This window comes from Protopterus annectens, chromosome 3.part1 (assembly GCF_019279795.1).
Source record: "Protopterus annectens isolate FY-2018-M chromosome 3.part1, PAN1.0, whole genome shotgun sequence".
In the NCBI taxonomy this organism is placed as follows: Eukaryota; Metazoa; Chordata; order Ceratodontiformes; family Protopteridae; genus Protopterus; species Protopterus annectens.
The window spans coordinates 283,436,337-283,508,425 of NC_056732.1; positions in this window are offsets into that span (position 1 = coordinate 283,436,337).

The following is a 72,089-nucleotide window of genomic DNA, read 5'->3' on the forward strand; positions in this document are numbered from 1 at the left end:
TAGATCTATAATCCAAACTTTTGTCAGTAAAACCTAAAAAAAAAAATCAAAAGCATTTGGAGATGAAAAAGAAAGTAGAAGCATTAAACAATAAATACAATGAAACTGTAACACATAAAACTAGTTTAGCTTTAGAAAAACTAAAAATTAATACCGCGGCCACTTCTCCCAAATATCTACATAATTTATCCACAAGAATCAAAATACAGTCAAAAGCTAATAACATTAAAAGTTTCTTCCATGAAAAGAAAGGGAAAGATGCCTCGGATATAGGTGACATTCTTGATGCCTCTAGAAATTACTATAAGGAACATTTTCAAAAAGAAAATATACATATTGATCATTTAAATCTAGATGAAAAATGTTCTAATATAAAAAAAATACCAGGAAAATTTAAACTAGACTTGCAAGCACACATATCCTACAAAGAAATTACAGATACAATAAAAGAGGGTAAAAATAATAAAGCTCCAGGTATAGGTGGCATACTTATGGAAATATATAAACTTTTTCCTTCAAAGATACTATCCCTCTTCCATAAAACTCTATTAGAAATTCAGTCACAAGCTTTAATACCACCCTCTTGGAGATATTTCTTAATCGCATCAATCCTAAAGGAAAACAAATCCCCAAACCTTTGTACCTCATATAGACCTATATCATTATCAAATAATGACTATAAGATATTTATGACAATATTAACTAACAGAATGAAAATACCACTATGCAAAACAATAAATAGTGATCAGACTGGATTTATATATCATAGACACACACATGACAATATTAAAATTATAATTTCTGTTATAGATTATGTTAATAAAGAAACACTCATAATTGGCTTAGATATAGAGAAAGCCTTTGATTTCCTATATTTGGACTATTTATTCAAAATTCTGGTGTTATTTGAATTTTTTCCTTCCTTTGATCATCTACTAAAGAATATATATAAAAATTATTTAGCGTATGTTAAGCTAGGTCCTTTCACCTCTGAATTTTTACATATAACAAAGGGTACTAAACAAGGATGCCCCATGTCACCGATTCTATTTGCTTTGGTTATTGAAATATTGGCAGATTCAATATGTAATAATACAAAAATCAAAGGAGTAGATGTTTATGAACAATACAATTCTAAAGTAATGCTCTTTGCTGATGACATATTATTAACATTATCCGATACAAACGAGACATTAGAAAAATTCGATATTTTAATTGACACATTTTACAGGATTTCAGGACTCCATTTCAATAAATAAAAATCAAAATTTTTATTTTTAAATAAAAAAAAAGAATTGCAGATGAAGGGGAATCACATTTTAGGGAAACAAGAATCTACCTTAAAATATCTAGCAAATGAGTTATAGTATAGTTTCATAGTATAGTATTTTTGGTTTTGTTTCATAGTATAGTACTAGGCTATCTGCCCTGGGGCATTTGTAAGCCTAGCCATAGTGATGTGGCTTTTGCCACCCCATGAAATGGTACAAAAAATGTACAGAATAAATTTAGAATACTGTGCCTCTGTCTAGTAGTGACACAATGAAGGTCCCCTTATATAATAGAATTAGTTTACTGTGCCCCTGTCTAGCAGTGACAAAGATGTGACCCCTGGGGTAAACTTACAATCTCCCATCCACTCATCAAGATTTCTCTTGAAGAGAGTCAGTGAGGGGCTCTGCCTAATATGAACTGGGATCTTGTTCCAAAGCATGGGAAGCCTCTGGGTTATGAATCTATCCCTCCAGCATGTCCTATTCATACTTGTGCCAAGGTGTAAGTCTTTAGCTCTCATGGTCCTGATGGATTTGGATTTTTTGAGGTGGAGCATGTCCATCAGATCCTGATTGGACATGGCCTTGTACGTCAGGCAGAGATCACCTCTGAGCAGGCGGTATGCTACTGAATAGAGATGAAGTTTCTTTAGTCTGTCAGAATAAGACATATGTTCGAGACCCTTGATCCTCTTGGTGAGGTACTTTTGTGGTCTCTCCAGCTGTTGCAAATGCCAGGTGAGGTACATATCAAATGGGGCATTGTACTCAATCATGGGTCTGATGAGGGAGGAGTATAGGGGTACATTGACATCCTTGGATCTGGATGTAAATCCCTTCATGATGAGGTGTGCAAGGTAGAATGTTTTTCTAACCACTTTGGCAACGTGGGTGTCAAATGAGAGGTCGCTGTCGACTTGGGTCCCTCGGTCTCTGATTACTTTTTCCATACTCAGTGGGTTGCTGTCTATGTGATAATTTGTGGGTACTTTGTTTTTCCCAAAGGGGATGACTATACATTTTTTGGCATTTAGTTTAAGGCCGTGACTCCGGCACCAGTTGTCCGTTTCTGTGAGGCCTTTTTGTAGGATGTATGTGTCCGCTGGTGTATCGACTACGGCGCCTAGTTTGCCGTCATCTGCGAACTTTGTCAGCCACAACCCTCCCATGTTTGCTTTAACATCTGAGAAATAAATGCCAAACAAGAGGGGTCCCAGGACAGATCCCTGTGGGACACCACTTGTGACTGGCTTTGAGTCTGACATTGCTCCAGCAATTTTAACTTTATGGGTTCTGTCCCTTAGCCAGTTTGCAACCCATCTAGTGACATAAGGGTTTACGTTTAAGCTGTTGAGCTTATCTATGATGCCTGAGTGGGGTATTGTGTCGAAGGCCTTAGCCAAGTCCAGGTAAGCTGTATGGACTGCTTTGCCTTCATCAATGGCTCTAGCAACTGTTTCGAAAAAGTCAACCAGGTTCAAAAGGCAGGATTTGCCCTTTACAAAGCCGAACTGGGTGGGGTCAAGTGTCTGTAGGTCCCCTATGTCTCTGTTTATGAGTTCCATAATGATTCTTTCCATAGCTTTGCAGACCAGGCTGGTTAAGCTTATGGGGCGGTAGTTCCCAGGGTCTGTAGAGGTACCCCCTTTGTGGAGTGGGACCACTGTTGCTGTACGCCAGTGTTCAGGTACATATCCTGAAGTAAGGCTAAGGTTAAATAGCATTTTTATGTGTGGGTTTAGCTCCTCTTGGAGTTCACGTTACACGCAACCCGGGATACCGTCAGGTCCAATTGATGCTGTGTTTTTAGCTTTGTTTAGGGCGGTTCTCATTTGGACAACTGAGATGACAGGGAGATTACATTCAGCTGGGATAAGTATTTCTTCTTTTGGGGGTGAGGGAGGGGAGAAATTTGCACTGAACCTGTCAGCCAGAATGTTGGCAATATCTGTGGGTTCAGTGTATTTTTTGTTGTTGTGAACTAACTCTGAGCATATCTGAGGGTTTCCGCCCAGGTTTCTAACATAGCTGAAGAAGGCTTTGTGGTTATCTTTAGTGTCCTTAACAATTTTTCTCTCAAAGTTGTCCTTGGATGTTTTTATGAGAGAACGTAGTTTTCTGCTAATGTTGATCAGAGATGTCTTCCCTTCATGGGAATTTGCTCTGACGTGCAGTAGCTTCCTTCTTTTGTTATACAATTTGTTAATGGCTGAGGTCCACCAGACAGGATGCTTGCCTTTGGTGGAGAGGGACTTGGATTTATTTGGGATTGCATGATCCATGCATTCTTGGAGATGTCCATAGAAAGCATTTGTGAAGGATTTGGCATTGTGGGATGTGGTATCCACTGGCACAGTGGGCTTAAAGGGTACCATCTCAGTCTTAAGAAGAGTGAAGTCTGCTTTTGAGAAGTTTTTCACTGTGGTCTTTTGTGCTGGGGTGGAGGTGGGATATGTATATCCAGGGTGATTAGTTTGTGGTCAGATCTCACTAGTGAGGGTATACTTCGGTGTGGAGCATTTTGTCCCCATGTTTTTGATGATCAGGTCTAGTATATTATCTCCCCTAGTGGGAGAGGTGACTAGTTGTTCCAGTGCATTTGAATTTATGAATTCCAGGAACCTTTGGGCTAGGGTATCAGGGCTAGAATAATGTACCCAATCTATGTTTGGGTAGTTGAAGTCTCCCAGTATGATGGTATTTTGTGATACATTCATATCCTCCAATGTCTTCAGGAAGGCTGAGTGGGGTCCCTGAGATTGAGAGGGTGGTCTGTAACATACTACCAGTTGTATAGCAGTTTTGCCTATGGTTAGTTGCACCTGTATGGTCTCTGATGCTTCATGTGTTGCTACTAACCTGGAGGTGTGGGTGTCCTTGATGAATATGGACACTACCCCTCCCTTTGTGGTTCGGCCCGGGTTTTGGGGCCGAAAAGCATGATACAAGGTATAGCCTGGTAGCACTGGGGTGCTCTCAGGAGCCTTGAACCAGGTTTCAGTTACTGCACAGACGTCGATGTTCTCCATGCTGAGAAGTGCAAGGATAATAATGAATTAGTCTCATAAAACTACAATAATATCATTAATACAATTAAAATCTCTGTGGAAAGTGAACCAAAATAATATTAACATTTGAAGATAGACTACAGTTTATAAAAATGGTTTTATTACCCAAGATTCTATATATGGCTTTTGCAATACAACTATTACCAGAAAGAAATATACTCAAAGAAATAAACTCATGCCTAATAAAATCTTATGGTTTCCCAAAAGAAAATTTAACTTTCCTAATATAGAAACTTATATAAAAGCATGAATATCTAAAACAATCTCAGATTGGATAAGTCCAAATTATTCTGCAAATTGGAAAGAATTACTAACTGTAGTATCAATAAATGAATTTGATTTACAAAAAAAATTTCAAATAACAGATAAAAACAATTTGCTATGACACATATTATGTATTAGTATGCAATATAACATAACTATTACCGATTTATTACATTGACTCATGTAGGAAAATTATTAATGCAAATATAGATTTAAAAATCTGGTTTGATCTTTTAACACCATTCATAGTTACAAAGAGCTATCCACATAAAATATACAGAGTAATAATTAATTCCTGGGAACAGAAAGGATTTGATTGCTGGTTACAATGTATCAAAGAACTAAAAGTTCTGGATATGCAAACAATAGAAACAGCATACAAAATTCCACAACAAGATTGGTTAACTATGCAAAGCATTCTGACATATTTGCAAGATTTACCCAGAATAATTAGTAATTCTTCATTTAAAAAGATACTTAAACTTAAGAAATATCAATATGAATTCATATATAATGATTATGACATGGGAAATAGTATTTTAAAATTTTACAAGATATTGATAAATTATAAAACAAAACAGTGTAAGATACTTCTCTGTGTGGAAGATTTTCAGTCCATATATTTCTAGTTAATCACTGTATATTAATCAGATCAGACAATAGTAGTAGAAGTAGCAAACGTAAACTCGTCAAGTCAAAAAGTAATAATAGAAAATATATAATTCTACAGCATTACTAAGTATTCAAAAGTAATCCAAGCAAGGCAGGCCGTCTGTTTCCAGTCGAAAATCCTTTATTAAGTACATAGACAAGTGATCCAAGTAAAACAAAAATAGAGTAATAATTTCCTCACAATCTTTCTAAATATATATATATATATACTTTTTATCAGGCATGGGAGTGGTTTATTGTGCTGTAAAACAAAGTGTTATTGGTACACATGTTAAATCACATCCCTTCCCCCATCAGTGTGACATTTGAGCTGGTCCTGCCTTACCTAGTAGCTGTCATAATAATATATAGCCCTAATGTACTTTAATGGTACATCTTATTTAACCAAATTATTAAGTAGATTATTAAGTCTGTGATTTTATCCAAGGCAATATACTACATGGCTGGAAATATATCAACCTTAGTTCATTTTGCTAGCAAAAATTATATATAAATATATACATATACATTTTGCATGTAAAAATCTGTTTCTATTTTCATAACCTATTGTTAACAAAGATCGCTTTCGTCCTTCTAGACTTCTTCAGGTCTGTGTACAAGAACCCTAAAAACCTATATAATTGGATAATTAGTTAGTATTGTTATTACCATCATTTTGAATAAAGTGGAAAAAAGAAAACCAGAAAAAAATAAAAATAAGACAAAATGTATGTATGATGATGGAAACAAAATATACACTTAAATTTCAAATGATTCAAAATGGTATTTAAAACCAATTTGTAGAAAAAAATAAAATAAAATAAAATACAATTAGTCATGTAAACAATGTGGCAATTTTCTAAGTTCCAGTGCTCTTTTAATTGAACAGTAGTAGTTTAGTCCAGGCTTTCTAAAAGAGTTCAGCTTTAATTGCAACATGAAAAGGAGATGCTGATTCTTCACCAGAGTCATGGAGGCAATGGGGAAGGGAGCAACCAAACCCAGAAGCAGCAAAGGCCAGTAAATTTATTCTACAATTTACAGAGGGGAATCATTTTGATAGTTTCATTCATATGTTTGAGAGGGTATGTAAACAGTATAATGTTTACCAAGGGCTCTGAGTACAGTTCCTGACCCCCTTACTCCATGGTAAAGTTGTGACTGTTATTTCTAAACTGTCTGATATTGATTGTTTAAATTATAATATTGTAAAAAACTGTTTGCTAGAATGTTTTAAGTTAACACCTGAAATGTATAATAAAAAGTTTAGTGAGCATAGATGCAAGGCCGATGAAAGTGTGTGTGAATATATTGCTGAACTAAACACTTATTTTCATAAGTGGGTGAGTGGATGTCAGGTCACCACTTTTGAAGGGCTGGCAGACCTTTTGGTGAGGGAACAAGCCCTTAGCACTTTGCCTGAGGACATGAGAATGAGAATCTGGTTAGCTGATAGACAATGCAGTACTGCTGATGATTTGGTGAAGAAGGAAGACCTATACCTAGCAAGCAGGGCATGATTGCACAGGAAAGGGACACCCAGTGCTGCTCATGGGTCTAAGGGAACCCATGGTGGGCAGCTCAGACTGCCCCAACAAAGTCTGCCAGTATCAGAGGAAGCCACTAGTCCAGGTACACACCCAAGACCAAGAGTTAAATGTTTTAAATGCAACCAGTGGGGCTATGTAGCATACAGATGTCCATGGAGGCAAGGTGGGGAACAAAAGTTGGGAGAGCCAGTAAGTGGGAATAACAAAATGCCAGCAGTAGGTTGTCTTGAGACAACAAGGGTACCAACCTACCACAACAGGTTATATCCTATCTTAGTGAATGGGAAAGAAGCCATTGCTAAGAGAGACACAGCCTCTGACCTAACCATTGTGAAGCCAGCAATGGTTAAAGAGGAGCACTACTTGCTTGGGGAGTCTACTCCAGCCAGAATTTTAGGAGGGACCCTTTTCCAAATAGGTTTGGTTAGGGTTCACCTTGACTGGGAGGGTAGAAAAAGAAGCCAGCAAGTAGGTGTGTTTGAGGATTTCCCTGCAGACGTCCTGATAGGGAGTGATTTTGATAATGCAGTACCATGTGTGCATGCAGTTACACGCAGTCACGCTTGGACACAAGCATGTGTGTCTGGTAGCCTGGGGGAGACCCAGACAGACTGAACACTTGTAGCCAGGACTGGTGAGGTGGTTACTTCAGGGCGGGAGCTACCCTGTAGCAGTGAGACTGAAAGTGAACCACAGCTGCTTGTGTGTACAGATGTTTCCTTGGACAGAATGACTGGAAAGGCAGAGGTGAGTAGTACTACCCAGGCTGACAGTGAGGCACTGCTGTCAGAGGATACCAGACTTCCTGTGGAAGGGGAGTTGAGAAGGACTATAAAGAGAGAGTTGAGTCAGGCTCAGCTCTCAGACCCTACATTACAAGGCCTGAGGGAGGTAGCAAGCAAGTCATCTGATTCTCAAGGGAAGGGGCAATCTGTATACTGGCACAAAGAGTTACTGTATAGAGAGTGGACCCCTGAGGGAAGGCTAAAGGGTGAGAGAATACAGCAGTTAGCTCTTCTAGCCATAACCCATGATATTCCCTTTGCAGGTCATATGGGCATAAAATGTATGAATAGACGTATTATGCAGAACTTATATTGTCCTGGGATTTCCAGAGATGTAACAGGGTACTGCAGGACCTGTGAGCAGTGACAAAAGGTAGGCAAGGCAAGATACAAGGTGAAAGCTCCTTTGATGTCTTTGCCTGTGATTGAGGAGCCATTTCAGAGAGTAGCTATGGATATTGTGGGGCCTCTGAGTATAGAGTAGATTATGCTACCGATACCCTGAGGCAGTGGCTCTGTCCTCCATTGTAGCAGAAAAGGTGGAAAAATGCTTTGTTAGAGATTTTCAGCAGGGTAGGTTTCCTAAAAGAAATACTGACTGACAGCGGTGCCAATTTCATGTCAGACCTGCTGACCTGTCTGTGGAAGTACTGTGGGGTAAAGCATCTAAAGACCACCACCCCTACCATCTCCAGACTAATGGCCTTGTTGAGATGTTAAACTCTACACTCAAGTCCATGCTACAGGCATTTGAAGGCTAGTTTAAGAAGGAGTGGGACAAATATTTGCCCCATCTGTTGTTTGCTTACAAAGAGGTACCCCATGAATCCACAAGTTTTTCACCCTTTGAGTTGTTGCATGGCCATAGGGTGAGTGGACCTCTAGAATTGATTTGAGATGAGTGGGAGGGTGAGTGTGAATCCCACAAGGAGTCTGTTGTGGCATATACCCTAAACCTCAGAATAAAGGCTCAAGGAACTCATAGGCTTGGCCCAGGAGAACCTGGCAGAAGCACAACAGCAGAAAAAGGTCTGGTATGACAGGAATGCTTGAGCTAGAAAGTATGCTGTAGGGCAGTAGGTAATGGTTCTCATTCCTGTCAGATACAACAAGTTGCAGGCAGCCTGGGAGGGATCCCACAAGGTAGTAAGGAAGGTCAGTGATGTTAACTACATGGTAGAACTGCTAGGCTGGAGGCAGGGGCACAATTGGTACCATGTTAACATGATGAGCCCTTACCATGATAGGGAGGCCCTTGTGCTATTTGCAGTGGATGGCAGGAGGAGTCTGAGTGGGATCTGGTGACTGATCTCCTCAATGAGGCTCAAACTGAAACCTCAGTAGATGGGTTAGCAATGTCCCAGCAGCTATCCCCTATCCAGGTCTGAGAAACCCGAGCAGTGTTACAGGAGTTTGGGGATATGATCACTGGGAAACCAGGCTGCACCCACCTGGTGCAGCACCATCTGGATACAGGACCCCAAACGACTATTAAGTAGGCCTCTTAAAGGGTACCTGAGAGAGTCAAACAGACTCTGAGGGAGGAGATACAGGAAATGTTGGAGCTAGGAGTAATTCGGAAGTCCAGCAGTCCCTGGGCCTTCTCAGTGGTGCTGGTACCAAAGAAGGAAGGCAGCATCAGATTATGTGTGGACTACAGGAAATTAAATATTCACACAGAGTCAGATGTTTACCCCATGCCTAGGACAGATGAAGCCCTAGAGCAGCTGGGTGGAGCTAAGTATCTTACCACTATTGATCTTACCAATGGTCACTGGCAGGTGCCCTTGACTCCCAGTGCTAGAGGGAGAGAGAGGTCAGCCTTTGTGACTCCTTTTGGCTTGCATGATTTGACAGAGCTGCCCTTTGGGATGAAAAATTCCCCAGTGACTTTCTAGAGGTTGGTAGATTATATCCTAGCAGGAGCAGGAGATGTTGCCCATTTTGCCTAGATGATATTGCCATCTACAGCCATTCCTAGCAAGAGCACCTTCAGCATGTCAAGGAGGTGCTGGGCAGACTACAGAGGGCAGGGTTGACCAGTAAGCCCAGCAAATGTCAGGTGGGTATGGCAGAGTTATCCTACCTGGCACATAGAGTGGGGAGTGGTAAGATTAGGCCAGAACCTGCCAAAGTGGAAGCCATTTGTGCATGGCCTGCCCCATTACCAAAAAGCAGGTGAGGGCATTCTTAGGGGCAGCAGGGTACTACAGAAAGTTCGTCCACAGTCATAGTATGATAGCTGCTCCCCTCATAGACCTGACAAGGAAAAACAGGCCAGATAAGTAGTGTGAACCCAGCATGTGAGCAGGCATTACAGAAGCTTAAAGGAGCTTTGGGAGGACCTCCTGTATTAGCCACTCCAGATTACAGCAAATAATTTGTTGTGCAGGTGGATGATTCAAACCATGGGGTGGGGGCTGTACTTAGCCAGGTTTCCTCAGAGGGAGAAAACCATCCAGTGATATATCTCAGTCATAGACTCCAACCCAGGGAGGAATGATATGCAGCTGTAGAAAAGGAAAAGCCATAGTGTGGGTACTGCAGAAACTTCAGCCTTATTTATATGGAGATACAAACAATTCTGTTTAGTGGCTGAAGGACTCCAATGTACACAAAGTAAATACAAAATTGAAAAAACAGAAGTCCACTGTTTGAAAACTTATTTAATTAAACATATGCCAAATAACAAAGCTTTTGAGTAAAACTCTTCATCAGTGTATAAAACATACAAAACATACCATCATTGTATATGAGACACAGCCAATCAGCTCATACTTACAATTACCAATACTTCATTTAAAGTGCCCAAATACATAAAACAAATAAATTAAAGTATTACATACAAACAATATACATATAAGATGCATATAAAGAGTACTCATACCATACTATGTCTATCTTTTAAAATTGTTTTAATACTGTTACTACAATTTAGATCTGGTAAACAGTCTGCCCTAAAATAATTAATCCACTTTTATTCAATCATTTCCATTATATTCACTATACCCCACACACACTGCTGTAATGATTGAATATAAGTGGATTAATTATTTTACATGTTAGGAGAAAAGACAAGATTACTACAAAGATTGTTAAAACATGGCAGGAAGGTGCACTCTCACAGCTACAGGATTGCTTTGAAAGAACTAACTAGGGCATTTTCAAGGATCAGGATCTGGAGGAGTACACATCGATGATACTCTGTTACATAAAAGTCTGCATTGACAATGTCCCTGTCAGCAAGCACATTCATGTGTACCCTAATCAGAAGCCCTGGATGAGGATGGAGGTAAGATCTCTTCTCAAGCTCCGCAATACAGCCTTTAGGTTTGGCAACAGATTCCTTTATAGCATGGCTAGAGCCAACCTAAAGAAAGCCATCACAGAGGCTAAAGTGGCCTGTAAAAGGAAGCTAGAGGACCACTTCACCAACAAGGACCCATGATGACTATGGCAAGGTATTCAGCACATCACCAATCATAAAACCAGTAACAGTATGGCTGTTGAGGGAAATGCCTCAATGGCAGAGGAACTTAATTATTTATTTGCCCATTTTGTAGTGGAAACAGCAGCGACAGTCATGCCTAGGCACCAGAAGAGAAGCCACAGCAGTTTCACATCATCTATACCAGCCTCCTACAACCACACCTTCACAGTACATGAGCATGATGCAAGACATGTGCTCAAAGCAGTTAATCCAAGAAAGGCTGCTGGCCCTGATGGAGTGATGGGATGGGTACTGAAAGAATGCATGGAACAACTCTGTGTGGTCTTCACAAAGAATTTTCACCTGTTTCTAAGCCTAGTCTTCCATGCTGCCTGAAGTCAACTACAATCAATCCACTTCCATCCTGTCTGAAGTCAACTACAATCAATCCACTATAAAAGAAACCTGTCATCGGTAATCTCAATGACTACCATCCCATGGCAATTACTCCAGTCATCATAACATGTTTTGAATAACTGGTTCTGCAATGCATCAAGGACAGTCTCCCAGTTATCTTGGATACACACCAGTATGCTTACAGAGCAAGTAGGTCTATGGAAGATGCCATCTCCACTACCTTAAACACACCACTTTGTCATCTTGAGCAGCAGGGGAGGATGCTCTTTGTAGACTTTCATTCAGCTTTTAGCAAAGTTATCCTGGACATACTGGTCATTAACCCTGCTGGCCTATGACTTCCAGAACCTACCTGCCATTGGATTGGAGACTTTTTGACTAGCCATTCTCAGATGGTTAGACTAGGCCCATACCTCTCCTCAACTCTCAGGCTAAGCACTGGTGTCCCACAAGGTGGTGTGCTGAGGCCCCTTCTGTATACTCTTTACACCCATGACTGTGTCCCCTCTCATTCTACTAATACCATCATTACGTTTGCAAATGACACCACATTTCCTGGACTTATTTCAAGAGGAGATGAGACAGCATATAGAGATGAAGCTCAAAGACTGGCTGAGTGGTGTACTGAAAACAACCTTGCCCTGAACTCTGCTAAAAGAAAATAACTCATAATAGATTTCTGGACACACAACACAGATCATAACCCAATATACATCAATGGAGACTGTGCAGAAAGGGTTCCTGCCTTCAGGTTTCTAGATGTATATGTGGAAGAAGATCTCTCTTGGTTCATAAATACCATAGAGGCAGTCAAGAAGGCACAGCACAGATTCCATTTCCTGAGGATCCCCAGAAAAAACAACCTGCAGGAGAAACTACTGGTGTCTTTTTCCTGCTGTTTTACTGAAAGTGTGCTGACATACTGCATTTCCACATGGTATGCCAACAGCTCAGTGGCAGACAGAAAGACTCTTCAAAGGATCATTAATTCTGCCCAGAAAATCATTGGCTGCTCACTGCCCTCTTTGGAGGAACTCTTCAGCTCTCGCAGTCTCAGGCAGGCAAACAACAACTTGAAAGACCTTCCACCCTGGACATCACCTGTTTGAGCTGCTGCCTTCTGGCAGACAGTTCAGGTCCATTCCATCTCAGACAAACAGACTTAACATTTTCTATCCCTGAGCCATACATGAACTAAGCAATGCTAAATACTCATACTGAGTACAGATAATAGCCATTTGCACTATAAGGTATATGTTTACATTCCTGTGCACCCTCCTTTATTCCTTTCATGTGCAATATACCCGAGTTCAACAACTTGTTGTTTACTGCATTGAATTATATTGTATTGTTGGTATAGTATTGTATTGTATTCTCTTATTTATTCATGTTCATTATATGCAAATGCAACTTAGGAGGATTACTACAAATTTCATTGTACTTGTGTAATGACAATAAAGGAATCTTATTTTATCTTATCTATCTTATTTGTTGGATTGTATTACATTCTGCCACTGCCCATATGGGACATGTGCACCACACCATGACAGAATTTGCAATCACACATGCAGTGGTCTGAAGATGGTTTGCAGAGGCTCATGGTAGGACTCTGTTTTATGATGTATGTATGCATATTTGACATAAGGACATTCTCCACTCCTCTGCAAGAAGGATGTCATGTGGCCAGAGAAAGTAAGAGGATGCATGGGGCTACATGAAAAGTACCTCAAGTGGTATTGAAATGAAGAGCTATCCCAAAAATCATACAATGACCATAATGTACCACCAACCACACACACACACACACACACACACACACACACACACACACACACACACACACACACACACACACACACAGAGCAGTAGACTGGGCTAGTTTTGAACATCACACCTGTACAGGCATAGAATATGAATGTCATGCACTATCACAGTAGCAACACCACATCTGTCTAACTGTAACACTGTCACTTGCACTTTATGGAGTATGATAACATCATTGTATGCTGAGGAGAACATGTTGGGGGAGTGTAGGGCATGGGTGTAGAGTCACTTCTCTGTGTAAAATTGTCTCAAAAGTGATAGTTGTATGTATAGACACACAAGTTACCTGTTTTCAGATTAGACAACCTATATGTGTACTTAAAGTAGCTTGCAAACACAGTAGTTAATGTTACTGCCACAGCACAGATTTGCCTTAAATACTATCAGAGTGCCAGCTACACAGGATGACATAATCTCTGTATGCTACAACAAGATGTTTGGAGGAGGGTTGGACATAGCTGTGAACTCAAATCACTTATTATTCTAAAATTGCCACCATAGTGAATGTTGAATGCACACACAGTTAACTGCAATGAGAGTAGACCCCCCCCCCACTATTATAGAGCACAGTACTTAACACAAGCGCCACAGCACAATTCTGTTGGGAAATACTTTATAGTTGATGACATCAGCAGAGTCTGGTGAGAAGACGGTAATATCAGTGCACCACATGCTAGTGTAAAATGGTCTCTTGAATGTCAACCAAGTGAATACATACACCAATTGACCACAGTGAAAACAGAACCCCTACCTAACTATTTACAGAGACCAGTACTTAACACAAGCACCACAGCACAATTTTGTCTTTTATACTGTCAGAGAATACTTTATAGCTCATGACATCAGCAGAGTCTGTGAGAAAAAAATGGTAATAGCAGTGTCCCACATGCTGTTCTAAAGCCGTCTCTTGAATGTCAACCAACCAAACAAACACACATACACAGTGAGAACAGAATCACTACCTAAGTACATCAACTACATAACTCAGTATTTAACCCATCCGCCATAGTATAAGTCTGACTTAGAGAGTGTCAGACAACACATTATAAGTGATGACTACAATGAGAACAGAACCACTACCTAAGTACACCATCTAGAGAACTCAGTAGTTAATGCAAGCACCATGGCACAAGTCTGACATTTATAAAGCTGCAGGACAGTTTATAGTGGATGACATCATCACTGGATGCTTGAGAGAAGATGTGAAGCTTGAATTAAATGGATGTGTAAGCATGTATATCTATCAAAATATTAGTACTCTATGAGATTGTACTGATGGCTACAGGACACACAGTTACACTCTTCTGACTAGAAAGGCATACACACATACAACCAGTTGACCCCCACCTAACTAGGTATACCAGCTGCATAACTCAGAACTTAATGCAAGCACCAGGTCACAAGTCTGACTTTTACAATACTGCAGGACAATTTATAGTGGATGACATCATCAATGGATGGTTGAGAGAAAATGTTGTAAGGCCTGAATTAAATGGTTGTGTAGGCATTTACAACTGTCAAAATGTTGATACTCCATGGGATTGTACTGATGACTGTATAATACACAGTTATGCTCTTCTGAATAGGCATACACACACCCACACACACACACACACACACACACACACACACACACACACACACACACACCAATTGACTGCAATGAGACTAGAACCTTTACCTAAATAGGAGCACCAGCTAGAGAACTCAATACTTAACACAAATACCAAGACACAAGTCTGACTTTTATACTGATGCAGAACAATTTACAATGGATGACATCATCACTGGATGTTGGAGAGAAGATTTAGTGTGACCTGCGTTAAACAGATGTGTAGGTATATGTTCGTACTCTATTGGATTGTACTGATGATTGAAGGATACACAGTTATGCGCGTGCATACACACACACACACACACACACACAAACACACACACACAAACACACACACACATATACGCACACACACACGAGTACACATGCACGCACGCACATACACACACACACACACACACACACACACACACACACACACACACACATGCACACACACGCATACACACACACACACACACACACACACACACACACACACACACACCAGTTGACTGCAGTGAGATTAGAATCCCTTCCTAACTAGATATACTGCCCTGAGAACACAGTACTTAACACAAGTGCCACAGCACAAGTCTGACATTTGCAATGCCGCAGGACAATTTATAGTGGATGATATCATCACTGGATGTTTCAGAGCACATGCTTAAAGGCCTGTATGAAATGGATTGCTAGCCATGCACAACTGTCAAGATATTAAAGATCTGCATGTTACCAGACTGATGAGTATGCAAAGTACAGTATTTTAAAAACCAAACAAGCATCTAGGGTGAATAAATAAAAAACAAATATGACAAAAATCCAATTTGTGTTGTGAAGAATAATGAGCCAAAACCACCAGACTTCTCAAAAAAACAAAACAGAATGTATTAGTTACAAACCAACAAAGTAATCCTGGTAAGCACTTTGGTCCATACAAGATAAGGGACTTTATCAAAAAGTACAGTATTTTCTGTTGTGTTTCCAACTTGCAGGTATACCTTAAAAAGACAGCTTTACAGACTATATGCAAACAGATGTCCACATTATTACAAGTACTGGAAAATCTGAATGTGTATTGTCAGTATAAAGATGTATACAGTATATAAAAAGCATTTTTATATATTTCTGTGGTGTAGTTCATATATTTGGGAACAAATAATGATAGACCAAGCTTCAAGTGCATGGGTGCAGGTAACACATGGCTACAGTGTAAATATGTGTTTTTTCCTTAAACGTGCCTTCCCTTTGGTTGTGTTTCTACATGCACTTTCATGGGATGAAGACTAAATGGGCAGTAAATATAAGTAATTCATACTATTTACTTTCCATAGTGCACCAATGAGCAGCTAGGTTGTGTGACTGATGGCAAAGTGGTTGTGCATGAGAAATGCACATTTATACTGCTTTCCCCATCTGCATGCAGTTATGAGATGACCAAACATGATCCTCTGCTTCACTGATAAAATTCTAAGAGTTCTATTGAGTTTTTTACCTTTGCACAAGCACATTAAGTGGAGAGGCATGGCAGTCAGCAGTGTGGATAATACTGAGTGTAAGAAACACACCTGCTGCTTAGCTGACACTGTGGCAGCAGGTGTAAATGCACTGAGAGATTTCTTTGTGAGCCCAGATGATACAGGCTTATTTAATGGTTTTAAATATATATTTATAATGCAATGAAATAATTATTTACTCTACTTTCACTGGGTGTTACCTTAGGGCAGTGTGTTTAAGCAGCATTGTGCAGAGGTAACTTCACAGTGGAAGAGCAATTCACAGTTGTGCTGCATTGGTGCGTGATGCCAAACTCCACTTAAATACAGAAGACAAGAAGTAAAAGGCTTTGTTAGGTTGTTTTCATTTATGTGTGTGGTATGTGATTCTATTTTTGACCAGATTAAAGGTGCTAAAATGGGGTAGCTAGGAAAGTGGTGAAATGGAGGGGCAAGCATGGGGAAGAACAAAGGGAAAGCAATACAGGAATGTGCAGGAGGGAGGTAGGAAAGAACTATAGCTGTCCACTTCTTCAACAGTCTAAAAGGAAAATATGTATAGAATATTAGCTGAATCTGGACTGCCACCTCAACAAGGAGAGGTGACAACAACTCAATCATGTTGTATAGCCAATTGGACCAAATCAAGTATGCCGAGAAGACACCTGTATGAAATGAAGAGCTATGTATGGGATGGCATTTTTTTTTTTTTTTTTTATGGGACAGGTGCCCATTTTTTAATTTATTTTTACTTCCTTAAGGGAGGAATGTTGGGTAAGACACATAGGCATTTCTGGGTCAGGTAAGTGAGGTAGATGATAAAATGGGTGCAGACAAACAGGGCAAACAAGACAACACACAGGGATGGTGAGTGACACAACAGGTTTGGGGAAACTATGACTGAGGATAGCGTGGGGACATCAGATACCCATGCCCAGCAAACATGGGTATGGTGAGAATCTAGTCTTCACACACAGAACTGTCATCACTGTCCCCTTACTCTGTTGGCTATTGGAGTGCTTGACATCTTTTCCTACAAACCACAAAAGAGCAACCTCTCCATCTGGTTGAGGGGTGCACCAATGGTGCTGTGCATGACCCTATACACTAAGCCTGGCAACTCCTGGCAGGTGGCAAAATCCCCACCTCCACCACTACTCCCAGAGGGTACCACAGCACCAACTGCTGGGGTAATGCTACCTGATTTGGAAGGCCCATGTAGTGCAGGGGAAGTAAAGACAGTGCTACCAGGTTGAATACCAGATGTGCTGGGTGTCAGTGCAGGAACCGGTTGTGCAAGGGGCAGACTGAGCCATGATGGTTAGCCTGCCTCCCTGTGCTGTAAAGCATTTTGTGAGTTGTCAGAAATGAATGACATGGAAACGTTGTGACCACATATATTAAAATAAAAAAAAATAGTGATAAGGGTTGGGGTAAGAATAAAAGAAATAATTAGTACCATCATATGTGACATACAATGCATTACTGCAACATAAAGAATTTATTTCCACTTTTACATTTAAATATACGTCTTATCAACCACAAACTATAACTGATGATTGTTCAAAGTAATCCTTACAATGTGCATATACTGCACATAAGCTTGGTCAAATCATACAGGTTATGCTAACAGCAGGGCATTATGTCAATTCTGTTGAAATTATTATGTAATATTTTTAAATGATTTAATTGCATATTTGTTACTTGTGATATTTGAACCCACAACATCTGACTACAGTATTGGAATTCACTCCTGCAGTTGGCTTGTGCTACAGACGGAAGCATGCATGCTTGATTTTACAGTTAGGATATGCATGCTTAATTTGCTACTACTGTACAGAACAGCAATACTTTAGATAAAATAATAGTAATGTTGTGTTGCATACATACACCTTGCTTCCCTCAGTCATTCCAAAAGCTCAGTATGGGCCTCCCTGCTCACCATTATATTGTGGTTGGCTGTGAAATAAAAAGAAGAGAACAAGAGAAAAGCATTATGCATAGCAGTCTTGCCTATATGCAGCTGTATATCTAATTTAACTTCTCTTTATCTGTATACTTACACAGGTTCAGGATGTCAGCAGTCCTAATCTCAGCCAGTCACTAGTTGAATGTATCCTGCTTGCACCTTTTGAGGTCATTAAAATGGTGTCTGCACTGTTCTCCAATGTGTGGAATGCCAAGTCTCACTGGAGACAGCCTTGGCCAGACTATTCCAAGCTTCAGACTTGTACTGGGAGTTGGTATAATGCCCTTGAACCGGCCATCAGCTGGGGTACTTTACAAGGAGTCCATAAATGATTCTGGACTCCTTGACACCCCACCTTTGAGCTCTAAATTGGTCACATTTCCTTCTACCTCCAGACATGTCCAGTCAGGGCAAACAGCAACAGATAATAATGCTTTCCTGCAAATTCGTATTACACATTTACTGCTAGTGTGCAAACCTGAACAATGATGCCAACTAAGTTTGTGTGATGATAAGCAGAGAGCAACAGTGCCAAACAGAGAGGAAAATAGATTTTGAAATAGGAAGGTTAATCTGACAGTTGTCAGTTAATGGGGTGGCTGCTGCTGTAACTGTTAATTAAATCAACTTTGCAGACATGTATTGGAGGCATAAATGTTATGACCTGAGTTTTTTTTGTGTGTGTGTGTGTGTGTGTGTGTGTGTGTGTGGCCTTACACCCTGATAAAATCAATTTGTACAATGTGGGATTCAAACCTATGCATTAGAGACAAAACGTAGTCTTCATCATGGATGGCTTTTCATTGCCAGAGAAGAAGGGCTTGTTGGATATGCTCATGAATTATATATAAATACACATGACAGATTGAGGGGTTAACCATGTATGTATGTGACAAAGTCCTGGTTTACACATTCATGTTTGTTTGACTATCATTCAGGTCTGAAGGCCATCTAAGGCCAGAGAAGACAATTATAATTACATAATCAGAATACTCAGTATATCCTCTGTCACACATATAATTCATATGAGCTCCACTACTGTGCATACTTATTGTTAATTATAATTGTTTAATTGTTTTTGTTTGTTTTTTAAAAGATAGTGGACAAGCATTAATAAAATTGATTGTGCTAGATTAGAACCCTACCTCACATGTATTGTGAGCATTAACTTATACCAGTTGCCATAGGGAAGGTTTGACTACAATTGTATTTATTACAGTCATTACTGTGCACAGTGCCTATTGCAACTGAGACATTGGTTGTCAGAGCTTCTCATGATTTATACATGCACATTAAAGAGTTGAGTGTTTAAAAATCTAGATATGTGACATGACATGTCAGAAAATAAATGTGTAATTGTAGAACCATAATTTTATCAATACCCAGTTGCACATGATATAAATATATATATATATATATATATATATATATATATATATATATATATATATATATATATATATATATATACATATATGGGTTGCCTTTAGTTTATTGAACACCCACTTCACTGACACAAACTTTGTCGACATGTCACATTACCGACAAATGGAAAGCTGACATTTCCTGCACGGTAAGTAACCATTTGGCCATATACCCGAACTTTGCCCTTACCCCCGCAGTAGTGCTTTCTCGGAATTGGTATATTTATTAAGGGGGTGTGGTGGCATAGCCCCCCACATCGGTGGGTTTGCTTTATTGGTAGTTCCTGAAGTCGGGATGGTGAAACAATTACTTACCATGTGGGAAACGTCAGCTTTCCATTTGTCGGTAATGTGACATGTCGGCAAAGTTAGTGCCGGTGAACTGGGCATTCAATAAACTAAAGGGAACCCATATATATATATATATATATATATATATATATATATATATATATATATATATATATATTTATAATATCCTGTGTACGCTCAATGCACCTTCTGTAGGCAGTTATTTCTATGTTTAATTATTTTTTCATGTTAATTTTAACATAAAGTAAATTGGAACAACAGGAATAAAATGTTGGACTTTGCTGGATTAGAACCCAGACTCACCTGTATTGCAGCCCTGCACTTACACCTGCAGCCACAGGAACAGTTAAGAAATAGCTCTATATTTTCATATTCATTATTAAGTATGTGTGTTAACCACTGGTCAATGCCACTTAGTGCGTTTGTTGGGGAAAGTTGCTAACCGCTGCACAACACTGATTAGAGGGTTTGTGAGATGGAAAGAAAAAGATGCAACAATGTATTCTTTTTGAAATTGAGAATGTATGTTTCCTGTCTGCAAGTATTCTGTCTACTTCTACGTGTGCTATTAGGCTAGGTTTGTACAAAGTTAACCAACACACAAATGTGACAAGCAAAGCTCACCTTGTTTTATCCTTGTGAACAGTGTTTATTATATTTCATGACGTAAACAGCAAAATAAACTATAAATCAAGCCAACAACACCAATTTATTAAGATAAAACACAATCAAAAGACTCTAGCACCTCGGCTCTAAAAAAGCATTTAGGGAGTAAAAAAAACATCTTAACTTCTTAAATAGTACATCCATCTGCCTCTAATTACATAATTATTTAATTAAACAATTAAAAGTAACAACATCAAATAAGAGACTTCCAGTTGCATTGTGAATTTAGACCAACAGGTGTCAGGGTTGCAAACTTTAAAATGAATAAAGCTTCTTTATATATCAATTTTTTTTTTATATCAGAGCTTCCTTCACCACCATTTACTTTTTCCAAAATTGTAGCCCTGAGACCTGTTGGATTACTAGCATGATAAAATTTAAAATGGAAAGCAAGACGGCTTTCCATCTTAACATTTTTAATATCGCTTACATCTTCCTGTAACCTGTATTTAATAGCCCTCTTGCTTTCACCTATATAATACATTTTACATAGACATTCTAATGCATAGATAATGCCCTTAGTATAACAATAATATTTTTAATAGGTCTAAAGAAAATCCCATTAATATTATAAAAATGTCCTTACTAGAAACCTACAGGTAATACAGTTGTTACATGAAAAATACCAACATCATTGGGCGGAATGACTATACTGTCTGTGGGCATTTTAAACTCACTAAGAACTGAAAAAATCTTTAACATTGCAGCATATTCTGAAAACAAGGGATTATAATTCAATGCATCTGCAATTTTTATTTATTTATTTATTTACATTTGTTGACCGGGAGTGTCCGACTGGACGTAAGACCTTTTTCAGCGGAGGCCCGGGGAGAAAAGCTCCACAGTTAAAATAAACAGACAGTAGTTACATTGGATTACATAGCGATTAACAATTTAACATAGCAATTACTTACAACATATTTACAGATGAAGAACATAGTACATCAGTAGACAACTAGAATCTTTATCTGTGAAGTACATAACAGACATTAACAAATGTTACAATAAGAAGTTCCTGCTGTATAATAAGTACTAGGCTTATGAGCATCTGAGCTTGCTATAATCAAGGTAGTTAGTGGAGTGGAAAGAAAGGTAGTGGTTGGATGGGGTGGGTGATATTAGAGTGGGAGTTGCAAGGCATAGCCAGCATGTTTTTAGGTGCACTTTTAGTAAAGTTTTGAAGTGGGTGCATGATGGTACGGTGGTAATTGTGGGTGGAAGGGAGTTCCAAACTTTTTATATCTTAATAAAAAACCCAATAGTATATAATAATTTCTTCCACTTGCCTACTTAAGATATTATAAGTGGCAACTACATAAACTTTCTTATTGTTGTCTTTAGACACTAATCCCTTATCAGTCCCTGTACCAACATATCTATTTAACTGGCCCTTAGTCCCATTTTGATCATCACTAACTCTATATAAAGCTCCTTCTATCAGTTGTTCTATCTAACTCACATTTCAACTTATTATTATCACTACATAATCTTGAAATACATAATAATTCACCATAAGGTAATGTTTCCATTGTATGTGGTAGATGACAGGGATCTATATCATATGAGCAAATTGCACAAATTGCGAACGCTCAATAATGCTTGTTCATACTCAATCTTTTCTGGTACACAATATAACTTAGTATCATTTAGCAGTTTATTACACATTTTCAAACAGTGGCAGAAATATATGACAACAGTTTTATAGCCTTTATCAGATGGTTTTATAACCAATTCCAGCTGTTTACTAAGGCTATTCAAAGTTTTCCATTCTATTATAGTCATGTTATAACAAATTCTCCCAGCATTCTTATCAACAGGAAATTTAGCAAAGGCCATTTCATCTGCAAAATTCACCACTGAGTGAAATTTCTGGACCCTTTCATGCCTAACCGGTGGCAAAAAAATTACTCTTATAAGGTATGTGGTGCAATGAGTGATCACACAACCATTTATGAGTATTGTTTGCAACAATGCAGCTCTGTCTTATCTTTGCATGGTGTTCATTCTTCTGTTATCTGAGCAGTAATCTGAGACATGCAGTCTATAAGGCATTTTGTATCATAGTCCTTAAAATGTATGAGAATATTAAATGGCAAAAATATACATTTTTCAATAAAGTCAGGGGAGTTTGGATATTACTGAATATAAACTGAGAAATGTGTGCTGCTTACTTAAATTTAAAACTTGATACAATTACTCCTGCACTTTCTAAGTGTAACCTGGGTGACATACCAACTTCAGGTAAGGGAGTCTGAATTGCTGTTGTGTTTTCCTTCTCCCTACCAGTAATCATTTACAGTTGCAATCCATTAGCAACAAACACTGAGGGAGTGTCTGCACTATGTTTACTCCTGATACATGGAGCCAAAACTTTGGGATTCAGCAACTCTAATGAGGTCACAACTCATTAGCATCTTCACCATGCTCACTGGGCTCACATGCCTAAATCTACACTATAAAAAGGTAACCATGTAGCTAAAAACCTGAAGGTGAGCAGAGTTTTTTTTATGTGGATGACACAGAAAAAGTTTGCTCTTACTTTGGATTTATCTGCACAGAAGTCTACTGATCTTGATAAGGTATGATTGAATTTTCAATTACATACTGTAATTGTAATATGTAATTAGGAAACATATTTATATATCAAATCTAACTTTTATCTGTTGGTACTTCTTAGAAGTTTATTGATGGTATAGACATTATGTCAGGGCATTTTACTTTCTCAGATGCTCAGCCTTAATAACTTTCATCACAACTGGTAATGTTACAACTGTTTATCTTTACGCTCTTGGATTGTTATTTCAGTGAAATATAAATGTCCTATATTGTCAATGACACAGGGCTGCTACCCTTCTAAAATCATCCATAGACACCACTGAGGGAGTGCTGGGCATTGCTAGAGGTGACTGGCAATTGCATAAAAATGACTATGTGATAAATGGGTACACATTTTTGGGAGAGTTTTTAAAAATGTAGATCTTACAAACTTAAGACAGTTGATAGAAGAACATGTTTTGCATTACAAGTTTTATGATTTGTCTGAGTGGCAAAAAGTCTGAAACTGAAATGTGTATCATTATTATCTAACTTTACTCTTTAATGATTTGCCCGTACAAAAGCATGAGACCAAACTGTTGGTATTCTGTCAAAATCTGTACATTGAGAGGTATGAATGTGTGAATTTTTGATGCATAAGGCCTATTAGTTGATACAGGACATATGTATTCACATAAGTCACTGCTGTCACATTTTGATGTAATTGCTGTAAAAAAATCACCCATCTTATAATTACTTACATTAGCAAGTGACAGTATGCAAGGATTTGCCATTCATTTGTATTCTTAGTCATTTTTTTTATTCCAGGTTCAACACTTACCTTGGAAATTTGGCAATTGCAAGAGGTTTTTTTTTTTTTTTTTTTTTTTGGAGCTGACTTTGTCTGATGCTAGCATACAAAGCCATTACATAGATAAGTAAAGGTTATTATCATTGACTGGCATCAATGTTACTGTATGTATGTGCATAGGATGAAGGTTTTAGTCCCTTAGGTGGTGACTGTGTGTGCTATGTATTTGTCTTGGCCAGTGTGAGGACATATTGTGCACAGCTACATCTGCCTATACCCACAGAGGCTGTTGTTTCCCCCTCTGACTCTTCCCCTGTGTGTGGCTGTGGTGCCCTTGCCAGTCATGGTGGGATGTGTAGCCCTTCCCTTTGCTTTTTCTACTGAAGCTGTTTTCTTAGGATAATGTTATGACGCATAGCACAGATGATGAATATTTCAGCACATGTATGGGGATCATGTTGCTGGGCTCCTCCAGATGTATCTAGGCACCAGAACCATGACTTCAGCAGCTCAGACACATGCTCTATGATATTTCTTGTAGAAGTATGTGCCTAATTATACCATTCTTCAGTTGGTCTGTGTGCATTTCTAATAGGCATCATCAGCCATGGTTCCAGTGCATAACTTGCATCCTCCAGTAAATGAAGCTGTGGGATATCTCCCCTAAAAAATATCATGCAGTTGAGAGTTGCGCCGGATATGGGAGTCATGGTAACTGTCTGGGTTGCCAACACACACATTCAGGATGATTCCCTTAGTGTTACACATGACCTGGCAGTTTATGGAGTGGAAGCCCTTTTGGTTTATGGACACTCTTCCCTGTTCCCCAGCTGGTGCTTTGATTTCTACATGTGCACAGTCTATGGCACCCAGGACTTCAGGGTAGTGTGTTACAGGATAGACCTCCTGCATAGTTCTGATTCTGTCCTCAAGTGTACAGGGAAAATATATGTAGTCACTGGCATATTGTAGCATAGCATTCAGGAACTGATGGAAGATCCTGGATGTTGATGCCTGTGACACCCCCAGCATATCCTTTGTTGGACTCTTGAAGGTTCCTGTAGCTAAAATTCTAAGTGGTATACATACCTTAGTCTCCACTGGTATTGGTTCCCCTTTGTATGCCCTTGCTGTCCATTAAGGATGACAGATGTTGCAGTGTTCCTGTAGTGTATCTTTCTCTACCCTGTAGCATTTTACAATTTCCACCTCATGCAGATTGGGAACATTTAAATGGGGACTAAACACTCTTTTCCTTCTTGGACAATGTCTATTAGCAGCAGCAGCAGCATAGACTTGGGGCTGCTGCAAATACACATGAATAAGAGCAACAACAGCCCTTAACAGTCTTTATGTATAGACTAGCTTCCATGGCTGTATTCCAATAGGTTTTGGAATTCACAGGAAAAAACCTACATTGAGTCTACATGGTTGCATTGTAGCTTGTTGAATAGCTCCCCCATATTGGATTAGTTGATTAGCATACAATTCAGCTGCTTATGCTGTAATTGGCATGGCACAGTGTTTACCATGTTTGCGCAACTCTACACACTGTGCAGAGGTAATTACTGAATAAAAAACTGTGTATTATCACATGCACATCACTGTGAAATGCACACACTGTTTTAGCAGACTATGTAGGCTTTATTGAATCTGCACCAATATCCTGATACAGAGACAGACAGAAAAGCATTCACAGATACTAAATTATGTTTTTCTAGTTTACAGAATGTAAAATTTAAAGTTAATGTTACATTTTAAAAGTGACAGTACAGTCAAAACTTCAGATCCCATGCAAGAAAAGAGTGTGGCATAAATATTATGTCATTAAAGCCATAGGTTTAAATCTCATGTTGAAGAAACTTCACATACTTTTATAGAGGACAGACAAGTAAAGTTTCAGAATCTGATCAATTCAACTCTATTAATAAAGGTGTATATGTGAACAGTTCAAGATTATATATTTCATGCAGAAATCACAGGTTACCAAGCATACCAGAAGCACAGACTTCCGTAGCTGAGTTATCAGATTACAGGCCAGCTCAGTGAGCTAAAATAAAGACAGCACTGTATGTCATTAAAGAGTATTGTAAATATCAGTTTAATATTATTAGTGACAGTTTTATGTAGTACAGTTCTTAGTATTTATACAAGAAAATTGCAGTCAGCAATGATAAATCCTTGCAGCATTTAATAGTACTGAAAGAGTTAAATAATATCAGTGATAAAGATGGCTATATGTGAAGAAGAGGAGACATGTAAGAAATATTAATATGGTGTCAGATTACTACTTTAGTTTCATTTGAGGTTATGACAGGGAAAAATAATACCATTGATGTTTCTCTTTGATTTAATAATAAAGTTACAGCCTTTCCATTTCACCATAGTACATTATCTGTTCAGTTATAGACTTGCAAGAATGTATTTATTAGTAACATTAATCTATTTCACTATAGTACATTATCAGTTTGCTTACATATTTACAAGAGCTTATTAGTAGCATATGTTTATTTCATGCAGAAAAATGTAAATAAAGACAGGGCAATAAGCAATGTTATCAGTTTATAATTGTTAAAGCTGGAAATGTTATTTTAAGGACCTGAAACTGCTTTTTTTGTGCTTTACAGATATTGGTACAAAAGACACACTGTCAGTTTTAGATATTTAAATAATTCCCAGGTTTATTTTCCAGAATTTAAGTAAATACAGTCAAGAAAAATATTACATCAGCCACCCAGCCTTACACGGGAGATGGGAAAGGGTAGGTTTTGAAGGCCTAATTGTAAAAGAAAAGAAAATTTGGGACTCTAGGCAGGTCATTCCAATACATCAACAGTGACTTGGATGATGCAGAATAAGGCCTAAACTTGGAAAGAGTTGTGGTGCACAACTCAAGTAGCTACAGAATGACAAGACTTCAATGTTTTTTTAATGTGTTTCAGTTATCTAAATTATTTAAAGTTAAAATGTATATACAACAGATGAGCATTTATGCAGATTAGAGTTAAAGCAAGTATGCAAATATCCTTCTTCAGACAATTGTATAACAGTACTATTTTTCAGTTTGTTTTTATCTGTGTTCAGAAAATATTAACAGAAAAAAGGTATTCCTTTACTAATAGTTCAGTTTCCAGAATATAACATTTACCAGAATTCAGTTTATCTGTGCTCAGGTAACACTGGCAGAAAAAGTATTCCTTTAGCTTTAGTATAGTTAGTTTCCATAGCAGAACCATTATACATAGCTATTTCAGATGTTTAATATAAATATGTATCATGTTTATGCAAATTTCAGTCATGTTTCACAATGGGCCGGATTCACGATGGCGTGCACGGAATCTACGAGTAGAGTAAGACTCCATGCAGCCATCATGTCCGATGAGCGGTCCAGGAACAGCCTGTAGGGGCATGTAAGAGAGCTCCTAAAACGTCTCCTACATGGACAGGGCTGGGATATGCAAATTACCTCACTTGCAGCCGAAAGGCATGCAAATGAGGTAAATTTGCGATCCATGAAGCACAAACCTGTCCAAGTAGGAGACGTGTTAGCTGCAGAAATGTACTCAGTTGATAACTGAGTGCTGTTTTGCAAATAGCACAATGGAGCCTTGTTAGCTCCAAATAAAGGTTGCATATGGTTGAGGAAGCATGCCAATGGCCATTGGAAAGTTTCGCAGATGCAAAATTAAAATAAAAAGATTTTTTTCGGTGATTTCTGATGTTTAAGCGTAGTGCAGCGCCACGCAAACAGGGTGTGCTATAAAAATAATAAAATTAGACAATAAAAGCCACAAACGTGGAATTTATGAAAATTGTTAAATGACAATGTAAGGGATAGCAGGCTGAAGACAACATGGCCACCGAGTAGGGGTTGCTAAGAGGAAAAGCCCAGTCTAAGACATGTAACCAAGCATTAGTAGGCAATCCTATGTAAATGAGTGTTAGGATAGGGAATCACACTTTTACATAGCAAATGAGCACAGTCAGTGGAGTGTAGAATTAGGATATGGGGAGGAACAGAGTAGGAGATAGGTGACATCACAAGGGGGGTATGTATGAAAGTAGTGAAGCTCATTGGAGCACAGTGGCATGTGTTAGTTGTCAGTTAGACATCATAGAAAGAGGTGTGTCAACAGGTAGGCCAGGTGAAGCCAAGAAATGGAAGGTGTATACTTTGGATAACACCAAATTTTCTTGCTGTGTGGGTATGCGTGTGTGCACGCCTGTAAACTCGAGTAAGACAGAGTGCACGCATGGAAGCGTGAGTGCACGCGTTTAAGCTGGAGTAAGCATGCATCAGACTGTTGGAAGACCTGTAAGCATGTTTGCGCTGATGTGTGCACGGTTTAACCTGAATAAGCAAGTTTTAGTCCATGTAAGCATGTGTGCACGCGTGTTAGCTGCTGTGCGCGTGTTTGCGCTTGTGTGCGCGTCACTCCCCCCCTGAGGAAACAGAAAGGAAAAAGGAAGTACAACAAATAGTAGGAAGCTACCAGGGAATACTAGTAGAGCTAGCAGGTGCAAACAATCAGAATCAGGCAATTACACAGGCAGAACACTAGCCCAGCCCAGCATTTAAAACTCTGCAAACAACAGTGCAGTTTGTTTCTCTCAAGAGACACTGCAACACTGGAGTAAGCTACTAGAAGTGAAAACTGAAAAAGCTACACTCAGACAAAAAATGCTAGGGGCTGCCATTACTGTTATAAGGCGACATATGCAACACACTGAGGGTGGTGACAATGCAAATGCTGCCGGACAACCCATAGTGAGGAGACGGAGAAGAGTGTACAGGCCCAGGGTCACCTACCAGGGGTTACATGAGCTGGAGATAGTGGAGTGCTATAGAGTGGATAGAGACCTCCTGCAGAAAATAGTTGAGCTGTGCAGGCCATGTCTCACACACAGAACCAACAGAGGGGAACCCATCCCAGTGGAAACCAAGGTATGTGTTGGCCTAAGAATACTAGCAACAGGTACCTTTCAGAGACCAACTGGTGATATGATGGGGATATCACAGGCATCAGCATCCAGGGTACTGCACCTGTTCCTGGATGCCATGTCAGCACATGTCGGTGATCATGTATATTTCCCCAATTCCCATGAGGTATTGGCCAGCAATATGCGTCTCTTCCAGCAAATAGCAGAATACCCTGAGGTAGTGGGTGCAATAGACCACGCATATACACATCAAATCACCAGCTGGTGAGCGGGGTAGGGCCTACATTAACCGCAAGGGCTTCCCCTCCATCAACTGCTAGGTCGTGTGTGATGCCCAGGGCATAATAATGAATGTGTGTGCTGGCTGCCCTGGAAGCTACCATGATTCCCATATCTGGCATCTGACGCAGCTGTACCAGACATTTGCGAATGGGGACATCCCACATGGTCACTTAGTGGGGGATGCTGGCTATGCACTGGAGTCGTGGCTGATGACACACATCAGAAATGCACACACACCTGAACAGGAACGCCATAATGAGGCACACACACAAACACGAAATGTAATTGAGCATGTGTTTGGGTTGCTCAAGTCACGGTTCCAGTGCCTGGACACATCCAGTGGAACCTTGCAATACTCACCAACTACATGTACCCAAATTGTCATTGTATGTGTTATGCTACATAATATGATTCTGCAAAATCAGCTGCAGCAGGACCAGCATAGGCCTGGGACAAACAGCCCCCCACCAGTGCCAAGGCCATCACAGGCAGAGCGTGACTCGGAGGAGGAACAACCTGAGCCTGTCCCAGTAGGCAGAAGGAGGCATGCCCAGTATGCCTTGGCCTTGACAAAGAGCCAATGCATAGCACATACACTGGCTCAGTAGGAACCCTGGAAATGATGCCTCTCTCTGACTGACACATATAGTAAAAGGGATGCCTAACTTGACACTACCTGTTTCCAAACATGTATAGGGAGTGCAATATGTGCATCTGACATAGGCAGCCCTGCAGCACCACCTGAGGCATGATTGCCATGTGTTAAGCAATGTAAGGTAGTGCTAAACAGCATTTACCACCATGTAGTATATGCAAATTTGATGACCTTGAGTATCATCCTACCCTCACCAAACATGAGGCCACAATATGAAGACAAGATGATCAATTACAACAATTGGCTTAGGTATTGGTGTCAGTGAAAGGGGATACAATGCCTGTCAGCCTGGGATGACATGCTTGACAAAACATGATGCTTCACTAAGGATAGATTTCACCTATCACCTGTGGCCTTTTGGATATTGCCAAAGGCTCTTGTCACCCCCATAGTGCCTTTTTTAGGTAAGGCTCAAAACACAAACCCACCTCTATAGGTATCACAAGGGATAAGAAACTATAAGTAATGCTACTCAATGCCAGAAGTCTAAACTGCAAGATGCATGCACTCCAAACTCTCCTCAGCATGGAGAATGTTGATATATGTGCAGTAACAGAAACCTGGTTCAAGGCTCCCAAGAGCACCCTAGAATTAACAGGTTACACCTCATACCATGCTTTACAGCTGCAAAACATGGAACAAACTACAAAAGGAGGGTGAGTATCAATATTTGTCAAAGATACCCACACCCCCAGGTTGGTGGCACAGCATGAAGCATCGGAGACTATCCATGTGCAACTAACAGTGGCTAAAACCACCTTCCAGTTCACAGCCTGCTACAGACCACCCTCCTAAACCCAGGAACCACACTTGGCCTACTGGAGAACACATAAAAATATGAAGGTCTCCCCAAACACCATTATATTGGGCAACTTCAACTACCCAAACATAGACTGGGAGCATTACCCTAGCCCCAACACCCTAGCCCAAAGGTTCCCAGAATTTATAAACCAAAATGCTATGGAACAACTTGCTACCTCTCCCACAACAGGGGAAAAATACTGGACATGATCATTACCAACATGGGGACTATATGCCCAAGACCAGAAGTGTATCCCTCACTGGTAAGATCAGACCAGAGAGTAATCTCACTGGATATTCACATCCCGATCCCAGCCCATGGCCAGAAAAACACAGTGAAAATTATTCACTAAAGCAAATGTCACACTCCTCAAAACTGAGGTGGAATCCTTCACAGCCCCTGTGCCTGTGGAAAATATGGCCCAGACCTCATAACCCTTTATAAACGCATTCTATGAACACCATCAGGAATGCATGGATCATACAATCCCAAATAAAACCAAGAAAGACCCAATCCTCCAAAGCCAGGCATCCTGTCTGGTGGACCCCAGCCATAAACAAACCATACAATACAAGGAGGAAGCTACTATATGATAGATCAAAATCCCAAAAATGGAAGGCATCTCTGATCAGTATTATTGAAAAACTTTGGCCACACATAAGAATGTCTAAGGCCATCTTTGAGATAAAAATTGTACAGGACACCAAGGATAATCACAAGGCATTATTTACTTATGGTAGGAACCTGTGTGGGAATCCCCAGATATGCTCAGAAGTAGTCCAAAATGACAAACAATACACCAGCCCACAGACATTGCCAACATCTGAGCTGACAGGTTCAGTACAAACTCCCACCCCCCCTATCCACCAAAAGGACAAATATCTATCCCAGCAGAGTGCTGGCCCCCTGACATCGCAGATGCTCAGGTAACAGCCAGCCTCTCCAAAGCAAAACACACAGCATCAATGGGACCAGACGGTGTCCTGGGCTGTGCCCAATATGAACCCCAAGAAGAATTGAACACAAACATAAAACCACTGTTCAGTCTCAGCCTTACCACAGGATATGTACCCAAAGAACAGTGTACAGCAACAGTGGTCCCTCTCCACAAAGGTGGTGCCTCAATGGATACTGCAAACTATCGCCCCAGAAGCCTGACTACCTTGGTCTGCAAAGCTATGGAAAGATCATCATGGACCTCAGAAATAAACATATTGGGGACCTACAGACACTGGATCCTACCCAGTTTGGCTTTGTCAAGGGCAGATCCTGCCTCTTAAACCTGGTTGAGTCATTAGAAACAGTCACCAAGGCCATTGACAAGGGGAAGGTGGTCCACACAGCCTACCTGGACATCGCAGAAGCCTTCCATACAGTACCCCACTTGGTCATCATAGATAAGATCACCAGCTTCAATATAAACCCCTATGTCACTAGATGGGTTGCAAACTGGCTCAAGGACAGAACCCACATGGTCAGAAATGCCGGAGCCATGTCAGACCCCAAACCAGCTACAAGTGGCATCCCACAAGGCTCAGTCCTGGGACCTCCCTTGTTTGGTATATCTTTCTCAGAGGTACAGCGCAACACAGAAGAACTGTTGGTGAACACGTTTACAGATGATTGCAAACTGGGCACCATAATCGACCCTCCAGCTGACACAAGCATCCTACAAAAGGGCCTCATAGAAACACACAACTGGTACCAGAGCCATGTCCTCAAGCTAAACGCAAAACAGTGTATAGTCCTTCCCTTTGTCAAAAACTAAGTGCCCACAAATTACCACATAGGTGGTAACCCATTAAGTATGGAAGAAGTGATAAGGGACCTGGTGACCCAAGCTGATAGCAATCTCACATTCAATAACCACATGGCCAAAGTGTTTAGAAAAACATTTCATACAGCACACCTAATCATGAAGGTATTCACATCTACATCAGGGGGAGGTCATCATGCCTCTTAACTCATCCCTCATCAGGCCCATAATTGAGTACAATGCCTCTTGTGGGATGTACCTTATCAGACACCTGCAGCAGCTGGAAAGACCACAAAAGTACCTCACCAGTAGGATCAAAGGGCTCAAACACATGCCATTCGCTGCCCAGTTAAAGAAACTGCAGCTCCACTCAGTGGCATACCACCTGCCCAGAGGCAATCTGTGTCTGATGTATAAAGCCATGTCCAACCTGGAATCAATGGACATGCTGCACCTTGGAAACTCAGAATTCCATCAAGCTACGCGCTCAAGAGACCTGAACCTCAGGACTGAAATAAATATGACATGCTGGAGTGACAGGTTCATAACCCAGAGGCTCCCCCCACTCTTGAGTAAACCCCCACTACCGGTTAGCCAGAGTCCCTCATTGACTCTCTTCAAGAGGAATCTTGATGAGTGGATGGGAGATTGTAGGTTTACCCTGGGTATCACTTCTATGTCACTGTTAGACAGAGGCACAGTATACCAACCTTGAAAAATGTCATGGCAAACTCCACTTAAAATGTGTGTTGAAAGCCAAACACACTCTGGCTAGGATTATAAATGCGATAGGGCAGATAGCCTAGTATAAAGCTATGAACAGAATCTCACACACCAACTAGTACAACTGTGGTCAATGTGGAGTAATGTTTGGCAATGTCCACCCAAGTTGGTGAATACACAGCAATGTGGGACAAGCCTGGTTTAAGAAGGCCACAGCTGAACAAAATGCAACATGCTCATAGTTGCCCAACTGGCCCTTAACCAGTCTGGTATACTCAGTATGAACATTTAAAGCAGTGATGGGACTCAAACCCATGATACTGTGCACCATAGTGAAAGTACTGAACCACTACACCATGACAGTATTGCAGTGCTCAGCTAGTAAGAGAGAATGTTGCCAAGTCTTTGCAAACTATCACATGGAAACCCTGCAGGCACAGCATAATCCCTGTTGAGTTATGACACAAAGGAGTCTGGCAGTAAGAGCACAACAATACTTCCAACACACACAGTATAAATGTCAATATTGGTCATGTTCACACACAACCAGAAATGTAGTGGTCTCCAGATCACAACATATGGAAAGGTCACACTGGGCATGCTCACACACTTGGATACATGAGACATATGTCAGGCAACAAACCATGGAAAGGCTGAACTGGGCATGCTCACACACTTAGGCCATGTCTGAGTATAGCAGTCAGTCACACATATCTGGCAGTTGTATGCGCTAAGCCAGAAACCTCCCAAGATCCAGCAATCTGCCCTGTGCACACTGTTAAATGACAACAGACACATATATTAATATACTGGAACCCTGTCATGATCAAACATGTTACACAGATACACAAGCTGATCATAGAAACTGGGAAAGCTACGGCAATAAAGAACTGCAAACAGTAGCAGCAACAAATATTGTGCATCCCGAACATAAACATAGGTGCAGAGGTTGATACTATGCTGTCTGCCCTAGGGAATTCATAAGCTTAGGCAGAGTGTATTTGGCGTCCACCTCCCCAGTAGAGTAGCCTACTGTGCCTCTGTAAAGTAGGTCACAGAAGGCACCCTTTAAGGCTAGTTTGCTGTGCCTCTGTCAAGCAGGGACACAGTGGAGATCCCAGGGGTGAAATTGCAATTTCCCATCCATGCGGCTGTATTTCGCTGGAAGAGGGTTGGCGAGGGGCTATGTCGAATTTTAATTGGGATTCAATTCCAGAGTGAGGGGAGCCTCTGGGTAATGAATCTGTCCCTGCAGCATGTTCTATTTATTTTTGTGCTGAGGTTTAAGTCCCTGGAGTGTGTAGCTCTAAGGGTCTTGGATGTTATGAGGTGGAGCATGTCCATTACTTCTGGGTTTGAAATGGCTGCATACGTCAGGCATAGATCACCTCTGAGTAGGCGTTAAGCAACCAAGTAGAGCTGAAGATCCTTTAGTTGAGCTGCATAGGACATCTGTGTGTAGCCCATGATCCTCTTGGGGAGGTACTGTTGTGTTCACTGTAGTTGCCGCAGGTGTTGGGTAAGGCACACCCCAAAAGGGGCATTGTAGTCAAACATGGGCCTGATGAGTGACTAGTAGAGGGCCAGAATGACCTCCCATGATCTACATGCAAACACCCATGTGATAAGGAGGGCTATATAAAGGTCGTTGCAATGACTCTGTCAATGTGATTAGCAAAGGAGAGGTTATGATCTATGTGGGTCTGTGGGATATTGCTTTGTCATTTAGTAGCTTCCTCCTTCTGTTGTACAGCTTATATATGGCTGTGGTCAACCAGACAGGTCTCCTGTTTTGGAGAAGTCATGGTTTTATTTGGGGTAGCATGATCAATGCATACCTGCAGGTGCTCATACAATGCGTTTGTAAAGGATTCTGCAGATTGGGCTGTATTATCCTCCAGCACAGGGCCTTTGAAGTATTCCACCCCAGTCTTCACAAGTGCAAGTCTGCTTTTTAGAAATTCTTTACAGTGATTTCCTTGGCTGTGGGTGGGGGCGGGATATGGATGTCCAGGGAAAGTTGTTTATGGTCTGATCTTAACAATGATGGTTCTACCTCTGGTGTGGAACATAGAGTCCCCAAGTTGGTGATGATCAGGTCCAAGATGTATTCCCCCTTGTGGGTGTGGTGACTGGTTGTGCCATAGCACATGGATCCACAAATTGTAGTGGCTGTAGGGTGATTTTGTTGAGGGCCTGAGTAGTATCCCCAGTCAATATTTGTGTACATGAAGTCAACCACTATAATGGTGTGTGTGAAGACCTGCATATCCTACACTGTTCCCAGGAAAGCCAAGTGTGGTTACTGGGTATGGGTGGGGGTGGTCTGAACTACACACCAAACCAAAAGGCAGTTTTGCACAATGGTAGTTGTATATGTATGGCCTGTCATGCTTAGTGCAGTGGTACCAACCCGGAGGTGTGTGTATCTGTGATGTATATGGATACACCCCCTAATTGTGTTGTGTGTTACAAGTCCTGTGGTCACAAAGCATGCTATAGAACATAACCTGGCAGTGCCAGTGTGCATATGTGACCCTGAACTAGGCATCTGTTAATGTACAGATATTGTTAACCCCCATACTGAGGGATAGTTAAAGATGTACATTCTTCTTTGGAAAGACTGATGATGTCAGCACCCTATAAATACACCAGGAGAATAGAAATCGTCCAGTAATGCGAATAGCATTCTGTGCTAATACATCTCTTTCAAGTATCATAACATAGTTAGGTAGGGGTTTGAAGCCTGCAAATGCTGTGTGTGTGTGGGGTGGGGTACAGGGGGGTGTGTATGCATGCAATTCCTTGTGAAAGGAATGGCCTTTTTGAAGACTAGGATAACACATTAAAAGATGTACATTCCTCTTTGGAAAGACTGATGATGTCAGCACCCTTTAAATACACCAGGAGAAGGGAAATCATCCAGTAATGCAAATAGCGCGCTGTGCTAATGCGTCTCTCTCAAGTATCATAACACCTCTTTGGAAAGACTGATGATATTAGCACCCTATAAATACACCAGGAGAAGGGAAATCATCTAGTAATGTGAATAGCGTGCTGTGCTAATGCATCTCTCTCAAGTATCATAACATAGTTAGGTAGGGGTTTGAATCCTACAAATGCCATGTGTGTGTTTATCACACAATGTGTTGTGTGTTTTGCTTTTATTATTGTATGACATATTATTATAACAGTAATTTCAATGCACACATCAGGTATGTTTGTGCCACATACAGATATGTACCTGTCACCTTTAATAGTTCTTATGTGTGAAGGCTGCCCCATATGAATACAGTTGTTACCGTTGCCAGCATGTGCCGCAGCTTACCAGACCTTAGGCCATACATGTATGTTGGTGACAATGCAGGCTACTGCAGTGATCTGTGTCCTAGGCCAACTATGTGACACACACCCATGAAAGCTTTGATAGATTAATGTGGGTGAGGGTTCATGTCTGGAGTATATGTCAGACATGTTAAAACACAGCAAAGTCTGTGAGTCATGGGCACCCAGTGTAGGTGTATGGCAACTGTTGCCGATATGCATACAGACACCTTCTTGCTTAGTTGATACACCGAGGGACAGCAGAATACCTTTGGAAATGTGAATATCACAGGAAAGACAAGATAACACTTGCCCACATGTACACACCATTACCCGTTCTACATGATGGGTGCTACCAACTACATGGTAGTGTTGGAATACTATGTTAACTACATGCCGATGCCAATGCCACAGTTGTGTTACAGCAATACAGCATGGCTTGGAAAGCAGATATCTGTCCATATGATACCCTTGTGGTGGTTAGATGTGTCATGTGTAGAATACATTGTAGGCCACTGTATGTATTTGCAGTCGTGGATGGACATATCCGTAGTGTGTTGGCATGTATGTTAGACTGTTATATGCCAAAGAGTATTGTTCCCAGGGATGTGTGTGGCTCAGTAAGAATATAGTGTAATACTGCAGGGATATCACTGACACCAGGTTCCTACATCTGTGTATCAGTTGAGGAGACACCATGTCATGACGACTGAATGTCAGGCTATGTAAGCTGTGTATACTACCAGAATGCAGACCATTGACATTTGGAAACCGTATCACCCACAGCATACTGTCAAACCATGTCATGTTCCATGCTAACCATGTTCACAAATGTACACCTGCAACTCAGTGCTGCAAACATCACACATGTACTGTCCACACCCCAACACATGCAGGCACAGGTACACGCAATAGCCATGTGGCACATGTGCAGACAGTACACTTTGGGAATTAACACTGGTGTATACAAAACTGCAATGACAAACATAGGTAATGCATCATGAATGCTTGAATATACCCACAACAATATCATTACACTGTACTGTTAACAACATGATAATATTACTACAGTGCTATGTTGTCACCCTGTGCATCAGCACCATGCTACCCTGTTCCTGCATCAATGTTACAGATGGCAGGAGGTGGCACAGTTTCATCATATGCACAGGGTGTGTACTTGGTTTGCCAGAGTCTGCCATTGACACATCCAATTGACATGTATGTGTGTGTGTGTTAGTGATGGACAACAGTACAACATGGGGCAATGTTGCTGCAATATGTGTGTGTATGTGTTAGCCCTAGGTGTTAGCATTATGTGTGTGTGTGTGTGTATGTATGCACACAGTTCCACCACATGGGTGCCATATACGGGTGTTTGTGGACAGCCACAGACTGTACCTGCCAGGTCATACAGATCACTGTCTCTGGCCAAAGACATGGTAACTGTGCCTGGCAGGGATGCTACGGACAGTATCAGGTACTAAGCCAGACTGGGTACTGTCATAAGAAGCAGTGGGTTGTTGACTGGACACATGTCCCTGCTGGGACTGTCCAGAGCCATGTGTATGTGGTCTTCTCGGACGGTCTACTGACAGCACAGACCCAACATTGCTGGGGCTGGTACTGGCACTATGGGAGTGGCTGTGGGTTTGTTGTCATCCGTGATGACTGCCAGCTGATAATGTTGCTGGCATACATCCATGTCAACGCCTCAACCATCCTGCACTGTCCTAGCTCCTGGACATGTAGCTGTGGAAGAGATCTAATGTGTCCCCACAACGTCTATCAATGACCTAGCTGATGTTAAGGATGGCAGACGCAATGTCATGCATAGTGTCATTCATAGTGGTGCGATGTGCTCTAAGCTCCCTCAGACCCTGTCTGGTGTACCGTTCCATACGTGCCTGTGCCTGCATTACAGCCCGGAACATAGCTGAGGTTGAAAGACCTCTGTGGGCACGTCTGACAGGGGCAGTACGACCACGGATGCTCCCACGAGAACCCCTGGACATCTGCCTGTGTGGTACCATGTCAGGAATCTGGCCATGGCTGCTGTGAGGGGATGCATGTGCCAATGATACCACACTACCGTGGTCAATGCCCACTGTATGCTGTCCCTCAGCTAAGGACATTGGTGACAATGGATGTATAAGCAGGATGACTGTGCACATTGATGGTGTTGACTGCTGTGTAGTGTCAATTGGCTGACCAACGACAGACCCTGTCACACCTCCCTGTGCCATTACACATGTATCATCATAATCACTATCCCCAGCAGTGGCTTCAGGCTCCCTGCTGCACTCCACCACAGCAACATCAGAACCTGTGAGAGGAAGATAGGAAACACAGTTTACAAATGTGTACACGATATTACCACACAGGTGCACAGGCACACATGCACACATGCACACAGGCACACATGCACACAGGCACACATGCACACATGCGCACAGACACACATGCACACATGCACACATGCGCACAGGCACACATGCGCACAGGCACACATGCGCACATGTGCACAGGCACAGATGCACACAGGCACACATGCACACATGCGCACAGGCACACATGCGCACAGGCACACGTGCACACATGTGCACAGGCACACATGCACACATGCACACATGCGCACAGGCACACATGCACACATACGCACAGGCACACATGCACACATGTGCACAGGCACACATGTGCACAGGCACACATGCACACATGCACACAGGCACACATGCACACATGTGCACAGGCACACATGCACAGCATACTCCTCAGTACAGCAGATACAAACAGAGACACACCTGCAATCCAACACATACACAATACTGTTTTAGGGTGGGTGACAGTATCACAAGAAAAAACATCACTGCACATGTGTCAGCATGCAGATTATGTGTTGCACAGGACCATGCAGTGCAAGTGTGGACAGCCCTTGTTAATAACAGCATACATGTACTTGATGCTTGTGTGTAGTTGTTCAGTGATTGTCTCCACCCTAGGACACAATGTGTACAAGGACATAACAATGTTGTGGAACTGTTACAAGCTGTGGGTGCATATATTTCAACACACAAACACACACACACACACACACACACACACACACACACACACACACACACACATACACACACACACACACACACACACACACAACACATGACAGTGCTACGCAATGACTGCTATGTGTACTTTTGTGGTCGTCGGAACTGGATGTGGTGTAGTAACGTGAGCCATGATCAACATGCTTCTTGTGGTCAGCCAACAATAATAATGTGTACCAGACAGGCAGCCAGCATGCTGTACCTGACGTGCAGTAACATGACTACATCCACAATTGCAGAGCCACTTGTTACATGGGTTTGTAAGGTGGCCAATAGTGAGCATTGCCTAACATGAATGTATTATTTGTTCAAGACTGTTGCACAAAGGCATGATTGGCCTCTACCTTTCAGGTATATTATGTGTGCTGCATAGATGAGAAGTGGGATACTGAAGGGTGGCCATACAGCAGGTGTCATAATTGGACATGTGTAGCAGGCTAAGGTGTAGTGTGTATGCCAAACATATGTGTGTTGTGTACATGTGTATCAGGTATGCCTATACAATGTCCAGTACTGTGTTGCCACACATGTGAGTCATGCTCTGTGTATTGCATGTGAGTGGGGCAGCTATTGAGAATAATGGTATATGCATAGTCTCACAGCAAACATGGACCACATGCATTATGCGTAGGTGTGTTACATGTACACAGACTACACCTCCATATGACATGCACATGTCATTAGCAATAGTATTGTTATTACACACTCACCAGCATGGATTGGCTGTCTTGCTGTCACTCCAGAGGGACCTGCAAAAATATGACAGTGATTGCCAGTGGCCACAACTGTGCCATTGATACTGTGAGTATGATAAAGTACAGTAGTACAACAGGTGGCTTTCACAGGTGTACAGATTATGCTCAGAATATCAATTTTGCAGAAGAATAGGCAGGTTAACAGCTACACAAACAGTACACATCTCACACATGCATAAACTACCAGTATAGAGATCAGTCAACTACGGATATGGCATGTTACCTGCACACTCCATTTCAACATGCTGGGTGGCTCCGGCTTCCATGATGACACATGTTTGTGAATGTTTCTGTTGTTGGCCTGGAGCCACAACACTTAGGAGGTGCTCCTCCACAATGGTGAGGGGGGGTGGATAGGTACCCCACCGCCTGTGGCAAGCTGTTGTCTGTGGATATCAGACGCATGCTGCCAGACATGTCTAATTAAATCACTGCAGTAATGGCGTACCAGCTCATATGTTCAGTTATGCATGCCTATGTCATTTACCCGACGGACAAGATCTTGCCACAGTGCAGCCCTCTCATGTTGGTTCTGGCTGGTCCTGGAAAACAGCACACAGTAATTCTGCACCAGGCTCTGGTGGATCACCTGATCCTCTGCTGCTGTATATGGTGGGTTTCGCTGATGCACCATCATCCTGGAAGGAAAAGGAACATATGTGAGCAAGTCATGTGGCACACTTAATATTCTAATATACTGATATCACGTAACTGCCATATATAGCATCTGTCTATCAAGGGATACACATGTTCGATGCCACATATCAGTGCTCAGCCCACAACTGTCTGGCAGTGCCTGCCACACTCCATACAACAAACTAGTATACACAAGCACTCGGCACACTGTGTGGGATACAATGCACAACCTCACACTGGGGGTATGTATCATGCTAGTGGATGAAAAATATTGTCATCCCATGCAATGAATGCAATGCACATTTACACTTCTAACAGTAATCCACCCTAGTCTTTGATGCCATACCCCTACCTGACATATGTGCACAGTTGTTACTATAGCCAGCATACTGCTGTCACAGAGTATACATGCTGCCAGGTACACACACATACCCTTTAACACATATGTGATTGCGGCCATGGTACAGGCATCATTACACACACATTACACATACATACAACACACAAATGTATGACAACACAGATGAGCATTAACTGTGTACCTTATAGTACTGTGTGCCCCTACTTACAGATACCTATGCATGAGGTATGTAATCTGTGCAGACTACAGGAAACACACCAGACAGTGTTACCAGGGAATGTGAACATACACCATACTGTAGTGTTTAGGCCTACAACATCAGGTAGTACAACAGTTCATATGTGAGCTGGATTCAACAGCAGTACCACTTACTGAGCATACATGTATTGCCTCTGCCTATGATGGGACACCACAGTCGTACACAGGGAAGTACGGCACAACATATGCCAATCTACTATGTTTGCATCCCGATAACTGACACATCTTTCTCTGGCCTCACACCAAGGACACCAACTACCATGACAGACACAAACTCACACTAAGTTATCACACCTTTACAGACCTTGCACACAATCAGTGTCATATTCATTCAACGTCACATAGCTGGTATTGCACTGAGTACATGTTTGTGTGCATTGTGTCATGGGTAGGTACTATGCTATTGGCCCTGGGCCTAGGGCAGTCTAGCCATATGCTACCCTGCCCTTTGGGACACATGTAATGTGATTTTACTTGCTCCTGTGAAATGGTTACACAGAGGTGACTCACAGGGCATATTACCTATCTCCATAACATTCATCAGGGGTATGTATGACATCTACTAATAAGGAGCCTTGTTTGTTAATGCTGGGTGGTTTAGTCCAGGGTATGGCATATTTGTGTATAGAAACCTGTACCTCCAGCATGTGCTGTTTAGTGCGGTGACAAGGATTAGGGCCCTAGGTCATGTAGGCTGGACGGATTGTGAGGTGTTGCCATGGTGGTTGTCCAACTGGTATGGGTGTGACATAACTGTGTATGTCCAGCAGTGGTAATGTCTGTGTAGGAAGTATGCAACGCACTCTAGCTGTGGTTTTGTGCATAGGGAATGGGTTTGAGGACATTATCAGTCTTTGTTAGGTATGTCTGTGGCCTTTCCACTTGCTGTAGTTCTCATGGGAGGTACATACTGCATAGGACATTGTGAGGTGTAGAAGGGTACACTGGCTTACATTTCCCTAGCTGACACACCTTTTGTGATGACATGTACCATGTACAGAGATTACAAGAATAGTATGCCACTGTAGATATCAAAGAGGAGGCTATTGTACACCTGTGTCCCATGTTCCCTTCTGACACCTCCAGTGGTAGGCGGCCAACCACCTATGTGGTAGTTAGTGGGTAACATGTTCTGGAATGGGGTATGGTACTGCAGTATCAACACTGGCGTTCAGTCCATGTCTTGGTCACCAGTCACCTGTTGCAGTACATCTGCCCCCATGTCCCCCTCTCTCACTCTCTTTATATATATATATATATATATATATATATATATATATATATATATATATATACATATACATTTACATATAAATATATATATATATCAATATATACATATCCATATATATATATATATATATATATATATATATATATATATGTAAATATATATACATATATATATATGTATATATATATATATATATATATATATATATATATATATATATATATATGTATATATATATATATATATATATATATACACACACACACACACCACTGTATATATATATATATATATATATATATATATATATATATATACACATATCTATAGACATTCATATCTATCTGTATATATGTATGTATGTATGTATCTATTATATTATGTATATACATATTCTATCTATCTATATATCTCTATCTATCTGTAAATACCTCTCTATCTATGTACATATATATATATATATATATATATATATATATATAGATATATATATATATATATTTATATATATATATATATATATATATATATATATATATATATATATATATATATATATATATATATATATATATATATACACACACACACTTCTAAACATCCATTGTTGTACATATACATGCACATGTAGGCACATAGACTGCCCACCTTTCATGGTGGGAATATCACTTCTGAAACAGTTGTGAGACATACCATTCTGTAATGATATTGCACAGTGTTGTGCAGAATGCATTATGCTGTCCTCAGGCAGTATAGCTGTAGCAGGCCCCACTGGCTCAGTCCCACAGAAGTTCACCACCACATGACATATACCTGCATTGCATGCTGTTTTCAATGCCACACACTACAACCTACATTGATATGTGCACATAGCAACCTTCAACTACATATGTATGTCCAGCCTTCACTAACATTTGCAGTATGTCCCTTGCCCTATGCACATCTGCATATACATATAGATACAGACTGCTAACACATATGGAGGGTTCACAGTATGTAGATTATTAGATTATGTAGTTTACATTACCTTTGTCTCTGACAGCTTTTTTCTGCTGGCTTGCTGGCTTTCTTGCTGGCTGGCTTGCTGGCTGGCTGGCTGGCTTTTTATTTATTTTTTGTGGTCTCTGTCTCTCTCTCTCTCTCTCCCTCTCCCTCCAGTTGCTGCAATGCTGTTATTGCATGTGTGGACTGGCAGTACAGGCTGCTTTTGTAGGTATCTGCACATGTGCATGTGATGGCCTCTGCACCAATTGATGGCCAGCATTTAGTAATTGCATGCAGCCTGCTGTGTGGTAATTGCAGTTCGCACTGTGATTTCAGGACACTGCTATAAAATGATAGGTTAGGTAGGCATAGGCCTTTCAGTTTTGCAAGGTGGGGACCATGCCGGTTTGCTGTGGACACTGTTGTGTGAGGTTGGTATAACTCCCATATCTAATGCTGTGTTGTAGCCACTGAAATGCATGTTGTACTGAAACCTGACTGTTGCTTCTTCCAATTCACTCTTCTCAGTGTGTATGTTAACTCACACCTGCTAATGCTAACACTGTTTGCATGGGAGTATGTACTTACCTGTGGGATTTGAGGATTAACTGGCATACAACAGTAGTTCTTGCAATGTGTTGCTATGGCTTTTGTATTTTCCCTTTACATTCACTCCTTGAATGCCTGATATTTGTCTTTACTGGAATGTGTTGCTATGGCTTTCCTATTTTCCATTTACATTCACTCCTTGTAATGCATGATATATTTCTTTCAGCACTAAGTTCTTATATGTTTGCTGTGGCTTGGTGGCACTTCATGCAGTCTGGTGAGCCCAAGGTCTGGGGTTTGACACTTACAGGGGTATTTTATTTTGCTGCTGAGCAGTACTGGGGCCTTGTCATACAGAGTGAATAAGGCACGTTTAAACAGTTGTAAGCAGGAAGCAGGAAGTCAGTGGGGACACCAGCTAGGGATGTGCAGGCTGGGTGTAGGGAAGGTCCATAGCTGCTCATTTCTTTAACTGCAATAGCTGTACATATGGTCGACATTTGCTGTGACATTTGAAACCTTCCACCCCTGAGAGAGGGGTAAGGGCAACTAAGTATATTGTACTAACAATTATGAATATCAGGCACATGCAGTGCTTGTGAACTGCTATAATGTCATTAGTATGTTAGATGGCAACATCCTTTGATATTTCTGTGTTGTACTCCTACATAAGGGCATGCTTGTGGAAGTAATTCTACAGCTATTCACAGAGTATGTAACAGCAGACAGGCTGATATGCCTGTGTGTTTCTGACACTTGCAGGCCTCAGATACTCTCAGGTATATATTTGACCAGCCTCAGGGAAAGGTACATATCAGTGGGATACACCCGTGATATATTTCAGATATTCTGCAGTTGTGACTGTGGGGTATTTTGAGCATATGTATTACTACACCATTTCTGACATGCAAGTAGTGTCTACTTTAACTTATTGACAGTTACCATTACGTGGGATTCCCCACCTTTCTGCCTACTGTTAGTACATTTCACAGGGAGTCAGTGGGGCACAGGTAACAGTTGTTTGCAAATCAGGGACATCCCTGTAAATCAGTCACAGTTGGGAGGTCTGGCCTCTTACCTATTCAAATATGGCGGTGTTTATCCTGCTCTGATACTGTGTGGGGTTTGTAAGGTACTACTGTAACATTATTACCTACTAGCATAGCTGTTTCTCTTCTCACACTAATGTAATGCAATTCCACAAGAATTGCCAGTAAAGATACACAGAACAAGCTTTGTGTAATGGCCTTCCTATTTTCCCTTTACATTCACTCCTTGTATTTCAGCGCCAAGTTCTTGTATATCTGCTGTGGCTCAGTGGTAATTCATGCAGACTAGTGTTTCCGGGGTTCGAGACTGATTTTATTTTGCTGATGAGCAGACTACAGGCCTTGTCATACAGAGTGACTAAGGCACTTTTAAGCAGTTGTAAGCGGGTTTGCACGAGTTTGCGTGACGCTTAACTACTCTTAGCTAAGCGCACACAAGCGCACACCCGCTGACTACTGCTTAAAAGTGCTTACTCCCGCTAACACCCGCTCTATTTTCTTTTGAAGAAAAGAAAATGGGGAAATAGGAAAGTGGTGAAAAAGGGGGCACAAAGAGGATAGGACAGTAGGAAAACAAGCTCGGGATGTGCAGGAAGGATGTAGGGAAGGTCCATAGCTGGCCATTTCTTTATCAGCAACAGCTATGCATATGTCTGAAATTTCGTGTAAAATTTGAAACCTTCCACCCCTGACAGAGGGGTGAGGACAACAAAATATGTTGTACCGCCAATTAGAATTATCAGTTTACATGTCCAGCGGACATGTTTGCGAATTGGGCAGCTATGTATGGGGCGTATTTTTTTTGTGGGAACAGAGTACCCTTTTTTTATTTATTTTCAGGTGAGAGTGGAATGTGAGGTACAGGAAGTAGGTATATTTGGGGAGGTAGGTTGGGGAGGTTAACAGACAAGACAAATAAGATGCATACAGGGGCGGAGTATGACACATGTGGGGGGTAAACACAATTGACAGGGACGGATGTTTGGATATCGCGAGTCCATGAGCCCACAGATGGCAACAGTGGAACTGAGATCCCCACCATTGGGCAGTTACCACTGCGCCTTCACAGCCCAGGCCGGGGCTGTGCTGGGGGCTGGATAGGATGGGCAGGTACACCTGTGAGTTGCGCCACTCTCACCTTGAGCCGGCGTAGGGGATCAGTCACAGAACGCCTGATCTCACTACGCAAAACAGACCGGACCCTATGGAGGGTGAGTGGGGGCTCTCCTCCGGCCATGCTTGCAGAGGGGGGATGAGCCCCATCCCCTGCAGCGCTTCCACCCGAAGGTGGCACAGGGCCACCAGAGGAGGAGGTCCCGGCCTGGGCACTGGTGCCAGGTGCATTCGCCAGCTGAGGTGGGGGAGGTGGGTCCGCTGGAACCCGCCTTCCCTGTTGTCCTATGTTTAGCAGTATTTTATGGCATTTTGGGTTAGTAACAAACAACACCATTCAAAATTAGTTGTAACAGCATGCATCAGTATTCCCATTAACCAAACACCCATGAATTCCGAACATTGAGCAGCAAGCATAACACATGCATATGTAGAACAACAGTGCACATTCCAACAGCATGCAGGGTTGATTGGTGGCAACAGGCCATCAGGTTTGGATATGTGAACACGGCACATGCGTCAACGTACATGCAGATATGCATGAACCAACAGGACAAATGTCCATGGTAATTAATTGTGAGTACACATACCCAGTTTGGTGTGGAATGGCATAATTTGTGAAAATAGGGTAGGGTGGAGAAATATTACATTAACAACTTACACTACCTATACATATACTGTAATTCCTAGTAGATGCAGATATATATCCCCTACATGTATTAGTACAGTTTCCTGTATGTAACCTTAGGAATGTTGGTAATGGGGATGTTACTGCTACATTAATATACATTCCATTTTTATTCATATATGTTCATATCTGGCTGTGTTCGGGTACAGCATCCTGCTACATTTGATTTATATCAGTCTAGACAACTGTGGATGTTCAGCATTTCATACAACCATACTATATCCATAATGCAAGGGTACAGCAACATAATATTATGTAGTGACTGCAGTATACATTTATTCCAGACTTATTACAGCTTTCTTGGTAGCTTTAAACTGTCTTTCTCACACTCTCTCACTTATTTTATATTTACATTTCAGAACGGTACTTAATTCTAGGCTTTATTAACATTTATTACTGGGTTACAACAATCCTTTCCAGCTGACTCACTTATTTCATATGGCAGAATTTACAAGGATGTATTCGACACTTGTCTACCCTTTGTTGATTGATTGCCACTCATTTTCAGGCTGAAGCAGTTATCTGATATTACAATACAGGTGGAAACTCTATTTGAGACTTGTTTAATCTTTATTACTGGATTGCAATACACTCTTTTCCAGGCTGCATCACTTATCTAATCTTACAATATTAGCAGAATCTTTATTCCAGGCTTATTTCACCTTTATTACTGGGTTACAACAATGAACTCTTTTACAATCTGTCTCACTTATATTCTATGACAATACCAGCTAAATAATTACTAACCTGCCTAGTGGTGCAACCTCAGCAGCCTATCAGCATAGGCTCGTTGATTCGCGGAACGGACACCTGCAGCTGTAATATAAATGAAGGAATATTGGAACTTACTTCTCCATACTATAGGCTAGGATAGCATTTCTTACATACATAATTACATGGATACTTACTCAGTAGTGGGGCATTGGGCATTTGGCAGGCCTCCTGGATCCAACGGTTCAGTTGGTCCTCCTTACGTCGCTTCATGTCCACATGGTGGTGATGGACCTATTCACCAGTCCTTGGAATGCCTGTGGCACTGGTGAGATCATGTGCCAACCAGTTCCATGCCTCTGCCTTGTACACACCCCATTGAACCTGGCCCTGCATGAGTTGTGCTTCATGATCATGAACTAGAAGCCAAACCATATATTTTGACTCCTCAACACCCCATCTTTGTGCTCTAAATCAATTTCCCTCTCCTGCACCTGCCATCCTAACTGCAAATGGGTACCACAATCAGTTATGGTGTGTATTCCCACCTATGGGGCTTATATATGCCGGTTTTCCCGCACTTATCTCTGATTGGCCATTTTGGACATTTATCAACTAAAAGCAAACCTGCTTTGTCATGGTTCTATTTTCATTCATTCCTATATATATGCTAATACTGTATTGCTCAATACAACTGTCATGGCTTAGTGGTTTAGTACATTGATTATGGTGCACAGTATCCCAGGTTCGACCCTTGGCATTGCTTTTTTTTTACTACTGTCTAGACAGGCTAGGAGGTGTGTCTGTGTAAAGGCGGCTTTGATACAGCTTGCCCAATGTTGCCCGCCGGTAAGCTGGCTGGCGCGCTGCGCAGCTCTGCGCAAACGGCTTACGCTGGGTAACACGTTATTTAGCTATGAGCACTCATATTACACTGGGTGAAGCACTGCTGAGCTACGGGCACTCATATTAAGCTTGTTAAAGTGCTACTCACCTACGGGCACTCGAATGCAGCTTGTTAAAGCGTTGCTCAGCTATGGGCACTCAAATGCAGCTTGTTAAAGTGCTGCTGACCTATGGGCACTCAAATGCAGCTTGTTAAAGCACTGCTCAGCTACGGGCAATTATAATCGTTTTTTATAAATTATTCTGTCAGATTTCTTCACAAATACATGGCCCATTTCATTACATTTTACTTAAATTATAGTTATATATTTATATATATATATATATATATATATATATATATATATATATATATATATATATATATATATATATCAGGGGATTGTTTCATACTTATTTAAATAAAAATGGTGACTGATGTTGTGGGGGCTCGAACCGTGACTTGAACGAAAATCGCATTTGGGAGCGTTTTACATTATTGGCTTTGTTTTTTACCTTCCTGGTTTGATTCATTAAAACTAACAGTTTTTATCTACAACCTACTTGCATCAGTGTGATTTTCACTTCAGTTACCGAAGCTCTGTGTAGCTTCGGCGCTTCATTTTGGAAGCCTGCTAACTCAGGATACCTTCGTGTCACCACATCTTGTCTTTGGTAGAGTTTTGTTACAACCTTCGTTTTTTACCTCCTCTTTGGCCAATGTCTCTACCGCTACGCTATTGCTACTTGGCTTAATTTGCATATGTAGATCTTATATGATTTTCAATGTCATATCTGCTAACTGTGGCTAAGCGAAGGGCATACCCATGCAAACGAGCGCAATTGCGGTCAAACATTTTTGAAATTATAAAAAAAAATGAAACTGCTATTTTTACGTTTTACACATTTTTCAGTAGGGTTTTGTCTCTGGGGATGTGTGATGTGTTCCTCGATATTTCTAAGGACTCGCTCATGGGTGTTTACTTTCAGGCCTCTGACTCTTCTGGGGGCATGTCCCTTTGCAGTACTCAGCATTTGGACACGCCCCCTACTTACCTACATGGACCGTGTTAGCCTAGGGTATGATTCAGCATGCCCTCATGAATATTCATGGCATGCTGACATCATACCGTTCAACTGCAGCCTTCGAGTAAGACATATTAAGTCTTACACGGAGGTTTTGTCAATCCGGCCCTATATGTCATTCATACTCAGTTGTAGTGAGTTCAGCATAGTACATTCAAGTCAGATTATAAAATATAACATTCATACTCAGTTATACATTTCCAACAGCATTATAACATGCAATTACCTCATACTTCACATTATTCAGTCATTAGTTTTAAGGATAAAGTGACAGAATTATTTGTAACAGGCTTATTAGGATAAGTTATCTAAAGAAAAAGTAGCAATAGTTATTTAATATACTAAACGCATAACAGGTCAGGCTTAATTTGTTAATTAATTTACAGAATGCAGTTCACTTTGCATAATAATTATTGTGCATTAGAAAGTTAAAAAGACACTGACAGGGTATGCAAAGGTATAGATCTGAAACACAGAAAGCATAGGTTTTAGTAAACTAGTTGGGAGGGTGGCTTAATGGCTAAGGTGTTTGCCTTATAAACACAAGGTGCAGCATTTGAGTCTCACAAGGGATAATTGGCTAGGCTTAAAATGGCTTGCAAGGGCAGTTACCTTAGTACTAAACTATGAACTATGAAAAGTACTTCTGCTATTACAGCACATAGATATTTACTGGATATTTAAGACACAAATTTAAAAGGCAGACATCTACTACAGCACATAGAAATTAAAAAGGTAAATAGAATTATTAGTAACAAATCTAGTTGGAGACTTATAGACACAAGTTACAGTGTATAGTAATTATGCTTTAAGATACATATATTATAGGTGTAAAAATGAGTGTTTACCAGTTATAACAAGTTAAAGAATTGCCCAGTTATAAATAAATCATAAAGTTAAGAGACTTCACTCCAAACAGACCTTAAATGCTCAAGTGATAATTGACACCTTGACACCTAGTGTTAATAGGGATTCCATACAGCCACCCACATTTAATAGCATTAAAATCCTTATAACTAAACTTTAAATTAACCACAACAAATACATAAATATCGTCTGTGTCTACATTCACCCAGGTAATAATATAAGCACCCTAGAAGATATCCTCCAATGGTTATCCACTACCCACCCCCAAGAAACCATTGTTCTCGTTGACTTCAACATTGATTGGTCCACCTGCTTGGTTGAATCCCCTTTCACCCATATAAATCTTTTTGGGTTCAGTCAAATAATAACCACTCCTACTAGGATCAGCAAACCCAACCATAGAGAAAGCATTCTTGATTGGATTCTTATCAATAGTCATCCTCACTTGTATAAATCTGGGATGGTCCCAGATGACCTAAGCGATCACACTTTAACTTACATTATTAGGCAAATGGGAGAGAACTCCCATCAGACCACCTATTAAACAATCAGAAATACCAAGAACTTCAATCCTGTAAATTTCCAAAATAAACTTAACTCAGTCAACTGGTCAATCCTAAAACATATACCACAGGATACTTTAATACTAAATTCCTAAGCATCTTTGACTCTCATGCCCCTACACATACTATTAAAACTAAAACAAATACAGCACCATGGCTCACAAAGGAAACCAAACTAAAAATCAAACTTAGAAATACAGCCTGGGCCAACTGGCGAGCAACTAAAGTCCCTCTCGACCAACTGAAATACCATCTGCTTAGGAATGATACAAAAAAATCCATTCTGCTAGACAAAAAAGCTACTACCAGAACCTGCAGCAAAAACACCAAAACAATCCCCCAAAGTTCTGGGCAGGTATAAACCGGCTTCTTCATCCAGGACAATCTACCACTCCAACTCCATCAAACTACAAACAAAAACCACCTGAGACAATTGCTAGTGCCTTTGGCATTTTCTTCACTGAAACAATCCAGTCTCTCACTAACCAACTCACTTCCAAACACTCTAACTCCACCACTAACACACCCACTATTCATTCCCCCTTTAACTACAAACCTGTCTCTACCACTCTTATCTGATCACTAATCAAAAAATTGAAGCCCACCACACTATCTGCTGACCTTCTCACAGCAGAGTTCTTGCACAAAGCTGCTGATGTCATAGCATTCCCCATATCTATCCTGATCAACAGGTCCTTAACAGTTGGCATTATCCCCCAGTCTGGAAAATATCCCATATTATCCCACTCCACAAAAGTGGAAGTTCAACAGAATTTATCCAGTTATAGACCCATCGCCATTCTTTCACCACTGGCCAAAATAATGGAAAAGTCCATCCGCAAACAAATTATTCACCATCTCATTCAGAACCATATGCTGGCTGTCTCTCAGCATGGCTTTAGGCCACATCACAGCACCACCTCCACCCTCCTTTTCTTCACCAATGCCATATATCAAAACAGAAATAATAATATGCTATCATCAGCCCTCTTTTTAGACCTCTCAAAGGCCTTTGATATGGTCAACCACCAATTACTCATCCACTCTCTGAAATCTATTTCCCTGGACAACCATACTATATAATGGTTCCAATCCTATCTGAGTGGTAGACAACAAGCTGTATTATGGCAGGGCAAACTATCCACCCTGTTACCTCTCACCCTTGGAGTTCCTCAGGGCTCCATTTTAGGTCCTCTACTCTTTTCTATCTTTATCAGTAACCTACACACTGCCATCCCAGAAGCAACCTGCATCCAATAAGCAGATGATTCCACCCTGATCTGCACAGCCTCCTCCCCAACAGCCCTGCAAACCTTAACCCAGAATACATTTAACACAGTTGAAAACTGGCTCTCTAATCACCATCTTCTGTTGAATCTTAACAAGACTAAACTAATACTCTTCACCCCCACGTGTAGGTCCACCCCACTTTTCTTTTCTATAATATCAAACAATGGTACCTCTATTTCCCCGGTTAACCATACTAAGTTCCTAGGGGTAATAGCAGATAATAATCTCAAATTCGATCTGCACATCAACAAAACCATCAAAACCATTAATAAGAAGCTTGGCTCATTATATAGAAATAAACCTTTTCTAACCCCAACAGCTAGGACCGCAATCACCCACTCTCATCTTCTCTCTACCCTTCTATATGCTTCCCTAATACTCTCTAGCCTAAACAAATCAGAGCTTGCCAACCTCTCTCACTGTTACAACCATAATGCCAGATTCGCCACTGGGTCCACGTATAGGACACATCACTGCCAAAACCTCAGTCTCCTAGGGTGGCTAGAACTGCAAAGCTTACTTCAATTCATTCAGGTAATAGTAGCACAATATTCTCAACCAACCTGAAAACACCCCACACTTAAAAATATCATAAAACCATACAGTAACTCTAGACCGTTACTCTCAACCAACAAGCTGTTAGTCCAAACACACAAAGCTAATAACTCAGCTGGAGACTCCGTTTGCCACCTTTGTTGACAAAGCTTAGAATTTACTTCCTACTTCCAGCAAACCTTACCCTTAAACCCTCTTTAAGTCTTTTTCAAAAAAGGCCTCAAACAGTATTTTAAAATGCAATGGCTCTGTCCATGTACCAACTCTGATTAATCTCCATAACTACTCCCTAACTTAAGAGTACTGTATTCACTTCTTGCCCACAAATGCTTGCTCTGACCTTCTTGTTCTGTACATTACTTTGTAAATAATAATTGTTGTTGTAATCTACTTGTTTTATATTTTATTACACATTGTTAATATTGTGAATCCCTCTTGAGGGACACACCTTACAGACTTTGTAATATGCTTGGCATGTATGTACGTTTTTTATCTGTGTAATTGGAGCTTTTCTCCCCGGGCCCCCACTGAAAATGGACATGTATCCAGTTGGGCTATCCCGATCAACAAATGTAAAATAAATAAATAAATAATATAAATAGTGTTCAAAACTAAAATTGCAAGTTTATTTACCAGACAAAGAAAAGTTATTTTATATTAGTTCTAGTGATCATTATAGTATCCTTTGCAGACCATATTAACACATTCATAAAGTAATTACAAAAGTAAATCCAGTTTCAATAATTTCAGAAACAATTTTTATGGAATAATCCTACATACATACAGTTAGTAAAATAGACCTTGCATAGGCTTGATATGTAAGGTTAAGCCTGTGTCTTCATTTTATATTTCATATTTTAAAGTAACTACAGAAAGAGATACATGTGCATGTTCAGGTATCTCAAGAGGGGTTGTAAGATCAGGTATCATTTAAATGTACAAAAGTATAGTATTCTCCTTGCATTAGTCTAGAAATGCAGCCATATCAAAGCAGGCTTTCACAACATGCATACAGTTTCAGTGAATGCACTTTCTATCAGTGAAAATAACCGTCAGTCAAGAATACTGATGAGAACAGAATGCACGCTACACAGGACAAGCACCTTTTGTTTATAATGTATAAGGCTTGGGAACTGAGGCTAAAGAGGTGTGTAGGGATTTGCAGGCTTTTGGTATTATTAGGAGATACTTCAGACACAGTTAAGTTAGCTCATTTGGACTGATATGCAGAAAATCTTTGCAGTACAGACACTTGAGTATGGGTGCAGCAGTCAGGTCAAATATGTAGCATTACAGAATATTACTTTTGCTATTCAGGAGGAAGGGAATATGAAGAGTACACAGACTATTTCAGTTTATCAGCACTGTTACTGGAGACAGTATTCAGATAATGTTGACATTTACTTCCACTGTACATAATAAAGCATTCATAACCAAACTACAGTGTTTGCAGACTTTATTGTGAAAGGTACAGGAAGGCTTGGAACATAACAGAGAGACTGGCACCTGTTCAGCACAGTTTGTATAATCAACAGGAAAAGACATTTGTTCCAGTCTCATTCTAGTTTCTTTGAGTTATACCCAGCTCATTCCAGTATTCTACAGACATATCAATTCTTACAATGCTAAATTACTTCACAAATACATCCTGCAAAAACAATGACATCTGAACCTTAGAAATGTCCAGATCTACATTACTAAGATGTACCCCATCACTACAATATCACAAAGGGCCCCTATCTGTAAAATACCAATGCTCAAAAACAACAGATCCTAATACCCCATTTGCCCTGCCTATCCAATGAAATTTCCAAGTAACCACCATCGCCTTAAACTTAGCTGCTACCTTCCACACCAACCTATGGATTATTGCTGACCAAATCACCCTAGCCACTGGAAACCACTGACAAAGCAGTACTAAGCCCCTTATGAGCAAGGAAAGCAACTTTCTCATTAGTATAACCCCAATACCATTACCCCCTAAACATATCACTATACCAGCTGGGTCACTGCTTTGCTTGCTTACCTCATCCAATGCTGACATCAACTGGCACTATTTCATACCTCACTGATCACACCATTGGATTTGCCACTGAGTTGGATTCACTCACTTCCACTTATCTAGCTGTCCAGTATAAGAAGTGACTAGTTTCTTATGGAAAACAAAAAAATTAAAACCAACACAAACAATCACCATCAACTACTCTAACAAATATAGCCCAAGACATAATAAAACCCCACTTGCTTGCCCTTTCAAGCACCCCCAAAGACTTCCCTTCACTCACCAAATCAGGCACCCACCCTGCCCTAAAAGACTGAGCAATATAATTATCCCATTTTACTTCTTGTACCGCTAAAGCCATTCTAAACCAAACAACAAATGCTCTGGTTGATCATCACAAACAATTAACCCATATAACCATTTACCACAAGCTTTCCTACAGGTCAGCACCCATGTAACAGGACATAACAGACAGTCACCACTCCTAGGCAAAACCACTTGCTTTTTTTCTATCACCCTCTCTGATCACTCTTTGATCTTCTTAACAAAATCAACATGCATGTTGGGGCCAGTCTGATATCACCCCACTGCAATCTCCCAACATCTCATTTACCTAAAACTCCCCAGCATACATGAAAATCAATAAAGAGGCCCACAAAACATGATAAAAATAAGAATAGGCTATCTTGTGCAAACCTTCTAACAACAATAACAAATGCTTACCCAGTGGCAACCTACTATCCCCAATTTAGGTCATACTTTCTCCAACCCTTTAAGCATCTTCAAAATCAGCCTATTCTTGGTGATGTCCTTAAGTCCAGATAACTTAGCTGTGGCACCCAAAGCCAGCAAATGGAGTTTAGTAGTTCATACTGCATCACATACCTGCCATCTTTCAACCATTTGTTGTATCATGAGGTTAGTCAACTACCCTCTTACCCATACCAGCAACTCCCTAACAAATATGTTTAAAAAATATTAGTGTCTTACCATATGCCTTCCTAGTAGCCCCAGACCAGGAGTGTTGTACCAGCCAACTTGCCACACCTATCCTAGCTCCCATTTCAGGCAGAATCATGCAACTTACCTGACCTCCATGTGTCAGCTCTTGACACCTGTGAAACTGAAAGAGGGAAAAACTTTCTGACAAAACATTACATTGACCAGGAATATGATGAGCTGAAAAGGAAAGGTTAATGTGCAAAGAATGCAACATAATGTTCCTCAAAATCCCTTGCACCCACCTAGATTTCACTGACTGCTTAGCCAATACCTGTATTAGGGTCAGGTTATCTGAATGAAAAAAAAACACATTCTTGTTCTAAAATTCCACCTCCCAATCTACCACAGAAGCCTAGACTGGCATCAACTCTAAAATGGTGATATATTTCCATTGCTCATTGCCCCACCACATTGGTCATGTCTCAGTAAACCACCTACCACCAAAGTATGCTCCCATCTTCAAACCTCAGACTGCACCCATAAACAATTCCAAGTCTATTGACTAAACAAAATCCTCTTGCTGGAAGGACACTCCCTTAAAGTGCTGGAGAAAGTCCAACCAAATAGACATGTCCTCTTTGACCTGAATGCTTATTCTTATCCAATAATGCTTCCACCTCGAGTCCAACAAGTTTGCTACAGACCCTGTAAATGTCCAACCTGGTGCCACTGCTTAGCATACAAAATTAAGCAGCCCTAGAAATTCTCACTTTCACTCCCCATACCATTGTCTCCACTCTACTTCATGCCTTATCCATCATGTTCCCCTGCAATCTGAACACTTTCAACTCCAAGTCAAACTCTAAGTTCAAAAATGAAAGAGTTTTGGAAGGATCCTCCAATTTGTCCTTTGCCAACTCTGAGCTCCACATACAGCTGCTCAAACAATCTCATCACTGTTTTCATGGCCTCTTTTCCTTCTCTGACTAGTTAAAAATCATCCAAGTAATGAATAGCCTCCATGAACTCCACTCTATGCTGCCAAATCCAGTGCAAAGCCATGCTGAACTTCTCAAAAGTAGCCCAAGCTACTGCACAGCCTATGGGCACTGACTTCTAAAAATAAAAAAATCCCATTTAACTGCATGCCAAAAATCAGCAAATCCTGCTTTTTCACTGGCACTTTGCCAATTTTGGATCCTTAAAAGATCTAATCACTCATACTGCTTCACCCAATGATGGATATTGCACCCTAACATCTGCTCTATCAATAAGGGCGTTAACAGAATCATCTTCCACAAAAGACAAGTGATGTATAAGCTGAAATTCCCTTGGTGACTTCTTAGGCAGTAAACCTAACAGAGATACTCAATATATCCTAAATGAAGGGGCTTTGAATGGACCTATTAACCTACCAGCCACCAAGTCTATATCTAATAATGCCTGTACCACCTATTCCTACCTACCATGGACTTCAACTTCTTGCACATCTTAACTGATAAAACAACCAAACTTGGATTTCACTAAAAGAATCTAAAGCCCTCCACCAGCTCCTGTACCACTGCCTTGTTAGGGTAGCTCTTCAGAAGCAATTTCAGCTGGCCCACATTAATAGGTGAGTTATCCACCCTGTGGCCAGTTCTAGCTGAAAAGGTTGGACCCACCCTGCTGCCCCTGAAACCATCGCACTTCTACCTTTCACCTCCCACTTTTCCTTATGCCAGTATAATCACTTCTAGGTGCCCCTGTCATGTTTCCTCCAACACTTAACCTCTAGATGCTGATCCCCACAAGTAGTACAAATTTGGAAACCTACATGAGTAAAGTGCATTCTTCCCCATTAAAAGCCCAGCACGATTTAGCCTTGCCCCCTATTTCTTTGACTTACTCCCTACGTGAACCACACAGCCTATACCTCATAGTCCCCATCCAAGTATCAGAATGCCTGTTTCCCACACCAATAACTTATCTACAGCCTTGAGTTTACAGAAATACTGATTGTACAAGACCCATACATTCCCACCTGAAAGTCTTTGGTCCTCCATAACCATTAAAAAATCAAATAATAGAGGCAAGGCCTGCTGCAGCTTCTATTCCACCACAGTGCCCATGAAACAAACAAATCCAAGGACCCCAATTATTCCATATCCTCAGATGGTACCTACCTGTACCCCTCTTCCCCAGTGCTGACATGCTGCTTTGAAATCCTTCATCCCAAATCTCTCCAAATCGACCACCCTCTGCCACCTCAACTACATCTATGAGATCAAAAACTTCAACAAAATCTCCCTGCCAAATCTGCTTTTCCACCACTTATGAAATATGTATCATAATAAAAATTGCCAACATTGGAAAACCTTGCTGACTGAAATTCAAACTTACTTCTGCCACTGGACAACCTATACCTAAACCCTTACCCCAGGTAATGAAGAAAACTCCCTGTGCTCCATCAACTGACTTTCTGCTCCGTTCAAATCTAAATCCCCATACAAACCATCAGACTCCTCACCTAGATGCAGTATATGACTTTCAGCCCCAGCAAATTCCTGTCACCTACACTCAAATCATGCATAATAGTAGGTAAATCAGCATCTGACATCATATCCCCTGCCTCCCATTGACCCAAAGAAATATCTTTCCACGACTGGGCTTCTTCAACAGTTTCCGGTGACCTTCTCCAGCTGAAAGAACAAGTTAGAAGTATAATTCCATATATGTCCAGGCATTAAATCTATTCATATAATTGTAGTGTCCTTGTCCCTCTGGAAGCATGCCGCAAAGAAATTCCACTGTATACTTCTAGCACTTGTATGCTTTTACCTTTAGAAGCCCTTACTCTTAGCCTCTTGCAATTTACCTGTGAGCTGATATCTCTATGACTCCAGCCCTGTAGGTTTTTACATTGTAATTGCTTGCTTTCCTTGTAATTGCTTACTTTCTTCCCTAATGTTGACTGTCATATTTTTTGCATCATTCTATTTCCCCAGCTATCCAGGCATTTAATCAGCAACAGCTGCTTTTACTTTATTGTTGTTTTTTTTTCAGCTTTATCCCCAACTCTGATTCACTGACTCACTTTCTCTATATTAATAGCCCACTTCACAGCAGGCTAAAAACAGTGTAGATTGTAAAAACAGCCCTTCTTACCTGCACTCTATTCTACCATTGGAGATAGATTTTTTATGTAATCTCTGTGGCCTTCTGCAGCTTTCAGAAGCTGGGCCTATCCTGCACCATTTGCCCCCTGCTCTGCTCCAGGTTCATTTTGCTCCCTTACCCTCCCCCCATTCCCACCGCCTCTTCATTAGATTTATACTTTCACTGCTCCTCCCATAATTCCATCCACCAATCACCTCCTTCCAACAATTCCTAACCTAAGACCCACCTGTTATTGCATCTTCCATAAACTCCCCCAACAATTAGCTTAACTAAGACCCACCTCAGTCCCTCTACACCATCACACTCTTTTACCTGTATCTTGATGGCTTCCCCCTACAAACCAATTCCATCATATAACTTCCATTGTTTTCATTATAACCAACACTACTCTTCTTATCCTATTACTGCTAGCTTTCTCTACACACACCACTTTACTTTTACCACCACCAGCATGCAGCACCCAAATTCTTCCACTACCCCATAGCACAGATAGCTACTCAAGCATCTCACCCTCCTTACTAGCATCATGTTCCATTAGTGTACCCTAATTAAGAATACTCCCATCCAGCTCCAAACTTAAATTACATCTTGTAGACATTCCCAAACCTCTCTTACATAACATTCAAGCATGTAATTCTATTCACCTACTCCTCTCACTAATATAATGTGGAGATGTACATCCCAATCCCAGACAAAATTGCCCTGCAAATCCCACCTCTGCTCCAAATAACCAACAACTTCACTTAATAACAATAAACACACTCAGTATTTGTAATAAAATCACAGAATTTCATGCCTGGTTAACTATACACACCCCAAATATTGTTGCAGTAACAAAAACTTGGTTTAAACCACATATTGCCGACACTGAAATTCTTCCACCCGGCTATAATATTATTCACTCAGATAGACTCCATAAGAAGGGTGGCGGCATAGCATTAATCTACCAAAATTCTGTAAATATCACAACTTACTCGAAACCAGTCCATACTTTCAATAACTTAGAATTACTACTGACATCCCTTCATATAAATAGCAACAAACATTTAACTATTGTTGTAGTTTACATTTCCCCAAGCCAAAATATTATCATCTTAGAGGATTTTCTGTCCTGGGTAAATCAGAATTCCTAAGCAACAGCAAAAAAGAAAATAATCTCTCCACACCGTCAAGCCAAATAAAATTTATTAAAAAACGACAAAGCTTTTGGATATCAAAAACATTCTTCCTCGGTGTCTCACACAAAATAGAAGTTAAAACCAACATTTATACTAATAGCACATGACACAGCCATTAATTGATTAAGGTAAACACCCAGTTCTTAAAGATACAGAAACAGTGATAAGAGGGATGAGGAGTATATACATATCTTCCTCTCATTTTTTTCTAACTTTCCTTTGTTTATTTTTTAGAATAGGTTTTAGTGTAACTTGTTTATTTAAGCCCGGGTCTTTATCTGCTTCAAGCCTCACTATCCATTCATATTCCTTCGTGTCCACATTGTTAACATGGTCTCCATGTCTAATACCTGGGTATACAATAGATATGACCCTGAAGTCAAATTCATGAGCAGCACCCATTGCAGAAATGTGGCAAGCCAGTGAGTTAGTAGGTATATTCCTATGAATCTCCGACCTATGCTCAATAATTCTATCCCTCAGTCACCTGACTGATTTGCCCACATAAAATCCTGAGCATTTCTTACATGTAGCAAGATATATAATACCAGAGGTATTACACGTCACTGTGCAGTGAAAAGTAAATCTCCTGCCACTCATAGGATGTATAAATTCTGGGCACTGATTAATACTCGTACAACATGAACAATTGTAACATGGAAAGGTGCCTTTTTTCTTAAACTCAATTCCTTGTGTATTTTTCAAAGAAAAATCTTTGTAACATAAACGTTGTTTCAGATTATTACAATTACGGTAGGTAAACATAGGTTGGTCTGGGAGCCATTTCTCATGAGCGGGTATAGATTTCAGGACAAACCAATTTGTTCTTATAACATTCTCAATTGTTCTGCTCATTCTATTGTATGTCATGAGATATCTAAGGGGTTGTCCATTACTAGAACTCATAGTGTCAGTATTGGAATCCTCTTTAACAGAAAAATAGATTCTGGCTACAGAGTCCTTTAATGTCAGGGCATCCCTCCTAGCTGCCTCCATTTCTGTCATATTATATCCCTTCTCCAAAAAGCTTACAGTCATTTCCTGCATCTGAGCATTACATACCTCCAACTCTGTACTAAGTCTACTGGCTCTTAAGTACTGACTTTTTAAGATACTCTTGAAGGTTCTCCTCGTGTGCATACTTTTTTATGGAGATATTTGTTTACTTGGACATCCTTCTGTTGAATTTCTTAAATTTGAGATGAAGTTCTCTGACAAATCCCTAAGTTTCTTGGATATACAGTTGATGCTTACAGATCATGGTTTACAAACTAGTATCTATAAGAAGGATATCCAAGTAAACAAATATCGCCATAAAAAAGTATGCACATGAGGTGAACCTTCAAGAGTATCTTATAAAGTCAGTACTTAAGAGCCAGTAGACTTAGTACAGAGTTGGAGGTATGTAATGCTCAGATGCAGGAAATGACTGTAAGCTTTTTGGAGAAGGGATATAATATGACAGAAATAGAGGCAGCTAGGAGGGATGCCCTGACACTAAGGGACTCTGTAGCCTGACCCTATTTTTCTGTTAAAGAGGATTCCAATACTGGCACTATGAGTTCTAGTAATGGACAACCCCTTAGATATCTCATGATATACAACAGAATGAGCAGAACAATTGAGAATGTTATAAGAACAAATTAGTTTGTCCTGAAATCTACACCCGGTCATGAGAAATGGCTTCCAGACCAACCTATGTTTACCTACCGTAATTGTAATAATCTGAAACAACTTTTATGTTGCAAAGATTTTTCTTTGAATAATACACAAGGAATTGAGTTTAAGAAAAAAGACACTTTTCCATGTTACAGTTGTTCATATTGTACAAGTATTAATCAGTGCCCAGAATTTATACATCCTATGAGTGGCAGGAGATTTACTTTTCACTACACAGTGACGTGTAATACCTCTGGTATTATATATCTTGCAACATGTAAGAAATGTTCAGGATTTTATGTGGGCAAATCAGTCAGGCAGCTGAGGGATAGAATTATTGAGCATAGGTCGGAGATTCGTAGGAATATACCTACTAACACACTGGCTTGCCACATTTCTGCAATGGGTGCTGCTCATGAATTTGACTTCAGGGTCATATCTATTGTATGGGTTTTTATTTAACAGGATTAGTGCAGTTTCTTTAATACTTAATTATTTCATTGATTTATTATTAATTAAGTTATTTACACTCTGTATATAAGGGAATGTATCTTTACCATGAATTGTGTGCTCATTGAAGGCTGTGGTGGCCAAGGCACTAAGACATGTTTCAGTAATAAATTTTCCAACTGGAATCATTGTTGTTTTTCATCATATCTATTGTATACCCAGGTATTAGACATGGAGACCATGTTAACAATGTGGGCATGAAAGAATATGAATGGATAGTGAGGTTTGAAGCAGATAAAGACTCGGGCTTAAATAACAAGTTACACTAAAACCTGTTCTAAAAAATAAACAAAGGAAAGTTAGAAAAAAATGAGAGGAAGATATGTATATACTCCTCATCCCTCTTATCACTGTTTCTGTATCTTTAAGAACTGGGTGTTCACCTTAATCAATTAATGGCTGTGTCATGTGCTATTAGTATAAATGTTGGTTTTAACTTCTATTTTGTGTAAGACACTGAGGAAGGATGTTTTTGATATCCGAAAGCTTTGTCGTTTTTTAATAAATTTTATTTGGCTTGACGATGTGGAGAGATTATTTTCTTTTTTGCTGTTGCTTTGGTGTTTCTCTCTCCACCTTATCACTTGTTCCACATTTTTACTGTTTGAGTTAAATCAGAATTACTCACATGAAACAATAATCCTAGGTGACACCAACATTAATTGGCTAAACCTAACCACTTCCTCTCCAGTAAATAGCATAAATCTACATAGCTTCACACAGCTTATCACCACCCCTACCCATGGCCTATCCACTGAATCTGAATCTACCTTAGACTAGATACTAGTATCACACCCACAAAATTATACAAACTCAAGCACCCTTCCCAACATACTAAGTGACCACCTCCCAGCATACACCCATAGGACTTTCCCCCAAATAGTCAAAACACACTCCTATAGACTATCAAGGAATCTCACCAACTTTGACCAAAATAAATTCATAAGCCTTTTAAAAGCTTAAAAATGGACCCCACTAAAAATACTTCCCTTGGTTGAGGCTGTCAGCTACTTCGACAAAGTTTTTATAGATGCCCTCAATAGCATAGCTGCTTTACGAACCAAACAAACAAAAATTAATCACGCCCCCTGTTTAACAAAACAGACCAAACAAAGTCTCCTATATAGAGACAAAGCATGGAAAGCATGGCAAAAAATAAAACAAAACAAAACAAAATCAACTACAAACAACTCAGAAATAAAGTAAAAAAACTAGTTATACAAGATAAAAGAAACTACTTTTCAACTCAACTATCCTCCTTACACAATAATCCCAAAAAAATTCTGGAAGTCGGTCCCCCCCACTTAATCCTGGCACCATACAAAATCCATCCCCTGCACCCAATAAGACTCTACAACAAATTTTCCATGATTTCAATACCCATTTCATTTCCTCCATTCAAAAATGAATCAGACTCATCACCAGGCACAATTGCAAACATACAATATTCCACTAATTCCTCACTTATTAATAACAGACCCTTTTCCTTAGACATCTCAACTAGTACTCCCCCATCTTCCTCATTTACTATACAGCCTGTACCCACCTCCTTCATATTCAGACTCAAAAACAAACTGAAACCCTGCTCCCTTTCCGCAGATAATCTTCCCCTAGAATATCTACAATTAGCAGCAAGTCCTATCGCATATCCAGTCAGCATACTTATAAATCGCTCTATCTCTGAATGCTATGTCCCCCAGTTGTGGAAAAAATATATTTTTACACCATTACACAAAGTGGGAAATTCCCATGACCTCTCAAACTACCACATTATTTTGATACAAAATCTTAGAATAATGCATTCATACTCAATTTCTTAAATACCTCTCTGAGAATGCTCTCCTTGCCCCCACCCAACCTGGGTTTCATCCAGGACATAGCACCATCACAGTCCGGCTCTCATTCACTGATACTGTTCACAAAGTCTTAGATGCTGGTCATCCTACCTTAGTAATTTTACTGGACTTAGATGGCTTTCAACACAATATCTCATACTAAACTACTAAGCCAACTATTAAAACTAGGATGCTTCACTAACGCACTCAGCTGGTTTAATTCCTACCTTAACAACAGGAAATAGTCTGTAAGATGGCAATATGTTCAATCTGACTATCAAGCTAACAACACATGAGTCCCACAAGGATCCATATTAGGACCACTACTCTTTAATACCTTCATCAACAATCTGCACAAAGCTACCCAACTAAGTAAACTCAAACAATATGCTGATGATTCCACAATAATATCCACCTCTAACAATTTCTCAGACCTCCTTACAGTTACACAAAATGCTTTCACGTCAATTGAATCCTGGCTAAATAATGCACAGCTCCTGTTAAATCCTAAAAAATCTAAACTTTTATTATTCCTCTACAAAACCGGCAGACACAGACTTCAAAATATTCTCTAAAGACAGTACAGAAATTGAAATAGTTCAAACAGCTAAATTGTTAGGCATAACAATAGATGACAAACTCACTTTTGAGCCACACATTCTCAATGAAATAAAAAAAACACACGTTAAATTAGGCAAACTTTATCATCATAAACTTTACCTGAACAACCATACCAAAACAAAACTTGCCAGTACCTTACTCATCCCTTCCCTCCTATATGCTAGTGCCATTTTTACTAATCTCCACTAAACCCTTAGTAATAAACTAGAATCTTGCTATTATAAAATAAATAAATTGAACTGGCTCGAGTTCTCACACCAGCTCCCCTATACCCAAATAACTTTAGCCCACAAACTAATTTTCAAACCCAGCTCTTGCCCAAGACTCAGCTCCATCCTTCAAACATATACTCCCTCAAGAACACTAAGATCCTCAGGCAAACAACTATTAACTGTAACCAAACCCAATAAAAGAGCTGAATAATGTCTGTACTCCCATAGCATTGCTAAATATTGGAATGCCTTACCCTCATATATAACTCAAAATGATAGTACAAAAACGTATAAATCAGCACTAAAATTGCATTACCTAAACAATCCCTCCTGCCTCTGTCAAACAAACAAACCCCCTTAAAATCAAACCTTAACTAACTGCTATTAAGAAAGATTCTAATGGTAGGTCTTAAACATATTTCAGCCTTGTGCTCATTAAGCAGTTTGTTTCAAACACACACTACATATGGTAATATTGCATATCCACACTATGCTATACATGCAACTTCTTACCAATTCAATGTAATGTTCAAAGATTAGTAATGTAAGCTATGTGTTATACTTATTTTGCATATCTCTGCTTACATACATGTATCATTGATTAATGTGTTATATTATGGTGTGACACAAAAAGATTAGTAATGTAACTCAGTACTATATTGGAGTGCTTATCTCTGCTTTTATACATGTATCCTTGCTTATTATGTTTTTTAAATACTTTGTAATACTTTGTAGTATACTGCGGAGCTTTTCTCCATGGGCCTCCACTGAATTTTTTTTTTTGACCCAGTGGACTTTCCCAGTTAACAAATGTCAATAAATAAAATAAATAAATCATTATCACTGCCTGTCTGTGACACTGTGATACTGCCAGCACAGCTATCTGGAATTTTGTAAATAATTATATGTCATTTGTGAATATCAACATGATATATATAAGATGATTGTGTTACAAATGTATTAGAAATGCATGTCATGTGTATATCAAACTGGTCTATACAGATATGTGTGTTAAAAAGGTATTTTATAAAGTGCATATGCTTAAAATGTAACCAAAGTGTGCCCTATTGGAATAGAACAGAAATGTACAAGCACAATTGCAACTGTTTACATGTATATATTTTAACAGTGGAAACTAGAATATGGGAGGTTAACTTCAGAAAAATAACTGAAATTAAATTACTTTATAGGCCAGGCAGAGACATAATGTCTGTACTGAGAAGCTGTCTGTATTGTCTTCAGAGTGAACTAATTACTACCTCTGAAAGTATGAAGGAATTCAATTGTTTTATGACTTCCAGCATCTGCCAAAGATCTGAGATCTATGTATTTTCACAGGTAGATGCTAAATACTGCCAGCTTCCAGTAGTAGAGGTTTCACCTGGAATAGAGTCAGATGACAAGAAATGATGTAATTCTACAAGCTATCCCAGAAGTAATATTTGAGATATTAATTTGAGAAGTCTCTTAGAGAGACAGGGCATTCTGCTTTCTGTCTTGGACCTGACAAGAACCATTCACCACATATCTGCCTTGCTCTGATGAAGTAAGTTACTAGGGAAAAGTATAATTCTCTTGGATATAATCAGGAATATAGCAAGGATTAGTTTATATATTTTTTTATTTATTGTAGACTGTCCTGCAATGTTGTTTTAAATATTTCCTGTGATTTTTGAACTCTGATGTCACAGTCATTACATACTGAGTATTTTCTATTTTTATCATTTATTATTAAATATTTTTAGACCTTTCATTGTGGTTGATCTTTCTAGAGGTATTTACATTTTGAGGGTACTTGCTTATTTATTTGGTGACACTGTGTGGGCCACTCCTAATAGCCTTGCTCTTGATCAAACTACCATTTGTATTAATATTAATATTACATGGTAACATTGGACACCCTTTGTTAAGGGTCTTAAACTAGCTGATAAGGAGTTGGCTGGTGGCAGTGAACCTATAGTTCACCATATACCTTATTGTCTGGGCAAAAGGGAGCATAGCTAGTAAACTTGTGCCAGCCTTTCCCAGGTGTGTGTGTGTGTGTCTGTAAATCAAATCTCAAAGCAATTGTTTTATGTTTTCAGCTACTTGGGCAAAGACACGAAGCACTGGTTGGACAGAGAGGCTGCTGGAAGTCTTGGCTTGGCCACTCAGCTGAGATCTCAACTCTATAGCTGTGCTAGGGGGGAGTCTTATTGGGGATCTGGAGAAAGAGGGAGAAACCAGACCCGGACTGATTGTTGTCTCTGTGTGCTCTTAAAGAAATTGCATTTGATGCAGAGAGCTGCACCTGGAAATACTGTTTGCGTACCTGCCATCCTCCCAGTGTATGTCCCCCCACTAATACCAGTGATGAGGATTGAAGCTCCTTGTTTACTAGTCCAGTGGTGGATCATCACACTGTCAATTGCTGTTGTACCAATGAAGGTGGATCAACCATTCTCCTGTGCGACCCTCCTGGTCCTCTTTGATCTATCTCCTGAGGCCTCCATCACTGACCTGTCCACCTGAACACATCATTTCTGTCTACTTCTTGATGATTCAGCCTCAACAGGCTTATGTGGTGCTTAACACTGCACCTGCACTCTACGGAACAATTCATCAGTCTGCAATACTAACTCCTGCCACTTCTGAGAAAGGTCCTTATCTTCATTTCAGGATGGAACAAGTAAAGAACAAATCAGTAAAATCATATCCATATAACCAAGCACCATCTCAGCACCCATTTATTATGCCCCCACCCCATCCCCATCATACTCCTCATATTACCCCTGAACCACCATAGCCTAACCATTGTCAACCATCCCATTATAAATCCAACTTGTGTCCCTTAAGATATAATTGCTCACACCTTATTGTCTGTAACCTCTCAACCCACATACTAGCTGCTATGTATTGTTTTTTAAAACCACTGAAACCATTCCACAGACTATTACTCCCTCTCCAATGCCAAGTTAACCTCCTTTTCCCAAAAATCACACAAAATTCCAATGAGTCATAAGGGGCTTGAAATTGCCCCACCAGAACTACATCTCTCAGCCTTGACCTTCTGTAATCACCTGCCAAGACAATAACCCAACAGTGATCAAAAGTGATACTCTGTATCTCCGAGGTAAACACCTTACCCATCATGCCAGCAACTGCCCCTTAACTTCTTTGCACGCAAAATCTCCACAGCACCTATAATTATGTGGAAAACAACAGACTTAAACAGCAAAAGATTCTAAATATTATCCTCAGATCCTGGATTTAAATGCTCATGCACACTTATAAGGTAATAACTTACCATGATCAGCATTAGCACTCCTCATCTGATGCATGACTTAAAGATTCCAAAAATAGGGGCAAGTTTTAAATACAGCTCTTCTAAACCCAGGAAAATGCTGAAATGACAGGGTTAAGCTAACACTCATATACTGAAGGACATGAAGCCTGCATCTCAAATATGTGTCATTATTTAGTGACTGCACTCCTCAGTGAATACCTGTTCGACCCACTAACCATTACCCTATCAACTATCAACCTACACCTTTAAAAAAATCCCATCTTAATTCACCCCTTTAGCTACTGCATTTCACCTACTGACACCCTAACTCTTACACCTTAAACCAATATTAGGCACCTTACCTGACTCCACCAAAATATATGGGACCTCTCCAATGACCGCCCCAAACTGATCACCTTGGACATTACACTATGGACTGTAGTACACTATGGACTGTACAGTTCAATCATGTGGTACCAAAGAGAATGATCTTAACTAACCTTATATACCAACCTGCCCCCTTCTCCTCCTCCCCACCTATCTCATGACTTAACACATTCTGCCCCCCCTTAACTAGCCACCCTCTAATCACATCAACCCCTTAAACTTAAAGCAACAACCAAGCGGCAACTTTGTCTGCAAGGCAAACTCCATTTGTATGATGAGTACTTAATAAGAAGATAACTGCCACTTAAGAGTATTAGGGAGTATCTGCACTGTATGTAGATTGTCTGCAAGGTTTGTCATAATGATATCAAGCAGGGAGAAATATTTGATGACTTTGCTGAGTCTAGTTCTTTCTGTGACTAGTGAGTAAGGTGGGAAGTGGAGGTAAGCTTAGAGAGGTGTTTTTGTGCTGTCCATACTAATCAGTGTTAAGATCACCAAAAATATTAATCTTGTTGCGTTTCAAATACATGGAAAGCAGTCTGAGAATGACATTAAAAGCAACAATAGAGGAAAGGATGGTAGTTACATAACTACTGTAAATATTTTGCTGTGAGATCCTAGGCATACCTGCTGTAACAACTAGATGGGGTCTTTTGTGGGGGTAGGTTTGGACTTGGTAATGGGGTTTGGACTAAAGTATGTTTCTTTATCTATAAGGACAGATACTCCTCTACCTTGTTAATTGTCTGGGATATTTTTCTATTGTTGAGAGGTGAAGTAAAATGCTGAGACATCACTGAACTATGTTTCTGTAAAATATATTATTTTGGTGTGGTGGGAGTTAATCAGGAATTCAAATTGTGCCCAGTTGTTATTAAGTCTGTATGCATTTACACAGGATATGGATAGTTCTTTGAAATGGAGGGAAATGGAACATATTGGCTGGGAGATATTATTTAATTCTTTGTCACCAGCCAGAAGAATGGTTAATAAATGTAGGACTGTAAGTAGTCTGAGGGACCTTGAGCTGGTGCCATGGCAACAGGGATAAATCCCTGACTACAACCCATGTGACCTGAGTTCAATTGCTGGCATCTGAACCACTAACAAGAGGAGGGATGGGATTTCTCATCCCTGGGTGAGAGAGCACTTGCCTGGGCATTCTTCATGCTGATCACCAGTGTAAACTAGGGACACAGGGAGGGGTATTGTCCAAAAAAGGGTAGAGTAGTTGACACTGACAGAGTCAATGATGAGGCAGGACAATTTGCTGCATGGCACCATTGCACTCGTGTTCCTTGGATATTACAGGGAAGTGTATGGGGAAAATGGTTAGGCCATACCAGAAAACATTCTGACTGAAAGTTTACAGTATGTCCTTCCCTAGTATGCCCTTAACTTCCATGCCAGCCCCAGCACAGATCAGATAATAGTCTGAGAGTGATAGGAAAAGTTGGTAATGCCAGTTGTGTATGGAGGGCACTGATGGATGACACAGGATGAAGCAGGGGGGCAAAAGGGTTTTAAAAAGTAGACTGAGGCTCTTTAGGTAAGTTGTTTGATTGCTGGAAACGTAGAAGTGGGGATGTAGAAAGAGAGTGTTTGATTTACCAAATGTATTGTGTAGCTGGTCCCCCCAGGAAAGCAAGCTAATGTGGAAAAAATACCTGTATTAGTCCTGACTAATCTGGCATGAATTGTGTATAGTTTGGGTAGAAGGACATTAAGATGGCAGAAACATCCTTAGGATAAGAAGTAATGTGATATTTGGTGGTTGAGTGATTATTTATATTATTATTATAATATTACGTAATATTTAGACAGTGTTTGTAGTGCATGTGCTTTGCTTTATTAAAACCAGTATATAAAAGGAAGGAAGTGAAAAGGTGGAAAGGGAGAGAATGTTAAAGTACGAGGGTTAATGGTTATAAATGATACTGGGTAGACAGACATAATTTGGTTTAACGGGTGAAGAAAATATGAGAAGTGCATTAATATACTGCTTTTTGACTGTGGGGAAGTGGGGGTGCAAAACAGAGTGTTTAAAGGAAATGATGCAACTGAACAAGCAGGATAGCAGTAAGATAAAGGAGTGAAAAACAGCCATGCATAGCAAAGATGTATGGAGTGAGTCTATCCAATCCTGCTCCGAACCAAGAAAGTAGAAAAGCACTCTGTTGATAGGCTCCACAGAGAGAAAGGAGAGAGAGAGAGAGAGAGACTAGTGCAGTTTGCAAAATCCATCTAAGTTCCCAATCACCATGCAGGTAAACAAACTTTTGAAAAGTGGCCATTAGAAGAGTTTCAGAGATACTTTTAGATATGTGGAAAAAGTAGTCCAAACTAGCCTTCAATAATGAAGGATTAGAGTGAGGGGTTGTGCTGGGGGTACAGCTAAGACAACAGTAATTAGGACAGCTCTTAACAAGTCATAAGTGAAATTTGCAGAAACTGTATGGGATTACCTAAAGACAGGCTGAGATTGCTTTTTAATATGAATGATACAGTGTCTGCTTATTCTGTCTGAGACAAACACTTCTTTTAGTTGTTTACAGCATGCTGCCCTGCTTACTTTAAACTGTGCTTGGAGTTCTGTACTTAAACTTAAGTTATGCTTGCTTTTCAGTATTAGGGACACAATGTTTTCTTATTCTATCCAAGTCAGTGAGTTATTTTAGTTGTTTACTGCTTGCCCTAAATTGAAGAGAAGGGAGCTTGCAATTAAAAAACAGTTGTGCTTGATTTTTAGGGACTTTATGTCTCCTTACTCTGTCCTGGGCAGCAAGTTCTTTTAATACTTTACTGCTTGCAGGCTTGTTTACATTAACCTGTGGTGGGAACCCTATACTCAAATACAGGCTGTGCTTGCTTTTTACTAAAATTGAAACAGTGTCAGCTTATTCTGTTTGAGGCAACAAGTTTGTATAGTTATTTAAGGCTTCCAGCCTTCCTTGAATTAAACTCTGTTAGGATCCTGCAGCAAAACCACACTGTAGAAGCATCAAAATAGAAAATAGAACCACCAGTTAGTAATCCACAGGACAGTTTATTTAAAACACAATCTGACGTCTCGGC